At 42.0% G+C, this 72089-nt stretch overlaps 2 protein-coding genes across 6 annotated transcripts in view; both read right to left on the reverse strand.

The window, feature by feature from the left end:
* Positions 1-23038: 23038 nt before the first annotated feature.
* Positions 23039-54404, reverse strand: Znf143 (zinc finger protein 143). 5 transcript variants are annotated; one of them, XM_055627555.1, is made up of 17 exons: positions 49921-51475; positions 49778-49838; positions 49573-49691; positions 48980-49072; positions 48105-48188; positions 47265-47348; positions 44429-44625; positions 42437-42511; positions 41209-41328; positions 38608-38683; positions 37292-37417; positions 35673-35852; positions 31276-31503; positions 28531-28679; positions 26606-26767; positions 25403-25549; positions 23039-24169 (listed from the first exon to the last, which is right to left on the reverse strand). In XM_055627555.1, exons 3-17 carry the CDS (start codon positions 49682-49684, stop codon positions 24086-24088), a joined length of 1917 nt encoding a protein of 638 aa, XP_055483530.1. In that variant the 5' UTR covers positions 49685-49691; positions 49778-49838; positions 49921-51475; the 3' UTR covers positions 23039-24085. The 5 variants fall into 5 exon arrangements, with proteins under 5 accessions (XP_055483530.1, XP_055483529.1, XP_055483531.1 ...); XM_055627554.1 differs by lacking the exons at positions 49778-49838; positions 49921-51475 and adding an exon at positions 54327-54404; XM_055627556.1 differs by lacking the exons at positions 49778-49838; positions 49921-51475 and adding an exon at positions 53822-53892.
* Positions 54405-58724: 4320 nt separating this feature from the next.
* Ipo7 (importin 7) overlaps positions 58725-72089 on the reverse strand; it is a 43784-nt gene continuing 30419 nt past the window's right edge. Inside the window, exons 14-25 of the mRNA XM_055627391.1 lie at positions 71926-72089; positions 71614-71774; positions 70097-70225; positions 68230-68296; positions 68027-68152; positions 67458-67555; positions 66415-66510; positions 65725-65945; positions 65430-65635; positions 63969-64175; positions 60946-61062; positions 58725-60319 (exon numbers count right to left, since the gene is read on the reverse strand). The exon at positions 71926-72089 is cut by the window's right edge and continues 2 nt beyond it. Coding sequence (XP_055483366.1) covers positions 60222-60319; positions 60946-61062; positions 63969-64175; positions 65430-65635; positions 65725-65945; positions 66415-66510; positions 67458-67555; positions 68027-68152; positions 68230-68296; positions 70097-70225; positions 71614-71774; positions 71926-72089 — 1690 coding nt within the window. The 3' untranslated portion in view covers positions 58725-60221. The remainder of the gene's footprint in view (positions 60320-60945; positions 61063-63968; positions 64176-65429; positions 65636-65724; positions 65946-66414; positions 66511-67457; positions 67556-68026; positions 68153-68229; positions 68297-70096; positions 70226-71613; positions 71775-71925) is intronic.

The following is a 72089-nucleotide window of genomic DNA, read 5'->3' on the forward strand; positions in this document are numbered from 1 at the left end:
CTGTGTAAGAATTCTGTTCACAGCCAGCAAGATGGCTCAATTGGTAAACAAAGACAAAGGCACCTGCCACGTAGCCTGACAACCTGAATTTGATCCCCAGGACCCATGTGCTGACTAGAGAGCACCAACTCCCCAAAGTTGCTCCTTTGACTTTCACACACACACTGTGTGGCATGCACACACACACACACACACACACACACACACACACATACACACATGTAATAAGGAGTTTTTAAAATATGTCATAAAAATTCTGCTGGCTGTGCAAGCTGACACCTACCTACCCACTTTCACAACACTCTGCTTTAGGGCCTTCTGCTTACATCCATCTGCAAGTAGCTGTTTGCTACTGCCTCTACCCTCAGGGACAAAATGGTCTCGGGCTCCTTTATTACCACGTTCTCTTGTGACTTAGCTGTTCAGTATCTTTTAAGTAATAAAAGAGCCCTTGATGAAGACGTGTGATGCTTTGTTTCCTCGTTCCAATAAATGTGCCTATTTACAGAAGGTAGTAACTGTGTTCGATGAAAGCTTATAAACAGATATAGTACTTTTTTCCTCCAAGGTCTTTTCCCCCCTCCTCTCAAATAATAAAATTTTAACTGATTCAGATGTCTCCCAAGTCTCCCTACCATTCCCAGCCCAATTTCCCTCCCTGGAGCTACACTGTTAGTAGGGTTTATTTTGATTTTATCTCCTACTTTGCCACTGGCCCACCTCCCTCTTCTGGGAGGTCCTCAAAGTGAGGCTGGGTGGCCCAAAGGACCTTGGTTCCAGACAGGAAGACTCTTGGTCCATGGACTCGGGATTTAGATTCTTAGCACCCAGGTCCTCTGGAAGAGTGGGAGAGGTAAATTCCCAAACAATGAATGGCATGCTAGTATGACAGTTAAAACTGCCCGGCCGGCTGTGCAGTGGCTCTGCAGGGGAAGGTGCTGGCAACCGAGCCGACAGAGCCGACTCCCGGAAGTTTTCCTCTGACCTCCACATTTGCTCTTGTGGTCTCACACAAATGGAGAAAAGGAAACAAGCACGTCTTTAGTCCCAGCACTCAGGAGGCAGAGGCAAGTGGATCTCTGTGAGAGATCAGCCTGGTATAAACAGTGAGTTCCAGGACAGCCAGGGCTATTACACAGAGAAACACTGTCTCAAAAAACAAAACAAACAAACCTGTAAGTGTCTTTTTCTTATGTCTGCATATACCGCCACCCATTTATTTTGTTCATTTGCCTGTTCTTACCCACCAAGGGCTATAATCAAGGTTTGTTTCTGCTGTTCCGTTGACTTTAATCCTGGGAAGTTTTTGAAGGAAAACTCAGTTGTAAACTTCATGACAAAAGTCTCCAAATGCCTAACATACCCAGGCCCCACCCTTCTAGCTAAGCACAAGGCACAATGTTATGGTTTAATTTGGGCAACATCCTAACTGAAAATTTTGGTGACTATTCTGATTTTTTAAATGTCATGGTCTCCCAAGTACAGCACATAGTGTACTAGACAGAGGGCTCCACCCACTTGCCCCAGGCTGGAGCACCCAGTGTTGTTCCGAACTGTAATGTTGCTTGGCAACTTCTGCAGAATCACACTCTGGGGTACTGTTATCTGAGGGACAAAAAAAAAAAAAAAAAAAAAAAAAAAAAAAAAAAAAAAAAAAAAAATTCCCCTAGTAGTAGTGAGAACAATCTGTCTTCCTTAGACCGATGACTTAGCAAATAAAAGCCTTGAATGCCCCTACTGGCTCATTCACCTTCCTGGGCAGCAAGATAGGATTTTAGTTTCGACAGGAAACACCCTTCTCCAGTACTTTAAATACACAACAGCACAGGAGTCTGCACGTGTTCTCATTAACATAAGCTCTGCACTCCAGACAGAGTGCTTCAGATCTAAGGACTATTATTTTCCTAGTGACATAATCAGAGGACTGTTTCACGAGAGCAGTGGGGCTTTCCCAAAGCAGTCTTTTCTCGCCTGTGTTTTGAACCCTGGAGTAATAGATCGCCTCTGATTTTTGGGTTTTTCATTTTGTTTTTTCTTTCTTTAAAGCTTCCTTGGTTGCTGGGGAGATGGCTGAAGAGAAAACAGTGCTGTCTATCAAGTCTGATGACCTTAGTTCAATCCCCAGAACTCAATTAGTGAAGGAAAGCGCCAACTCCCAAAAGTTGCCCTCTTGACCTCCACAAGAGCATTGTGACTGCCCACCCATGTACGCTCCATGCAATACATTAGTATAGGGCTATGGAGATGGCTCAGCTGGGAAAGGTGCTCACTTCCAAGCCTATGACCTACTTGATGGAAAGAGAAAACTAATCCCCGCAGGCCATCCTCTGACCTCTAAACTTGCACCTTGGCTCCTGCGCCCACACGCATATGCAAATGAATAATAAAAGATTAAATTAATGTATATTTTAAAGCATCTTTAGCCGTAACTCAGAATTAAAGAAACAAATGTGCTGGAGCTCAGCAGTTAAGAACATTGGATGCTCTTCCAAAGGACCTGGCATTTCCTGGCACCAACAGGGCAGCTCACAGCTGTCTGTAACTCCAGTTCCTGGAGATATTACATCCTCTCTGGCTTCCATGGGCACCAGGCATGCATGTGGTTCACAAACATACATGCATGCAAAACACCGATATACATAAAGTAAAATAATTATTTTAAAAAAAAAAAGGTCAGGGCTGAGCCAGTTGTGGTGGGGCATGCCTGTAATCCCAGCACTTGAGAGGCAGAGGCAAGCAGATCTCTGTGAGTTTGAGGCCATCCTAGCCTACAAATTGAGTCCAGGACAGCCAAGGCTACACAGAGAAACCCTGTCTCAAAAAAAAAAAAAAATATCAGGGCTGGAGAGATGACTCAGGGGTTAAGAGCACTGGCTGCTCTTCTTCTAGAGGTCCTGACCACTTGGTGGCACGCAGGCGTGTATAATGGTATCTGATGCCCTTTTCTTATGCAGGCACACGTGTAACTAGAACACTCATATACATAAATAAATATTTTTATAATGTGCTGAATAGTTCAACCCTCATCTTCCTCTTTCTTTGCATTCGTCTTCTGCCATCCTTCCCTCCCCCCTTAAGTGAAACTTATATCATCAGCTCTAACTACTATCAACTGCCACAGCGCCCCAAGAGTCCAGACCTCAGGCTAGAATGAGGCCAAGCCCAGAGAGGCTCCTGGTTGACTTTTCAGGTAACATGAGAGTTCCTCACTTGTCACTACCCTTGGTGCCCTCTTCTGGTTTGCAGCTCACAGAGCAATGCAGTCAATTCTTCTGAAGCTATTCAGAGTATTAAATGTGACACTAGCAAGTATCCTTGGCGAGGGACATTCCATAAACGCTCTGTGTGCTTTGATGAAAGCAGTGTTGTTTGAGAACAATGACGTAAAGTCAGTCAAACGCAGCATGTGACTCCTGATGCCCCCCTCATCAAGAGTTACTTAACATTCACAGGCAGTTTAGTTGTGCATGACCAGCTGGGACCAGAAGTAGTATATTGTAATGGGGAAAACTCTAACGGGAAAGGGGAGAGCTCGAAGTTTAACATGAATTAGTGTTTCTTGTCAGGTCTAATTAGTCTGTAGAGACTATTAACACACTTTCTTTCTAATGTCTGAATACCGTAGGTCAAGGGCAGGTATCAGTATATACTTCAGATATGAACACATCATTTGTATAAGTTCTATACAAAAAGTTTCAGGATCTGAGATTCTCTTTCAGTATTTGCACCCCATGACAGCTCCAAGATCTGACACCCTCACACAGACATACATGCAGGCAAAACACTCATAGAATTAAAAAGAAAGCAAAATCGGGTGTGGGGTGTTGGGGAGGGCAGTGTGACTCCAGGCAACAGCCCCAGTCTAGGAAGACATGACATTCTCCCGCCAACAGCCCTTTCTCAAGAGAAAATACAGATGTCCCCCAGACCCCAGTCTCCTCACTGCAACATAAGAGTTCTCAAGGAGCATGTTTTCAGACTCACAGCTCTGTGAAGCACCAAACCAAAGCAACACTTAGTACTGCCTATTTGCTTTCTGTTTTAATTTAGGGGAGGAGGGGTCATTTCAAGACAGGATTCCTCTGTGTGTTCCTGGCTATCCTGGAACTCACTCTGTAGACCAGGCTCTCCTTGCTGCTGCTCCTGGAGTCCTAGGATTAAAGGCATGCACTACCACCACTACCATCATCTCCAGTATGGCAATACTGGGGATGAGACCTAGAGGCCTGCACAGGCTAGCCAAGTGCTGTCACGACACTTCTAGCCTCATAGTTCCAATCTTGTAACCTTCTTGGGCTGGGGATATGGACAAAGTTCAGCGTTTTGTTTTGTTTTTTTTAAATAGTTTATTTTTTCTGATTACACATTGGTCTCCTGCCTGCATGTATATCTATGTGGGTGTCAGATCCCCTGGAACTGGAATTACAGTTATGAGGCGCCATGTGGGTCCTGGGAATTGAACCCAGGTCCTCTGGAAGAGCAGTCAGTGCTCTTAACCGCTGAGCCATCTCTCCAGGTCCCCAAAGCTCAGAGTTTAATCCTCAAAATACAATACTCTTTACAGAGGCTGGTGGAGTTTTTTTGTTGGTGGTGGTGGTGTTTTTTTGTTCTTGTTTGTTTTACAGAAATGTCCTAAACAAAGAATCCTGAGCCCCAAACAGATGCTGAGCCACTTGAAAAGCAGGTAATTGAGTAATTGCCCGTCTCTGGGTCTGTGACACTCGGGAAATGATCTGGGAGGCCACCCCATGCAACAAGAACTCCTTGTTGACTGGTCACACTGTAATGAATTAAGCAGGCTTTGTTGAGTTGGGGCAGTACATGAGATGTGGTTGCTTCTTCAGTGACTCAGAGACCTTGTTGGGAAGGGGAGGGAAGGGCAGCCAGCCTCCAGGCCTCCCAGGTGGCTTTTTAGTTAGCAACTGAACAGTGTTTGGGTATTGCTATTGGGCGGTGATGACTCATCCGTGAGTCAGTTTTAAAGTTCTGATAGGATCAAGATGAACTCAACCAGCAGCTAGCTAGGTAAAGAGAACCCAGCTGTGTGATCGGATCAGTGGCTTGGAAGCATAGATGTCTACACAGAGGAAAAATGCCCCTTTCCAAGGGAGCTTTTATGCCCTCTTTAAACCCCGTCCTTAGCCCAGCAACTACACGCCACCTCAATGCAGGCCAGAGCAGCTGTGGAGGATCTGAGGAGAGAGAACATTCAAGGCCCAGCTGCAGGAAAAGCTGTCCTCTGACATCCCTACATGCGTGTGCTATGGCACACAGCTCCCACACATATGAAAAATAAATTTTGTATTAAAAATGTTATTTATTAAAAAAAGGTTTTATACAATATAATTTGTTTTTGTTTGTTTGTTTTCAAGACAGGGTTTCTCTGTGTAGCCCTGGCTATCCTGGAACTCACTCTGTAGATCAGGCTGGCCTTGAACTCACAGAGGGCCATCTGCCTCTGCCTCCAGATGCTAGTATTAAAGTGCACCACCATCACCCATCACAATTTGTTAAAACATATTTTTAAAGACTGTTTTACTGTTTTCTGAAATAATATAAATATTCATATTACTCAACCCAGAGACCTTATTGAACTTTGCAGATTTGCTAAACACAAATAGTACATACAAAAAAATGTCTATTGCTGCATTATTAGTTCCTTTAGAAAATCCATTAGTAAGATTCATCTGCAGCACAAACAGCCTGTGCATGTGGGGAACACAGAAGTGATACAGTACAAAGTCCTTTCATGACTTTTTTGCTGTGTAGCCTAGGCTGGCCTTGAACTTGTGATCCTCTCGCCTCAGCCTTCTGAGTACTGGGACAACAGGTTTGCAGCTCAAGGCATCTGCTTGCCTCTGTTAACACACCAGTGCCTTCTCTGTCTTTTTGAAGGACTGTGTGATAGCATAGAACCACCGGATAGCCCAGCACCACCTCTGTCTCCCGGTGGTTACATCTTCAAAGTCTCTTTTGCCATATAAAAGAATAAAAACGACTGGAAACTGTGATCTGACCACATAATGGTATGAAGGCATACCATTAGTCAGCCAGCTCATAAGCAGCGTATCCTGGCTCTCCTGAGCCATGCATCCAGGACCAATGCAGGAGCACCAGGCAGGGACGCTCACACAGTTTATGTTCTTTTAGGTTGATTCCAACCCATAACTATCATTTGCAATGTGATTTTTCCACGTGTGAGAGCAATATCTTTAGGACACATAATCAGGAACACACTTGGGGTAAAGGGCTTGTGCACTCTAAACAAATTTTCATATATATATATATATATATATATATATATATATATATATATATATATATATAATTTTTGGTTTTTCGAGACAAGGTTTCTCTGTGTAGCCCTGGCTGTCCTGGTACTCACTCTGTAGACCAGGCTGGCCTGGAACTCACAGAGATCTGCCTGCCTCTGCCTCCCAGAGTGCTGGGATTACAGGCGTGTGTCACCGTGCCCAGGCAGCCTTATATTCTTCATAACAGAAGGATCTGCTTTTTGGTGCAGATTGAACCCAGGCCGTTGTGTATGCCAGACCAAGGGCCACCACGCTATACCCATAACCCCTATTGGGTTTCAGACCTGGGACGAGCTGCTGAGGTTCCTGTTTAACATATCAAAGCAGACCTGGCCTCCGGATTCTTCCGGCATCTCTCAGTCTCTGCCTGTTACAGGGCATGGCTGGCCTATCCTGCCCTCTCTCCTGAATTTTCCAGCCAGTGGTTGGGTTTCCTCTCCCCCAGAGGCTCTTCACTATATAACCCAGACATTTTAGTTCTCTGTCTTTCCTCTTTCTGCATGCACATGCTCTTTCTTTCTTCCTTCCCCCCTTCTCGGTCTTACTGTCTGCATGGCAGCTTCCTCGGCCATTCCTCGGGGCCAGAGAATCTGTCCAAGAGCTGCCCCTAATAAACCTGCCTTTGTACTCTAATGTGGCTTCAGTTGGTTCGTTTCTACCATCTGGTACCGAGACTCGAGGAGGAGTTGACCCCCACCCTCCTAGCCTGGAAGCAAGGCCAAACGTGGGGCCACTCCTTTCCCGTCTTCCTCTCTGCCTGATACCATCCATCTCCCAGCAGCCTTGAATGGGTGCTTCTGGCTCTCAAGGCCCCAGGGGCTCCCCAGCTCCCATTCCAGAACAAAGATCCAGGGAGCTTTAGGATTCAGAGACACGTGGCCTGGGGCTGCCGTGCTCACCATTCGACCCCAGGTTATCTATCGCCACCCCGTGCTTCCTCGGGGTCTCCAGCATAGGCTGGGAAAATGGACGCTGAGAGGTCTAAGCCTTGATTGCTAGACATCGCAATGGTGTTTGCTGCAGAATTTATCCACTGAGTTAGTCTCAGACCTTGCATGGACAACCTCAGTCTAACTCCCTAAATACAGGCTTGTTGGAACCACACTCTCGCTGCCCCGCCCCCTCTCTGCCACAGCCCGAACCAAACTGCTGATTTGACCCTCCTAAGATACGTAGGGATCATTTGCCTGTGAATTAATTACAAATTCTAGAGTCTGATTCTTTAGCCAGTTCTGTTCTGGACCTGGCTCTGCCTCCCAGAGTGCTGTGATTATGGGCTTGCGCCATGGAGCCTGGCTGAGTTTCCCATTTTTTAATGCAGGAAAAGTCTGTCTATATAATTAAAATTGTCTTTAGGGGTCGCTTACTGTGATTCACTGTCTCAGAGGTTCCTGTGTCACTCCTTGCTCTGGGCTCAAGGCTCCCTCCCACTGCTTTGGAGCTCCCCAGTCTCTCTGGCTGTCCAACCGAACTCAGAGAACTGATGCTTCCTCTGGAGAGGGTTCCAGGGACCTTTCTCCTCTGCAGCTTTCTGGCAAATGTTTCCTGAACTCCGATCTGCATGATTTTGACTCCTGAGTGATGAGATTAAAGGCATGTACCGCCACACCCAGACCTAAGCTTTTCTACCTGAAACTTGCTCTACACCAGGCTGGCCTCAAACTCAGAGATCTGCTTGCCTCTGTCTCCATCTCCTGGGATTGAAGTTGTACCTGTATTCCAGCCAGACCACACAGAAACAGAAGGTCTTTGAATGTGATCTCTGCCACAACAGCCATGTTCCTGTATTAAAATCCTTCTACAAAGGGCTGCCAATATGCCAATCTATATTGCCTTATTTACCCTCCCATATATGTTAAGTCTAGGATGGGTAACTAGAAACAAGCAAAATCTGTCTATTCAAATATACTTTAGATAGATAGATAGATGGTCTTCGGGCACTTCAGAGCTCTGCTGAATATGACATTTAAGTGCTTAATGAAAAAAAAAAGCTTATTATGATTGATTTAGGGTCACAGCTCCTAGCATGACCCCAAAGTCTCCAAAGAAGATGAAGTACAGACAACTTCATCTGAATTGTGGTAATACTAACTAACCATTGGGAAACATTGTCCCAACGCCAGAGCCCTGCCCAAACTGGACAAGCAGGACAGGGGAGAATTGACTGCCCCACTTTGCCTGGACAAAGTAAGATCAGTCCCCAAGTGTCTCCTCTACAGGAAGGCCTCCCAGATTTGCTGGGCCTGGCATCTCTCTGTTATTTTAATTAGTACATAGGCCATCTGGATCATACTTTCTGCTATAATTTAGCCTTCTCAGATCTCTGACAGGTGTGAAGACTAATGAAAGAAGGAACTTTTTACTATTTCCTTTGTTTAAAGGGGTTCACTTTACAATGACTGTTCCCAGTGATCAGCCACCAGTGTCTCAGAGGGTAAATATTTAGATTAAAAAAAAAAAAGAAAGTGTGAAGTGTAAGATGTCAAAGTTCAGAGCTGATAAATTATTAGTCTAACTCTGTTAAAACATTCCACTGTAGATCCACTATCATGGTTACAAGCTCAAGATTTTAAATTGTTTCCCAAGCTTCTACTATGACACAAAATCTCCTTTTTCTACAATGTAGATTTCAGTACAGATTATGAACAGTGATAATACTAACCTATCTAAAACTTATCTCTCTTTGTAAACTTAAAAAGATTCTTGTAAGCTTCAGGGAATCCACATGAATCCACCTCTCACAGGTTAAATGGACTCCAGATAAGCACCGTCAGTCAACAGCCTGTTTCCCCACCTGCCAGGACCCCTTCCCCCAACTGACAAAATGACAGGCCTAAAAGTTTCAAATGTACACCCAAGAAAATTTTTTTTTCCTCCCTAAACACCTTAACTTTATCTTCTGCCCCTAACATATATATCTGTTCCAGTGGCCAACCAGGTCCAGGTGTTTCTTCAAAGTCTGCACGCAGGACAGCTCCAAAAGCAACTAGCCCCTGATGGTCTCACAACCTGGACAGTAAGTAAAACAGTCTCCTTTTCCTGGGCTCAACCAACATTCCAGCTTTCTGGGCCCCTCCTAATAATGACACCCCAGTGTCAGCCTGAAGTAGCCATAGACAATTACCTTGCCCCTCATTCATTTATTTTCAACAACAGGCTGAGATATTGGGTTTCAGATCTGGGACAAGCAGTTGAGGCTCCTATTTAACACATCAAAGCAGACCAGGCCTCCCAGAATCCCTCAGTCCCAACCAGTTATAGGGCGTGCTGTCTCACACACACACACACACACACACACCGCCATCTCCAGTGAACTCTCCAGCCCAGGGACTGGGCTTCCTCCCTTGCCTTCCCCTTACCTCCCAGGCTCTTTGCTCTTCACTATATAATCCAGACATTTTGGTTCTCTCTCTCTCTTTTCTGTCTTCTCTCTCTGCATATGCATACTCTTTCTTTCCTCCTCCCCTCCTTCTCTGTCTGTCTGTATGGCCATTTCCCTGGCCCCGTTCCTTGGGAGCAGTGAGCCCACCCTGATAAACTTGCCCCCAATAAACCTGCCTTAATACTTTAATTTGGCCTGAGTTGACTCATTTTTGTCAACAGACTATGGACTATAACTAGCAGCCCCACCAATTTTAGTTGTTTTATTTTGAGCCAAGGTCTTACTTGTAGGCCTGTATAAGTATCTCAATGGTATGTACTCTACATACATGCTACATTGTTAAGGGGTGACTTTGAACTTCTGATTTTCCTGCCTTCCACATCTGGTTTGTGCTATGCAGAGGATCAAACCCAAGGCTTCCTGCATGATAGGACAGCACTCTTCCACTGACCCACATCCCCAGCACTGCTGACTTCTCTCACTTGAATGTTTTAAATTCTTTATTTACCTGTGTATTGAGGCATGTGTGTGAGCACGCACATGGCAGGGCACACGTGTGGGGATCAGAGGAGCTGAGTGCCTTCACCTGATCTATCTCACTAGCCTTGATCTCTCTTGTACCTAGATTCATATGCTTAAACTCTCATTTCTTGTCAAACGGTGATGTGTCACACCTGAAATCCCAGCACTCAGAAAAGCTGAACACCAGGACTGCTGTATTCAACACTAGCTTGCTCTGTAAACCCCAGCCTCGCTCAGGCTGCAGTGCTCGTGTGCTCTTAGGCCTGTCTCAAACAAACAAACAAACAAACAAACAAAAAAAGAAAGCAAAAACAAAACCACAAACAAACCGAAAACCCACAAGGGCTAGAGAGATGGCTTAACACTCTCTAGGAACATTGTGAGGAACACTGGCTGTGCTTTCAGAGGACCTTTGTTCAGTTCCCAGCACATGTCAGCTGACAACTATCTGTAACTAGTTCCAGGGATCTGGCACCCTCTTCTGGCACTGTAGGCACAAGACACATACATGTACACAGAGATAAATGAGGCAAAACACTCATATACATACAAGAGTGATAAATGGATTTGAAAACAAAACCCACCAATAGAGAAACAAAAACTCACCATTTAAACTTATTTTCTGTGATTTATTGACCGCCCATGCAAAAAAAAAAAAAAAAGACTACTGTTTGATGACAGAGTCAACAGGGGCAAGATGTGGGCTGGGAGAAGGCTGATGGTTAAAGAGTGCAGACTGCTTTTGCAGACGACCTGAGTTCATCTCCTAGCTCACAAGTAACAACCCAGCTCTAAGGTTCTAACTCCCTGTTCTGGACACCAACCCACACAGGTCATTCACTCACCCAGACACACACATTCACACACAGAATAATTGTTTTTATTTTTAGAGACAGTGTGTAGCTGTGTAGCCTTGACTGTCCTGGACTCACTTTCTAGACCAGGCTGGCCTCGAACTCACAGAGATCCACCTGCCTCTGCCTCTGGAGTGCTGGAATTACAGGTGTGTGCCTGTCGGGGGAAAAATAAGTCTTTAAAGAGAGCAATAAAGAAAAAGTAGTGGGCCTGGAGAGATGGCCCAGTGGTTAAGGGGACCAGTTGCTCTTGAATTCAATTCCCAGCACCCACATGGTGGCTCATAACCATCTGTGAGGGGATCTGATGGCCTCTTCTGTCACACAAGCACACATGCAAGTAGAGCACTCACATGCATAAATTACATACATGAACAAATCTTTTAAAAAAAGTATTAACTGGTTTTATAGCATTAAAACCTTCTGAAGGTACCCAGGAGTAGTACCAGAACTTGAGGAAGAGGCAGATAGATTTCTGTGAGTTTGAGTCTAACCAGAGGGACAAAGTAAGGCACTTTCTAAAAAACAAAAACAAAACAACAATGAAAGTTATGGAAGGAATGACAAATTCAGGGATCAAGAAAAGAAAGATAAGCCGGTGAACACCTGTAGTTTTAGCACTAGGGAGGCAGAGGCAGGCAGATCTCTGGGAGCTCAAGTCCAGGACAGCCAAGGCTGCACAGAGAAACCCTGTCTTGAAAATCCAAAAAAAAAAAAAAAAAAAAAAAATCTGAGGCAGGGGGATTGAGAGTTTGGGTATCTAGCAAGACTTTGTATGTTGTGGACATTTTGGTTTATGATATATAAACATGTTTTTGTTATAATCCCAAGTAGGGGGATTTTAGCTTGTCTGCTCCTGTTAATTGTCTCATGTGAAGTGTGGTCTTTGCCAGCTAGAATTAGTTGAATTCTGAGGACTTTGAGGGGTATAAGCATGGTGGCCCAGAGGAAAAAAGACACAGCAGCGTGGAGAAGGCAGAGGAAGGCTACTTGCTGTGTTTGCTGGTTACCTGGACTTCTGGATTCCCTGACAACAGAGGTTCATATTGCCCCCAAAAGAATCCTCTGACCCTACCCAGCAGGAAGAAGAGGGCTCTGTCCCCTTTCCCTTACCACCTCCTTTTTCTCCTACCTGGGGCTGGAAGTTAGAAGGGAGGTGTAAGTTTTAAGGAACCCCCAAATAAAGTCCTGTTTGAAAAAACTAGTTGACCCAGTGGATAATGACTCTGCCACCAAGTCTGATGACCTGAATCTGATTTCCAGGACCCACAGATCCAATGGTTGCAAGTTGGTTGAAGTGCACCACGGGGCATGTGGCCTACCTAGGCACACAAAGTAATAAAAATGAAAATGTAATGGGCCTGGAGAGTTGACTCGGTAGTTAAAAGCGCTGACTGCTCTTGCAGACGACCCAGGTTAGACTCCTAGCACCCATATGGTGGCTCACAACCATCCGTAACTCCAGTTCCGGGAATCCAATGCCCTCTTCTGGCCTCTGTAGGCACCAGGCTCACAAGTGGTGCACACCTTAAATTCCAGCGCTTGTGAGGCAGAGGCAGGTGGGTCCCTGTGAGTCCCTACAGAGTAACTTCCAAGACAGCCAAGGGTAGACAGAGAAACCCTGTCTCAACAAAACGAAACACACAAACAAGCAAATCCAAGTGGTACACAGACATACATGTAAGCAAAACACTCATACGATAAAAATAAGATAAATCTAAAAAAACTTTTGAAAGAAATAAAAATGTATACATAAAAGGACTATGACTTACAGAAGAAAGAAAAACCAGGACTGTGGAAACGGTCCTGTGGGAGCTTGCCACAGAATGCATTAGGGCTTGAGTGCAGTTATAAAAAAGGGAAAACCAGCCTGGTGGATGTGGCCATAATCCCAGTGTAGCAGGAACAGATGAAGGGTGGATGAAGAAACAGAGGCTCCCTGAGGCTCGCTGGCCTGGTGACCTAAGTTTGACTCCCCCACCAAGACAGAATGAAAGAGCCGGCTCCCAACAGGAAGCTGTCCCTGACAGACTCCACATGTGTGCTCTGGTACCTACACCCCACCAAAATAAACACAAATTTAAAAAGTTCTTTTATTTATTGAGGTTTGGTTGGTTGTTTGGTTGGTTGTTGGGTTTACTGAGACAGGGTTTCTCCGAGTAGCCCTGGCTGCCCTAGAGCTCTCCATAGACAAAGCTGTCCACCATTGCCTGTTTTTTGTTTTGTTTTGTTTTTCTTTAAATAAAAGAAGGAAACAAATAAAGGAAACAAACAAAATGAAACAAAATCCAGCCAGAGAGGAATGTTAAGAGGTGAGAGGCCAGCGGGTGTGGTGGTGCATGCCTATAATCCCAGAACTCAGGGAGCAGAGGAAGGGAGATCTCTGTGAGTTTGAGGCCAGCCTGGTCTACAAAGCGAGTCTATCCAGGACAGCCAGGGCTACACAGAGAAACCTTGTCTCGAAAAACCAAAAAAAAAAAAAAAAAAAGGACATGCAAGGCTGGAGAGATGGCTCAGAGCCAGAGCACTGACTGCTCTTCCAGAGGACTGGGATTCAATTCCCAGCACCCACGTGGCAGCTCACACCTGTCTGTAACTCCTGTTCCAGGGGATCCGACACCCTCACACAGACATAGATGCAGTCAAACATAAATGTCCATAAAGTAAAAATAAATTTTAAAATGCATGTAATAAAAACTGTTGACTCCTGACATTGTTGTTTAATTTCTTTTTTGTTGTTGCAACAGAATAACACAGACTAGAACATTTATAGAGTCAGACATTGTAACAAGCACCTGTAATCTCAAAGCTTGAAGGAAAGAAAGAAGGATCAAGGCCAGCCCTAGCTACATGAAGCTATTAAAAATATTATTGAGCACAGTCTGGTTTACATAATGATGCCAAGCAAGCCAGGACTATATAGTTAAACAAACAAACAGACAAACAAACTCAATAGTTCTAGAGACTGGAATGATTTGCTTACTAAAGATCTCACCTCTTTTATTTTTATATTTTTTTTAAACAAAAACAAACAGGCTGGCCTCAAATTCATGGCCATCTTTCTGCCTCCACTTCCTATGTGCTAGGATTGCAAGAATGAGCCATTACACCCATTAATCCCTTATTTCACCCAACTAAATCTTAAAAAAAAAAAAAAGATTTATTTTTGTTATTTTGAATTGTGTATAAATAGTTGAGCGTGGTAGTGCATGTCTTTAATCCTGGTGCTCCGGGAGGCAGAGACAGTGTGTGTGTGTGGGTATCTCGGTGAGTTTGAGGCCAGCCTGGTCTATAAAGTGAGTCCAGGGCAACCAAGGCTATCCAGAAAAATCCTGTCTCAAAAAACCAGATAGATAGATAGATAGATAGATAGATAGATAGATAGATAGATAGATAGATAGATGACAGATAGCTTGTGTATAGTTGTGTATAGGTATCTGTGAGTGCACGGACAGGCAGGAGTCTGGGGAAGACAAAGGCCCCAGATGCCCCAGAGCTGGAGTTGCAGGCGGCTGTGAACCACCTAACATGAGTGCTATGGACCCAACTCAGATGCAGTGTCAGTAACCACATGACTTTATCTCCAGCCCCCAGACTCAGTGTCTGAACCTTCAGAGTGTTGAAGGCAAGTTTCCTTGGCTCTAACAAAGGTTAGACAGACCCTATTCCTGCCAAGACAAAGCTAGAAAGGACAGTTCCCCAGAGGTGGGGTTGTAGAGAGTGGCCTGCACCTCACAGTGCCTCCTGCTGATGGCCGGGGGGCAGCCTGCCCTTCCCTCCTTTCTCATTGCTGCTAAGCAGTGCATCTTGGCTCCCCCGAGCCACCAGTCCAGGACCATCCCACACAGTCCTGCAGGGGCACCAGGCAGCGCGTCCACACATTTCTGTGCATAGTTCTTTTAGGATGATGCCAACCTAACCACCATTCTCCATATGATTTTTCTACGTGTGAGAGCATGTCCTTAGGACACAGGGCATGTGCCCTCTAAACCTATTTTCTTGTATTCTTTTTTATTTTATTATTTTTATTTTTTTTATTTTTTGGTTTTTTGAGGCAGAGTTTTTCTGTGTAGCCCTGGCTGCCCTGGAACTCACTCTGTGGACCAGGCTAGCCTGGAACTCACAGAGATCTGCCTGCCTCTGCCTCTGAGAGTGCTAGTAGCCGACCTACTGTTGCTGTTTCTGGTTAAAAACAACACAGAAGCAGTTTCAGGATGTTAGAAAAGCCTCAAGGGAGAGGAAAACCTGTCTGAGCAGCTTCACCTCTGCCCTCCTGGGGTCCTAGGGCACAAAAATTATTCACATTGAGCAAAGATTTCCTATTTTAAAAGATAGGCAACCCTCCCAGCCCCAGGGCACCAAGACTTTTACTCATTCTTTTACTCATTCTTTTCCCCTTAGAAACTACAGGGTTTCTGTGGCAGGTCCGGGGACTGAGGCTGCAACCCGGAGCAGAGATGTTTCCAGCGTCCTTCTTTAGTGCCCTGAGGCTCTGGGGCAGAGTTCTAGGTGCTTGGGAGTCCCCGGCTTCTAAAGGAACCCTACAATAGGTGAGACAACCGGGGACAAAAGTGGGGATTGAATCTGGGCAACGGTTCTCAGCCTTCCTACTGCTTTGACACTTTCTTTAAACACGGTTCTTCATGTTACGATGAACCCCATCCATAAGATTATTTTCTTTGCTACTTCATAAATGTATTCTTGTCACTGTTTTGAATCGTGGTGTAAACATTTCTGGAGACAGAGGTTTGCCAGCGGGCTGAGAACCACCGGCTAGGGCCTTGTGTGTGGCGGGCAAGCACCACACTGTGCCACTTTATTCCAGCTCTGAAATGACTTTCAAGACAGGTCTTAAGTCATTTTTTTTCTTCACTTGAATGCACAAAAAATTTAAAAACTGCTTTTTTGTTGTTTTGTTTTTTGAGACAGGATTTCTCTGTGTAGACCTGGCTGGCCTCAAACTCACAGTGATCCTCCTGCCTCTGCCTTCCTGAGTGCTGGGCTCTAAGGAAGTCCATTGAGATGCCTCATCATGCAAAGGCATTAGAAAAGAATCAACTTCTGCAAATTGTCTCTGACTTCCACATAAATGCACATACACACACACACACATACACAATGAATATGAAAATGAGAAAAAAAACAAAGATAAATAGGTATATTAAGTGAAAGAACTCAAGGGATGTATATTTCCAAAATACGTGTTGTACACCTACATGTACAGTAGGAAGAGAAGGGCTAAGATAAGTGTGTCCCAGAAAGGCAAGCCGCACCATCAGTGTGGCTGAGGCCAGGGGGAACATGAGAATATAGTTGAGAATATAGTTGCCAGCAGCAACACTGGGGAGGAGAGGAACGGGGAGTGAGCGAGAATGACTAAGTGTCAGTCTGGGCTGATGAGAGGCTGATGAGGGTTACAAACCACATAAATGTACTTAATCCCAGGGCTGCAGAGGTGGCTGGGGTTAAGAAGGAACCCTGCCCTTGCAGAGGCCTGAGTTGGATTCCTGGCACCCACACCAGGTGGCTAACAACTGCCTGTGTAATTCCGGCTCCAAGGGCTCCCACACATCTGGTTTCCCAGGATGCCTGCATTTGTTTGCCTATACAGTTTTTTTTTTTTTTTTAACATTTTAATTATTTTTTTTAGTTTTTGGTTTTTGACACTGTTTCTCTGTGTAGCCCTGACTATTCTGGAACTTGCTCTGTAGACCAGGCTGTCCTGGAATTCCAGCGACCCGCCTGCCTCTGCCTCCTAAATGCTGGATTAAAGGCGTGCGCCACCACCACCCTACTATAAACATTTTTAAAAGATTGATTCATACTTTCAAATTAGGTGTGTGTGTGTGAATGGATATGTTCGTGCTGGTGCCCAAGGAGTCCAGAAGAGGTTGCTGGATCCTCTGGAGCTGGAGTTACAGTCCCTGGCTTAGTGGTGGTGCCTTTACCTGCTGAGCCCTCCTTTCTCAGTCTCTGTTCTCCCTCTCCTTCGTCTTCCTCCATTCAGCGTTCATTGCTGCTGCTCTCCAGAAGGAAGTAAGCAGAATGTGTGGCTAAAGCATGCAGCTAACAGCATTATACCAGTATTTCCCCCCCAGCCTGACAGCCTCGCCCAGGAGATCTTCAGGTTTCCTAGAATGCTTTCACTGTCTACAAGACAGAGTGCCCCACCCCCACTACTCCTCACAACTAACTGAGGTCATCAATTTCCCTTTGAGGTTGGTCTGGCCTGACCAATTGGGTTTGGCCCCAGAGCGAAATTGGGCTTCATGTCCGTGAGTCTGGAGGGCCCCTCGTCTCAGGAGTCACCCTAGCTTAGAACACACCTCAGTGTGTTCTAAGTCAGTGGCGTGAAACTAGGCCGGAGCGGGGTGACATACTCCTTGAATCCCTACACTCAGGAGGCAAGCAGATCTCTGTGAGTTCAAGGCCAGCCTGGTCTACAGAGCCAGTTCCAGGACAGCCAGAGCCACTATACAGAAAACCTTGTCTGTATGAACAAAACAAAACTGGGTCTCACCCCAGAAGCAGGAAAGATCTGTTGCTCTGCAGGGGAGCCTCTGGGGGTATTGCACCTTCAGTGAGGCCTGGTCTTCAGGCCCTTCTGACTCACTCCCAGGATGTGCTGTGAAACACTGATCACGATTTGATCCTCAAAGAGAAAATTATTTTCTTTTGTAACACAATGTGCCTGTTTCCTCTACCAGACCAGGAAAACCAGCTACTGAATGACACATTAGATCACACTTGGATTTCTGTTCCTATAACCCAGAAAAGAGTGCCAAGATTTCTTTCTTTCTTTTTTTTTTTTTTTTCATGTGTAAGAATTGCTGCACTTACCTCAGTGTGTCTAGTGCCAGAGGTGGCCAGAAGAAGGCACCAGATCTAGAAGAACTGGAGTTACAGATGGTTAAGAGTCACCACATGTGGGTGGTGGGAATTGAACCCTGGTCCTCTGGAAAAACAGTCAGTGCTCTTTAATCACTGAACCATCTCTCCAGCACCTAAGATTCCTTACAACTAGCCTTCCATAGCCACAGGACTCTCACCTGTGAGCAGGATGTCATCTGTCTTCTTACTAGACCATCTTGCACTAGTCTTCCTTAAAGCCAGCCCTCGGAAGTATCCTTGACGCTCCGCTCCTTCCTCTGCACACTCAAGGCCCTGTTCTGTCTCTTGCTTCTGTTACCAGCCACCCTTCTGCTGTTCCCTCCCTCTCTCACCTCCCCTGTTTCTGCCCAGAGGGCTTTCCCCCCCCCCCCCAAATCTGGATATACCCTGTCTCTCTCACACATTTGCTTAGGAACTTCATATCAGGCACTCAGGGAATTAAAATGACTCCTTTCTCCCTCAGAGAATGTCCTTCCCCTTCTCTAGGTGGCCAATGGGGACTTTGGCACTATTCAGGCACATGTCCCCTTCCCATGATTAACCTGTCCCAAACACAAATGTGCGCCTTATCTGCACCCTATATCTGGTCTGCTCAACAGCCTAAACTACTGGACACACAAAACTCTATTCCCCTTGGTCCTCTAAGAAAAATAGCCTGTTAGTATCTCCTCAGATTTCTTCAGGAAAACAAGTGCCTTTTGTATCCCAAACTGAAATTACAAGGTTAACATGTAAAGATTCTTGGCTAGTTCCTCTGCCTTTGTTCATAATAGACATTTGCTCATTATGCAGGGTCATTTGGTATCTTCTCCAGATCTGGCAGGACTGTAACACTATATAACTCTCAGACTCTTAGGAGAACAAAAAGATGTACAAAGGAATCCTTTAATAAATCCAAGCACAATAAAATAAGCCCGAGACCTACCACAGATGAAACTTTAGAGCTTAACAATGTTAACAGGCAATTTGAGTTTGTCACATTCTGTCATGATTGTAATTTAGATTCAACTCTCTTTTAGGAAACTGGTAAAATAGTGTGTTATGCTGCTCTATAATAGGACTTAAGGGTCCATGCCTTTAATCCCAAGGCAGCAGAGGCAGGCCTCTCTTTGAGGTGTCTCTTGCAAGCCAGCCAGGGCTACATAGTGAAACCCCAACACCCCCCCAAAAAAAAATAAAAAAGAAAGGAAAGGAAAGAAAAGAAACACACATGTGGGGCTGGATGCTCAGTGGTTTAGAGAGTCCTTTTCTTCTGGCTGTTCTTTCAGAGGCCCTTGGTTCAATTCTCAGTAATAACATGGTGCCTCAGAACCCTCTGTAACTCCAGAAAATCCACTGTCTTCTTCTGGCACCACGCACACTTACCCACTGAGTCATCTCCAGAGCCCCACTCTTACTGTTCTTTGGCAGCATCCAAAAAATGACCCACTCTGTTGTGAGCCATATATCCTATACCTGTTCCTCCAGGCAGGCTTAACTATCTCTAGACTGAGGCCCTCAAGCTCCAGATGGTATTGTCTCAGGTTCATCTATATTATCATGGCATCTATGCCTGCCTGTCACCACTGAGGACCTTCTGGTGATGCCAACAACTGACCCTCCTCACTTCTCTCAAGTGACCCCACAGCCCTATCTAATGTGACAGAACACCGCCATCAAGCAGGACCCTCCATCCTCCAAGTATTCCTACTCAGCTCTGCGCCAGCTCTAGAAGATAACCTTTGTCCCAGCGGAGCTTTGCCCTTGCCAATCTGTGTGGGGAGCGGAGCTGCCACTCTGTGCTGATGGAAATAATAGAAGTGCTAAGCTAATCTCAACAAGACTGCTTTGGGCTCTGATAAGGCTGGGCTCAAGAGGAAGGCCCCTGCTGCCTCCAACCAGGATCAAAAGAAGTTACTCTTTAACAAGGCCTGGCTGACTGCAGTCTCTTAGGAGGGCATCCTGACACACTTGAGAAAATACCAGTCTTTAAAGAGCATGCTCATTTGACCCCTTGTGACCTTTGCTGCAATGCACAATAAGCATGTCCCAAGGAGAAACAATTCATACTGTAAAACCCATTCATCTGCAAAATAATGAGGTACTGCCTAATCATCCAGATATGAGCACCACACAGGTGTCTCAAAGAACTAATCACCTCTGAGCCCCAAGACATGGAGACACTGACTGACAAACCACACAGACACCACCCTCTCCCAGGACCCCCACCGCCAAAGAGAGTACTTTTATACAGTTTCTCCATCCTGTCTTACCTGCTGAGGCTGTAGTGCAGTGCATCTTAATAAGCCTGATAACTTTTGTTTTTTTTTTCCTGAGACAGGGTTTCTCTGTGTAGCCCTGGCTATACTGGAATTCACTCTGTAGATCAGGTTGGCCTCGAACTCAGAGATCTAGAGTGCTAGGATTAAAGGCCTGTGCCACCACCACCCTGCTCAAAGCTTGGTACTTTGTGTCTTTGTCTTGTAGAATTCTTTTTGTTATTTATTTATTACTTTTTTCCAGAGCTGAGGACTGAACCCAGGGCCTTGCACTTGCTAGGCAAGCACTCTACACTGAGCTAAATCCCAACCCCTGTCTTGTGGAATCCTTTTACAGCCTGCACTGCACCAGCCTGTCACTGTCTTCCCCGGCATGGCACCAAGTGCAAGGCCTGTAACTAGGCCTGGTGTGGAACTTCAAAGATAACTTTGTAAGAAAAGGGGCTGGAGAGATGGCTCAGAGGTTAGTAAGAGTGTGTTCTCGAGGACCTGAGTCAGTTCCCAGCACCCACACACCAGGTGACTCACTACAATTCTAGCTCCAGGGGATCCAATATCTTCTCCTCTCCTAGGGCAGGCACTACACCCCTGTGCACAAACTCGCACTCACATATAACTTAAAACAATACAAAGTTTTAAAATTACAAACTTCAGCTAGCAGCCACAGTGCCTAAAAACCTAGCTATAAAGTTTGTGTGTGTGTGTGTGTTTCTTTGGTCTGGGATTAAGGGCGTGTGCCACCAGCTGCCCTAAGTGTAGGTTTCTTTTCCCCTTGGCAACAACCTTTCACTCTGGCCGCTTCTTTTTTCAATTCCTGATTACTGTTAAATAGTTGCTGACAGGCAACTGATCAAAAGTCTTCTTAAAAAAAGATTTAAGCTGGCTGCCATGACACACAGCATTGTAATCCTAGTATTCAGGGAGGCAGAGGCAGGCGAATCTCTGAGTTCGAGGCCAGCCTGGTCTATAAAGTGAGTCCAGAATAGCCAAAGCTACAGAGAAACCATGTCTCGAGAAAACAAAACACGCCCCCCCCCTTTTTTTTTTCAGCAGAGCTGTCCATTCAGCACTGCTCAGTCCAGCTAGAAGGGGGCCTGGGATGGAGTGAAGCACTCTGGAATCTGACTGTTGGTGTATATAAGGGCTCAGAGAGGCCTGCAGTTTTAGGTTTCCATTCTGGGAAGAGTAAGCTTATCTGTGCCTGGAGTAGCAGGTTCTGCCTCTCTGAGAGGTCACAGAGATCCGTCTGCCTCTGTCTCCCAAGTGCTGGGATTCAAAGCATGAGCCATCACTGCCCAGCTAAAAGAAATCATTTTTTAAAATGGCTTTCAACTCTTGCTGTGAGCAAACAAAAGCTAATACAGTACTGGACAGAAGCAGTACTGTGGGTCGTATGGGAAACTTTCCTGTGTGCAAGATCATCTGGGTGCCTAACTTGATTTAAGACAATTACTACAACAGAGGTGATCTCAAGAAGACCGGAAGCTGGGCAGTGGTGTCAAGTACCTTTAACCCCAACTCCGGAGGCAGAGGCAGGTGGATCTTAGTGAGTTAGAGGCCGGCCTGGTCTACAAAGCAAGTCCAGAACAGTGATGGCTACATGGAGAAACCCTGTCCCAAAAAAACAAAAAGAATTGCCAAACCTGGTAAATTGGAGACAATGAACCTTAAAATTTCACAAGACTGTTGAATACACAGTAATATATAGAGTAGTGCTTGTTTTGTGCCTGTACAGGATATACTCTCTGCTGTGATATAAACATGTTTTTGTTTTGGTCCTAGGTGTGGGATGTGGGGCTGATTCAGGTGGTCCACAGCAGTAGATCATTTGCCTCCTGCAGGCTCTGAGAGGAGCTCTTTGCCAGCTGCAGATCTGAATCTGAAGACTCTGGAGAGAGAATAAATGCCAGAGCCCAGACAGTGTGGAGCTGAAAGAAACAACAAGGCAGCTCCTGCTTTCCCCTTGCTGCTACTGGTTGTTGTTTTGAGACAAGAAGTTGGAGATCTCCTGAAATGAGGACTGGACTGGCTCTAAGGAACCAGATGACCTTCACACCGGCAGGAAGCGACTAAGAGAACTGTGCCCCCTCTCTCATTAACCCTTTCCCTCTCCTACCTAGTGTCGGGGTGTTGGAAGGGATTGGTATGGAGTAGGGAGAAAAAAATAAAAAACAGAAGTAAGTACACCTACAGGGGCATAGGAGAAGAAGGCGGGAGGGTGGGACTGGGAGGGGATGGGGGATGGGGCTACAGTTGGGATACAAAGTGAATAAACTGTAATTAATAAAAATAAAATTTAAAGGGGCTGGAGAGATGGCTCAGAGGTTAAGAGCACCGGCTGCTCTTCCAGAGGTCCTGAGTTCAATCCCCAGCAACCACATGGTGGTTCATACCCATCTATAGGGAGATCTGTGTGCAGGCAGAATGCTGTATAAATAATAAACAAATCTTTAAAAAAAATAATAAAAATAAATAAAATTTAAAAAAAGTACACCTACAACTCTCTCTCTCTTTTATTTTTATTTTTTTTTTTGAGACAGGGTTTCTCTGTGTAGCCCTGGCTGTCCTGGACTCACTTTGTAGACAAGGCTGGCCTTGAACTCACAGAGATCTGCCTACTTCTGCCTCCCTGAGTGCTGGGATTAAAGAAGAGGATATTGCTTAAGAGTATGTACTTAAACAAGAGTACGTTCAGCCACCACTACTGGATAGGATGTACTCTTGAACAAGAGTGCAAGGTTACGCTGTCATAGTGTGGACACCTGTCCAACATTCCCCAACACCAGACCAATTTAATGAAACAAACAATAAGTATTATTTTAAAAACTGTTGTATTCAAAATCAATAATAAACTTTAGGGTAAGTAAGCTTTAAAACAAAAGCTTAGGAACAAAAATAAATAATTTACATAACCCAGTTTTTGGAGTAAATCCATTCCCAGCCATAGGACTCTAAGCCTAGGACAGACCCATGGGAAACTCTCATAGTTGATTATCATGAAGAACAGTAGCAAAAAAATCAGAAGGCTGAGTAGAATCTTAAACAACCCAAACATTGGCTTTCCTTTCTTTGTTTTAAGACAGTATTTACTCTGTAGTTCAGACTGGCCTGAAATTCATTACATATACTCAGGACAGTCTCAAATTTACGGTACTCTCCTGCTTTAGCTTCCTTAATGCTGGGATTACTGGCATAAGCTACCACACCCAGCTTCAAACACTGAATTTAATGTTTTAATTTAAAAATAACAAAACTTTGTAATTTTATACACAATCCAATATAATGCTAAAATAATCAGCATTTTAGCTTGAAGAAGTGTTGTATAACAGGGGTGGGACACTATAAATGAAGTCTTCAAGCCCTGAAGTACAAATAAAAGTGGGTATGTGGTGGGATAAAAAATCCAGACACTAACCCGAGGGACATCTGAAGGCTTGCATCCTTTATTACTGTGATGGCTTTGAAGTTACGACTGTTTGACATGTAGAACCTTCAGCACATTAGATACAGGCTTTATTCTCTCTCTTTTTTTTCACAGTAATTTAAAACTCATCTTGACTGTGTTCAGACCTTCAGTCTTATGGGTAGATTCCAGAAGTCTGCGTGTGATGAAGAGTAACATGAAGAATTGCTGTAGTGCCCTCATTTCATACTTCCTTGTACACAATGAATCACTTTGGGAATTTATTCCAGGGTCTATGTACACAAAAGCATCAAGAAGAAAATGTTCTCCACTGCTGCATAAAAATGTGTACAGTGCTTCAGGAATGGAACGTCTGCTCTGCCAAGCCAGGCTTCAGGCATTTTTGCCGTAGAAGATGAAAGGCTCCTTCTTCCCGTTTTATTGCTGTATGGTTCTGCATATTAATCATCCAGCCCTGGTGTTTCTCCTTGTTGGATCCTAGATGCTATTCTGATAGCTTCTTCCAGAGATGGCTGCTCTCCAAGCTGAAACCAGAACACACACACAACAAACATTAATAATCCACAGCCTACCCTGGATAATGCCAAAGAACTGTTAAATGGTAGAAGCGCAATTTCTCTCTGTAATTCTGATGCTTGGATTGCTGAAATATAAGTGTTAACTCGATCACTAATAACATAAAATCAAAACTTCTACATATGAGAAAAATGGAGCTTATTTAAATTCTTCAAATCAAAACTTCTACATATGAGAAAAATGGAGCTTATTTAAATTCTTCAAATTCTTCAAATGTGGCTTATTTAAGTCACCACAGACAATGGAGCGATTCTTCAGCCACTAGCTTCTATACTCATGAACTAAAGAAAACTAACCAATGGCTGGCATTTTCCTGTTTATCAAGTCAACATGAGGAAAAACTACTTTCCCTGTACAGAGGGTCTCTGCACCTGGCATGTAGGATTTTATATTCTCTATTGGGAACCAGGGACTCTTCCCCAGTAGTTGCTCTTTCCACAGGCCTGGTTTTGAGTGGGACTCTGTGGGCACTCTTAACAGAATTACTGAGGATTTGTTTAGAGCAGGTTTAGAGCTACTCTAAGGAGTAGCTACCATGTGCTTTATAGAAACCTGCCTCATTAGACACCATCTGGACAGTGAAGATGGTTGCCTAGGTACACACATAGACACATGCCTAACAGCTTCTCTCTAACTATAAATTCCCCAGAATATGCACAGCAAAGGTGGTAAAGAACATGTTAGTTTATGTTTTGAGTAAGGTCTCATGTAACTTGGGCAAATGACCTTCCACTTCTGATCTTCCTGCCTCCAATTTTTGAGTGCTCAGATGACAGGCCCACGCCACCAGGCCTGGCTCATAAGATGTTGAAACTAGAAGCCAAGCATGCTAAACATGCACTCTATCAACTAAGCTACATCCCTAGCCCAGGTTGGTGGTTATTTTGCTTTTCTCAGACAAGGTCTCTCTACATAGCCTTGGATGACCTGGAACTCACTCTGTAGACCAGGCTGGCCTCAACCACAGAGATCCGCCTGCCTTTGCCTCCTAAGTGCTGGGGTTAAAGGTACTTGCCACCACTGCCCGGCTTCTGGTCTTCCTGGGATCACCTCGATTATAGTAATTGTCTTAAATCAAGTTAGGCACGCAGATGATTTTGCACATGGTATAGACACAGAAAAGTTTCTTGTACCGACACACAGTTGCCGGTACTGCTTCTGTTCACCTAATCTGTACTCACCTGAACTGCAATCTGGGTGCCGTTGGATGTTGCCACTAAGGTCAGAGGTCTGGTTTCTGTAGTTACTAAATGATGGCTATGTTGTTGGTGTCCCATTTCTGAAGAGGCTGTATGGAATGCTGTCAGGTCTTGAGCCACAATTGCAACCTTGAGTGAAGCAAAATAAATAAAACACACATGAAAAGTTAATATCTATAACTCAAAAAGTCTACTTTGTGTGAAGGACCAGAGATGTGCAGGCACTTACTGCTGGAACAGACCTTAGGCATTGCCGAGGCTGGGCTCTTTAATTTGAGGAAGTTAAGGCTCAGAGAGAAGACTTACCTACAGTCTACAGTCATGAAGCAAGGTAATGGCAAAACAGTTACAAGATACTGAGAAATGGATCTCTTAGTTTACCTCCTAGGGAGACGACGCTGTCCCTAGGTTCTGTTACCCTAAGTAGATGCTGAGGAAGTTACAAATGTTGACTAATCCACACCACAGATGTCTATTTATACCTGACTGTGGATTGGACTATCTTCTTCTTGCATTTACAATTAGATTTCCACTTAACTGCTGAGCCTGGAAGGATTGGTGACATTACTGACAAACAGTAACATCTCCTTAGACACATTCCCCACCTTAGACTCATGGATCTTTGCAGTATCTCCTGAAACCTCTAACTGGAAAGGCTAACCCAGCCACAATTACAGCTTAAAATCTTTTGTTTTATGTGTATGGGTGTTTTGCCTGCATGCATGTTTGTGTACCACTTGTGTGCCAGGTGCTGAAGAAGGCCAGCAGAGAGAATCAGATACCTTGGAACTGGAGTTAGAGATGGTTGCTGTGTGTGTGTGTGTGTGTGTGTGTGCGCGCGCGCGCCCTTGGAGGGCAGCTGGAGTTTCAGGCAGCAAGCTGCCTTATGTGTGTCCTGGAAACTGAATCTGGGTCCTCTGGAAGAGCAGCAATCACTCTTAACCAATGAGCTGTCTCTCCAGTTCCTCATTTCATCATACTGGGAACATTATGGTGTTGGTGCAATTGTAACTCCTATTTACAGGTGGAGGAAAAAAACAGCTTCAAGGACTAACTGGCTAAAGAAGCTATGAAACTGGGATCCAGCATGAAATTCATGTGCCTAAATAGAAATGTACAACACAAGTTCTGAACAACTTTTGACAGTGATGTATATATTGACTAACAGCAAACTAAAGTACTTACCTGCTGTCCTTCTGTGCCCTCAGTAGTGACCATAGCAACAGAGTGTGTTCCTGTTGAGGAGATGACTGCATCGTGAGTGGGGACTGTGATGGGTGTGCCGTCCTGTGTTACCATGGTGATGGTGTTGCCAATGGCCTGCATGTCTGCTTGAGATATGTTGACCTGCAAATACAGTGCATTTTACAAATCAGTAAATATTTTTTGTTACACTTGGCAATCTTTTTTTTTTTTTAATTTTTTTCTCTTTTATAATGAAACAAAGTTTCTCAGTGTAATAGCTCTGGCTGTTCTGGAACTCACTCTGTAGACCACACTGGCCTTAAACTCACAGATCTGCCTGCCTCTACCTCCCAAATGTTGTGATTAAAGTCGTGAGCCACCACACTCGGCTCTTTACAAACTTTTTAAATTCAAACTTTTTAAATACAAACTTCTATTACTTCAAATCTGCATCTGACACTACTGTCTCAAGAAAACCCAAAAATCCTGTCTCAAAAATCAGAGAGAGGGGCTGGAGAGATGGTTCAGAGGTTAAGGGCACTGGCTGCTCTTCCAGAGGTCCTGAGTTCAATTCTTAGCAACCACACGGTATCTCACAACCATCTATAATGAGACCTAGTGCCCTCTTCTGGTGTGCAGGTGTACATGAAGATAAAAGTACTCATATCCATATAAACAAATAAATAAATATTAAAAAAATCAGAGAGAGAGAGAGAGAGAATTCCAGGCCAGCTTGAGCTATATCAAACAATTTTAAAAACAAAAGCTATCAAAACAAAGAAAGGCAGATTTGTGGTAGTTCCCACAAATCTAGCTTCAGACCTTGGAAAATAAGGCAGGAGAATGTCCATAAAAAGTCCTGGTCTACAAAGAGCTCTAGGCTAGCAGGGCTACCTAGTGAGACCCTCTGTCAAAAACCACCAAAGCAAACCAAATTCCAAAACAAAATAAAGAAACAAAAGGTACACTGACTGCAGGAGACAAGTTCTAATACAGATGGGCAGAAAAAGGGCTCTCCATGCAAGACTGCAAGACACAGCATAGGAGGGCAAAGAAACCCGGATAGCCATGTGCTTTTTTTTTTTCCCCCTCTCTTGTTTTTTTTTCTTTTTTTTTTTTTAACCAAAACTAAAACAACTCTAGTAAATGCTGGGAAATGAACTTAGGACCCCTGGAAGAACAATCAGTGCCCTTAACTGCTGACACATCTCCATTATTTTTATTAAAAATTCATTTATTTATGTATATTAATACTCTATTTGCGTGTTTGCCTGCATGACAGAAAAGGGCATCAGATCCCAGTATAGACAGTTGTGAGCTACCATATGGTTGGTGGGAATTGAACTTAGGATTTCTGGATGAGCAGCCAGTGTTCTTACCACTGAGCCGTCTCTCAAGCCCCCATTTCCATTACTTTTGAAGCTCACAGTCTCCTTATGGTTTTGATCTACACTTCCCCTTTGAGCCAAAACCCCCCAAAATCATTCAGATTCTATGGACACAATATCCTCTATTATTATTACTTCATACAAAAATTTTCAGCAGACTATGGAAAACCTGTGGGAGATCTACCACTGCCTACAGCAGCAGTTCTCAACTTGTGGGCTGTAACCCTTCGGGGTCAAATGACAGTTTCATAGGGGTCTAAGACCTAAGATCACTGGAAAATAGATATTTGCATTATAATTCCTAACAGCAGCAAAATTACTTGCATATTAGCAATGAAAATAATTTCATGGTTAAGCTCACCACAACATGAAGAACTCTATTCATGGGGTGCAGAATTAGGAAGGTTGAGAACCACTGCACTAGGGGCGTAAGTTCAAAAATCATGCTTTGCTATTCAAGGGTTTCCTCCATGGGGACCCAGCCCATCTTTCAGTCCCAGGTGCAGAAATATTTCTTGGCTGTTAGTAGATACTTACATGTTGAGTCCCATCCTGGGATATGAGTGTAACCTGCTGGCTCAATCCAGACTGGGTTACTGTGGCCACTTGTGTAGATACAATGTCCTCTCCTTCTACACCTGTGACGTAAGTGATCTGGGGCCCTTTAAGAACATCATCACCTTGACCTGTTTAAAACAAATAATTTACTTGACCAACTCATCTATTTGGACAACATCAGAGATTTTAAATATGAAACAGAAAATGGAATAGAGAGCCAGGCATGTTAGTGCATGGCTGTCATTCTAGTAGTGGGGAAGTGGTTCAAGGGCAGCCTTGGTTACACAGGAAGTTCAAGGCCAATCTGTGCTGTACAAAACCTTGTCTCAAGAAACAAACAAAAGAAAGCAAAACCCTATTTTTATATTCTAAACCATGAAAATAGTTTTCAGGACCATTTCTTAATTCTTATATCTTCACTTCTACCAAGCCAAGCCATGCCAAATCACACCAAATCAAACCCTATCCACCAACTTGAAGTGTCCTCATTTTGGAAGGACTCTCCTTTACAGGTACATGGGATGATCATGTGCAACTGTGCACATCTATACTGGGGACATGGAAGGGAGGAATTATACACAAAGATAGATTTGCCCTTTCAGTAGGGCAAGTCCAGACCAAGTTTCTGAAGTCACTTCAGACTTATGAAGGTAATAAAAGAGTCTGTATAACATTAACCACAAACCCGAATGGCTTGTACACACAGCCTGATAATTTATTGTTTTTACAGACGTGACCCATAGTACACAATGACATCACTGTGTAAAGACCATGCAATGGCTTGTTGTCTGGGATACGGTTAATCATTTAATGAGTGACAGAAAAGGAACTCCAGTCCAGTCCTTTTTTTTTTTTTTTTCCACAAAGAATCAGCAAGCAAAGGACAATTTTAACAGCCAGAACTACTAGACTGGGCAACTAGGAAGATTATGACCTCTCTCTTCTCTAACAATTACCAGCTTCCATTGGGCAAGAAAGAAAGGGAAACTGATCTAAGAATACTAGTATATGAAGGATTTTAGTGTGCAAATCTAACTAGTATGTGTTCAGATGGCAATAGTCACTGAGATGTTCTACATACATTATTTTGTGCCTTTTCTTTTCATAGTTGTTTATATACTATTAATTAAAAGGTTTACAAACCCTGGGCATCATGTGAGAGAAAGGAGCATATATACACAGACATGGAAAAAAGGCAGGCTTTTCCCTTTGCAAGCTCCTTGCAGGTTGGTAGTTCAGACCAAAGAAAGGTGCATGCATGTGCACGCTGAGGTTCGAGGCTGACAGGAGTCTTCCTTGACAGCTTTTCATTACTCATCAACGCAGGGTCTCTCAGTTGACCCCAGGGTCACTGATACAGCTAGTGCAGCTAGCCACACGCTCGGATTCCAAGCACTGGAATTACAGGTAGAACCCCAAGTGACATCTGGTGATCCTAACTCTGGTCCTCACATTTGCTGCTACAATAGCACTTTAACAATGGTGTCATCTCCCAATCCCCACCGCCTATTTCTTTTTAAATTAAAAAGATTAGCAGTTATATCTTTGTTTCTTCTTTCTCATTAGCAACTTTGACGTATAAAGCATGTTCTTATTAAGTGTAGTCACCACGCTACACAATGTCTCCAGGACTTGCTCCCCCACTGAAATGCAAGTTATTGGCTATTCTGTACTTACTTTGTAGACCAGGCTGGCCTCAAACTCACAGAGATCCCCCTGCCTCTGCCCCTCTGAGGGATGGGATTACAGGTGTTCGCCACCACACCCAATTCAACAACTTTTTATTTATTTATTCATTTATTCATTTATTATTACAAGGTTCTGTCTACACATACACCTGCACACCAGAAGAGGGCACCAGATCTCATTATAGATAGTTGTGAGCTACCATATGGTTGCTGGGAATTGAACTCACAACCTCTGGAAGAGCAGCCAGTGCTCTTAACCTGTGAGCCAGCTCTCCAGCCTTCAACAACATTTTTTAAAATTTATTTATTTATTATTTATTACTATTTATTTACTTCATATCCTAGCTGTGGTCCCCTCCCCGTCAACTTTTTTTTAAAAATAATTTATTTAATTTTTATTTTATGTACATTAGTGTGAAGGCATCAGATTCCTTGGAATTGGGGGCATAGACAATTGTGAGCTGCCATGTGGGTGCTGAGAATTGAACTGGAGTCCTTTGGAAGAGCAGACAGTGCTCTTAAACACTGAGCCATTTCTCCAGCCCCCCCCCCCCCCTTTTAACTTAAATATTTCTGAACATTTCACTCAGGTTGCAGAAAATGAGAAAAGAAGTCTCCTTTTCCCCAGCAGAACTGCTATACTGGCCAGGTTTTCTCCAAAGTCTCCAACTTGCTTTCCTGTCACCAAGCACCCAGCCCTTTCCATGTGCCAAACCCTCCTATGTGCAGGACCCCTGCCTTAGACATGTTCCCTTCCTTCCCCCAGACCTTGTTTCTTTGCCTCCTTCACACCATCTGCCCTCGTAATCTTTCCAAGAACACTTCTTCAGGAAGCTTTCTCTGCTCTCCCCTAAGATCCAAAGTTCTTCCCCTTTCACAGCTCAGAGCACCTGTGTCTTTCTGAGCACTTGCCACAGTTGTAAATGAAGTTTGTGGATTATACAAATGAAACTGAAGGATTTGAGAAAACAGCATGGGTTATGTGGTCATAACTGATTTTCAAACACAAAACAGATAGAATTGTCAAAGCCCTCACCTGGGGGAGGCTCAAAGAAGGCTTCCTGCTCCTCCTCAATGGGCTCTGTGTCATTGTGGGCTGTCCGTTTGTGCATGGCCAGCGTGGAGATCTGTTTGTATGTCTTCCCACAGTGGTTACAGTTGTATGGTTTAGAATGAGTGTGAACGACATGGTGTTTATACAAACTGGAATATTCTGTAAACCTTTTGTCACACCCAGGAACTGTACAGACATATGGCTTTTCTCCTAAATAAAGAAGACACACAAAAAAGTCAGTTTTTACATAGGTAGGCATACTTACTCTAGCTGAAGAGTGAGGCTTGTAAAACCAACCAACCAAATCATCTATTGCTATAACTCAGGGGTAGAACGCTGGATTAGCATGCATGGTGTAGAGCCCAACCCTAGCAATGGGTAGGTATGTTTGTGTGAGGTGTCCCTTCTTTTTTATTTTTTATGTGCACTGGTGTTCTGCCTGCATGTATGTATGCGTGAGAGTGTCAGATCTCAGAGTTACAGACAGTTGTGAGCTGCCATGTGGGTGCTGGAAATTGAACCCAGGTCCTCTGGAAGAGCAGTCAATGCTCTTAACCACTGAGCTACCTCTCCAGCTCCAAGGTGTCCAGAGGTGTCCCTTTTCATTCTGAGATCAAATAACACACAAGAAAAAATTCCTTATGTTTTTGAGCTGGCTCAAAAGTAGCCTGAGTGGCTGGAGAGATGGTTCAGTGGTTAAGAGTGCTCCCTTCTCTTGCACAGAACCAGAGTTCAGTTCTCAGCACTCACTTAAGGTGGCTTACAACCAACTGGAACGCCACCTCCAGGGGACCCAATACCGCCTTCAAGTCTCCATGGGCCTGCACTTGTATGCATACCCTCTCCCTCATACACGTAATTAGAGAAGAAAATCCTTGTGAGATATGTGGCACACATCATAATCACAGCACTTGAGAGGCAGAGGCATTCCTGGGAGTCCAGTGGTAGCATGGTTGGTCTATATAATGAATTCCGGGCGCGTGTGGGTCATAGTGCGATTAAATACATGTGCTAATCACCTATTACTGAATCTGAAACTCACTGATTTGACTAGCGAGGCTGCCTTCCCAGAGATAGGATAAAAGGCACATTTTTGCCATGCCCAGCTCTTCCTGTGGGTGCAGGAGATCTGAACTCAGATCCTCGTGCTTGTGTGGAAAGCACTTATCAATTATGGCATTTCTGCAGCCCATTACAGTGTCTGATTCTATGGTGTTTGACTGATGCTTTCAGTTTTGGGCTAGGTGTCAAGGTATTAGGAAGAATTATAAACTAGTCTCTAATTCTTCTTATAAATTAAGGAAAAATTATGTGTATATCTGTGTAGGTGTGTGCACATGAGTGCAGGTTCCCAAAGAAGCCAAAATCGGCATAAGATCCCCTCAAGCTAGAGTTACAGGCAGTTGTAAGCTACGTGTGTGTGTGTGTGTGTGTGTGTGTGTGACCAAATCAGGTCTTCTGCACGAACAAATTTCAGGAACAGTACTTGCTCTTAACTGAGCCATCTCTTCAGCCCTTTATAAATTAAAAACAATAGGTTTTGTTTGTTCATTTGCATGAGACAGTTATTCTATGTAGCCCTGGCTATCCTAGAACTCAGTATATAGACCAAGCTGGCCTCCAATTCGGAGATCCTCTAGGCTCTGCCACAAAGAGTGCTGTAATTAAAGGCATGTGGCACTACTAAAATTTATGTGTATGGGTATTTTTCCAACATATATGCCCAACTGTGTGCAGTGCTCAAGGAGGCCAGAAGAGGGCATAATTTTCTCTGGAAGTGGAATTACTGATGGTTTAGGCCCCATGTGGGTGCTGGAAACCAAAGTCTGGGTTCTCTGAAAGAGCAGCAGTGCTTGTACCCACAAAGGCATCTCTTTAGCCCTTTTTTTGTAAGCTTTAAAAAAATTATGTTCGGGGCTGAAGAGATGGCTCAAAGTACTGGCTGCTCTTCAAGAGGTCCTAAGTACAATTCCCAGCAATCATATGGTGGCTCACAACCATCTGTAATGAGATCTGGTTCCCTCTTCTGGAGTGTAGACACACATGAAGGCAGAACACTGTATACATAATAAATAAATCTTTTAAAAAAATTATGTTCATGCTGGGCATTGTGGCACATGCCTGTAATCCCAGTACTCAGGGAGACAAAGGCAGGTGGATCTCTGTCTACAAAGGGAGTCCAGGAAAGCCAAGGCTACACAGAGAAACCCTGTCTTGGGGAAAAGAAAAATGTTTATGCTGGGTGGTGCCGGTGTACATACACCTTTAATCTCAGTGCTCAGGAGGCAGAAGTGGGAGGATTTCTGTGAGTTCCAGGACAGCTTAGTCTGCAGAGTGCCAGGACAGCTAGAGCTACAAAGAGGAATCTTATCTTTAAAAAAAAAAAAAAAAAAAGTTCTTATTTTGAAGAAGGGTTGCAGAGGCAGACTGGGTGAGGGAAAAAGAAAGGACAGATGATTTTCTTTCTTCCTTTTGAGATAGTGTTTCTCTATGTAACCTTGGCTGTCCTGGAACTTGCTTTGCAGACCTGGCTAGCCTTCAACTCAGAGATCCACCTGCCTCTGCCTCTGCCCATGCTGGGATTAAACGCACCTGCTATCATTGCCCAGGGCAGTTGATTTTCTAAACAGGAAAATGGCTGCCAATTACAATTTGAAACATCAGCCTAATTGCTTTTTAGGCTGAAGCAGAAACCACCAGTAGGTGGCACCAAACAGCAAAAAAAGGGATCACATTTGACTGCAAGCTTTTCCCCCTTTGTTTCTAAGTGTCTCCTTAGCTTAGGCTGGCCTCCCACACATTGTATAGCTGAAGATGACATTGAACTCTGATTCTGCTGTATCCATCTGCCAAGTGCTGGGATTATGGTGTGCACCAGCATCCCTTCCCAAGATTTTCCCAAGAGCTTCCTCTTGCTGGCTGTACTGCCTTACATAATGTGCTCCATTACATTTTGAATCTTTTCTCCCTCCCTCTTTCCTCTCCCCTCCCTTCCTCCTTCTCTGCTTTCTTTCTTCCTTCCTTCTTTCCTTTCTGTCTTTCTGTAGTTCTGGGATCAAAAACAGACGCTACATTCAAACACTGTGTGGGGCTTTGCTGGAAGTCTGCAAAGGTTAGGCTGAAGTCTTCCATCTCTGGAGAGACATTTGTTCGGGCTTGCTCTATCATGGTAGATTCCCTTTTTTTAGTGGGGTTCTAAAATTCTCCCCTGATCTGGGTGACCTCAAATCTTGTAAAGAGCATCACATAGTCCTCAGGGCAGATTACAGGCTGGACTCTTTTTTGATAAGGAAACCAGTCCAGCAAGTATCTGGGAATTTCTAGAAATAATCCATCCTGCTAAGGATCTAAGTCTTCAGTAGTGACCTTCAATGGTAATTGGAGATTCCTCCCTTCAGCCCTAAGATAACTAGGTGCTGTGTTCTTCTTGTGATAGGACCATGCTCTTACATGGAAAATGAGGCACTGTGCCACTACATGTAACTCAAGTCTCCCTGACCCTGACACCAGAGAATCAAAACGTACTCACCCTCGAAATCCCCCCACTGCCCAAGATTTATAAATCCCTGCTGGGTTTTGCATGTGGAATGATACCATCAGCCTCCACCATGGCTGTCTGAGATTCCTCATTTACCCCTTGCTGTGCTGGGTCTCTGGACCTGCCCTCCACCCTATCAGGCCTGCTAGGACTGGGCTTTGCCAGGCCTGTATCTCGGCTGCAAACTGACCAAGCATAGGGTTTCACTTGCACCTCTGCCACGCTCAGCACAGAGCTTAACTAAGAGCTGTAACACTTTGGTATCACCATAGGCTTTGGAATGCTCTGAGTTTCTACTCCCACCAGCCATCTCATTCTAAAAGAGCTAAGTGGTTAACAGTCTGTGGAAAACCATTTTTCACATCCCGACTCGGGACACTCAGGCCTCCACCTAAAGCGCTCTAGCAGATCCTGAGAGAAACCACTCCATTAGGAAGCCAAGCTCCAGGCCCCTGCTGAAATCTAGGTTCCACCAAATGGAGAACGGCACACTGAGGCACTTACACACCTGCCTCTGGCTCTGCCTTCCCAGTGCTGGGATTATAGGTGTGCACCAGAACACATGTTGGCTCATCAAAGAAATGTTGTAGCTGCTTAGCCTCTTTTCATCATGTGAACTGGGAGGAAGAGAATAATTGAAAGAATCATTGAAAGACAGGGTCAAGGGCTGGGTGCAGTGGCGCACGCCTTTAATCCCAGTGCTGGGGAGGCAGAGGCAGGGAGATATCTGTGAGCTCAAGGCCAGCATGGTCTACCAAATGAATCCTGGACAGTCAAGGCTACACAGAAAAACATTGTTTAAAAAAAAAAAAGACAGGGTCAAGACAGCAGCAATCATTACCTGTGTGTATCCTCACATGGTTTTTATAATTAGTTGCGCTGGCAAATGCCCTCCCACAGCCTGGTTCTGTGCAGTAATAAGGCCTTTCTCCCGTGTGTGTCCTAATGTGCACTTTTCTGATATTTGATGTTGTAAAGGACCGACCGCAGCCTTCGATAGGACATTTAAAGGGCCTTTCTCCTAAAGATACAAAAGGGAATGAATTAAACAGTGCGAAAAATAAAATACACAGAGATGGAAATATCTCATCACATGGCTCCACCCATCTGCACCCTGTTGGCCCCAAGTTTCCCTTCTAAGTGTTGCTGTGTTTATGTAGTGTACCTTCTATTCAAAACTTGGGTTCACAGAAGAAAACTCAATGGTATTCAACACTCATTAGTAACTATAACTTTCCAAGATAGAATTGTCAAATGAGCAAGCTAAAAACTGAGCTGAGAAAAGCTTGGCCAAAATTTCAAGAGAAAAGATAAACAAAAAATAGGGCTAGGAATAGGATTCAGCAAGATGGCTTAGTGGGTATAAATGCTTGCTGTCAAGCCAAACTGCCTGAGTTGGATCCCTGGAACCCAAAGGATAAAAGGAGAGAATCAACTTCTGAAAACTGTTCTAAGTCCCTCTGCATGTGCCATGGTGCACATGTATAAACATACATACAAAATGCACATATAACAAAACAAAAAAGTGTGATCAAATTTTATTTTTAAAAAGGATTAAGTTTGAATCATAGGATTCACAAAAGCTTATTCCTACCTTATTTATTCTATTCTACCATAAAGAGAAATAATTCTGGGGGCCAGTAAAATGAAAGCCCTTTGTTACAACCTTAGTAACAGCTTGAGCTCTATCCCTGGGAACTCCATGGTAGACGGTGAGAACCAAGTTCTGTAAGATGTCTTCTGACATCCACACACAGTATAGTGTGTGAATCTATAATAATAAATGCAATAAAAAAGAAAATAACTTGCTTTTTCCTTAATCCAGTGCCTCACACAAAACATATCAAAATATCTGCTGAATATATATGTGTGTGCATACATATATATATATCATTTATTAGATCTTTCTCTCTTCTGGTTTTTTGAGACAGGGTTTAGCTATGTAGCCTTTGCTGTCTTGGATCTCACTCTGTAGACCTCAAACTCACAGAGATTCACCTGTCTATGACTCCAAGTGTTGGGATTACCATACCTGACCTCAGAGATTTCCTTTAGCAGCAGGTGAGAAATCCTGTACTTCAGGGTCTGTTCTCAATACGGCTACTTATCAAATGTGTAATCCTGCCTGGCATGGTGGCCCATGCCTGTGATCCCAGTACTCCAGGAGGCAGAGGCAGGCAGATCTCTGGAAGTTGGAGGCCATCCTGATCTACAAAGGGAATCTAGAACAGCCAAGGCTACACAGAAAAACTCTGTCTCAAAAAACAAAAACAAAATTCCTAGCCTAGTGCAGTCATACCACCCTGTGCTCACAGAACTGGAGAGGCTGCTGCAGAAGTATCACAAATCCAAGGTCAGCCTGGGATCTGTGATAGGTCAGCTATATGATAAGACCCATCAATCAAAAGAATAAAGACAAGAATTCCTGGTCTAGATATGATATTCTTTTTGTACTGGTACCTGTATGGGTTCTGATATGCTTCTGTAGGTCTCCTGAAGTTTTGAAAGATTTTGTACAATTATCTTCTGAACACCGATATGGCTTTTCTCCAGTATGAGTTCTGAAATGACTTTTTAATCCATAACCTTTAAGAAAAATTTAACAGAGTTAATAAAATGTAACTAATAATAAATTAATAAATTAATTAATTAATTAATAAAATGCAAAAAAAGAGAGAAAAATTTAAAATTAACTTTAGCAATTCAGTACTCCTCTAAACATGTATTTGGAGATTAACCTACGGAAACATGCAACAAATAACAAGGATAAAATACTAGGCAGATATAATAGGTTGATTATTAAAAATATACGAGGCAAGCTAGGTGTTGTGGCTCATGCCTATAATTCAGAAGGCTGAAACAGGAGGACTGCCATCAATTTGAGGACAGCCTGGGATGCAGTACCTCAAAACACAAACACACCAAAAAAACCCCCAATATTTAAAAAGGGTGGGGCTTGAGAGATCACTCCATGATTAAGTACAGTACACTAGCTGCTCTTGCAGAGGCCCTGGGTTGGCTTCCTAGCACCCCTGCAATAGAAGGCTTAGTTCTCTGTGGCTTCCTAGGCCTGTATTAGTTTTATTTTAAATCAGCCTTTTTTTTTTTTTTTTTTTTTTTTTTTTTTTTTTTTAAATAAGCCTTTTTTTTTTTTTTTTTTTTTTTTTTTGTGGGAGGGGAGGAAAGAGGGTTTTTATTATTTAGCCTTGGCTGGTCTGGAACACATTAGGTTCCAGGCTCGCCTCCAAATCAAGAGATCTGCCTGCCTCTGCCTCTCCAGTGCCTGGCTTTTAAAAGCATGGCTTTTCTTTTTCCTGGTAGTAGATAACAGATGGAAAAAGGAGCAGCAAATATGTAGGCAGGGCTAGTTCTCTGGAAAAAAGTGGTAACACAGAGAGGGACCCAGAGCAAGCAGGACAGAGGCTTGAGAGACTGAGGGGCTGGACAGATGGCTCCGTAGTTGCGAGTGTGTGCTGCTCTAGCACAGGACATGGGTTTGGGTTTAGCTCTCAGCCCAACACTTACATCAGGTGGCTCACAAGTGCCTCTAAGTTCAGTTCCAGATCTAATCACTTCTTTTGATTTATAAGGGTACCTGCACACACATGGTGGACATAAATTCATATATATAAATACAGAAAAAAAGTAAAAGAATAAAACATGACCATACGTTCTGTGGTCTCAGGAAATGGAAGGGGTCAGTTCCTGCCTTGGCTTGCTCTGGGCAATCCCTCACTGGAACTAAGAAGTAAAAAAAATAAAAAATGTATTTTTACCTGTCGCAAATGCTTTCCCACAGCCTGAATGCTCACACTGATAAGGCCGGTCTCCTGTGTGTGAGCGCTCATGGACCTGTTATTAAAACAAAAGCATGACTGTTTCCTTTTCTCCTCTGTAAGATGTTCTCAATATAAATCTATGTGTTTCCTCTACTAATAAATCGCTTTATCCCTCTACCCCTCTTTTTCTTTTATCATACTGGTGATTGAACCCAGGCCCTCAGATATGAGACACGGTACCTATCACTGAGCTATGTCACTAGTCCTGTTGTATACCTAGAAAAAAAATTTAAAAAGCAACGACCACAAAAACTATAGCCCAATAATTCTCAAAGCAGATGCAGATGTTACATAGCAACAAGGGTTCTTTCAAGCAAAAAAAAAAAAAAAAAAAAAAAAAAAGGGGTCATTTGAGTGCTGTTAGAGTGGTCACAGGAACTCCTATGACAGGTATGCTTGATGAGAATGAGGAAGAGAACATGTGGACAGGCTTCTCAAAGTGAACTGTGGCCTAGGACCAATGCTAGCAAGCCACGCATCTGAGCAAGGTTACACTGCTGTGTGGAGGAGTGGCCTTGGGTACCTGCTTTATCTCCTCCCTCCCTTTCTCCACCCACCTATCTATCTATCATCTATCTTTTCAGGTTGGCCTCAAACTCTCTGTAGCGAAGGATGACCTTGAGCTCTTGATACTGTGTCCCACCACACATAGTTATGGGGTCCTAAATCTAGATCCCAGGACATGCTAGGCAAACATTGAGCTACATCTCCAACTTGGAACCTGCCCTTCTAAGCCTCAAGGTCCCTTCTGTAGAGTCAGGCACACTACCCACCATCATGGCTGCCATGAAACATGAGTATGCATGCCAGTGCCAAACATTCATTTTAATGGGTTCATCTTCTTCATAATTTATATGAACAGTATTAATTTATTTAATTTCCATACCCTCTCTGTTAAGGGGATGTTATGTTATAGACATATATAGAGTCTCATGTACCCCAGCCTGCTTTTGCAGTGAGGGTGACCTTAATATTCTGAGGCATCTGCACTGATTATGGGCTGTGCCACCATGACCAGTTTATGTGGTGCTGGAGAATGACCAGGATCAGGCAAGTACTCTACTGAGTGAGTGACATCCCTAGCCTGAGATAAACAGGTTTTTTTTCAATTAATTTATTTTTATTTTATGTGCACTGGTCTTTTGCCTCCATATATATCTGTGTGAGGGTGTCAGATATTAGAGTTACAGACAGTTGTTAACTGCCATGTGGTTGCTGGGATAGAACCCAGGTCCTCTGAATGATAACTATAGGAGATATATTCTTAAAAAAAAAAAAAAAAGTATTTATTTATACAGCATTCTCTCTGCATGTGTGCCTACACACCAGAAGAGGGCACCAGATCTCACTAGAGATAGTTCTGAGCCACCATGTGGTTGCTGGAAATTGAACTCAGGACTTTTGGAAGAACAGCCAGTGTTCTTAACCTCCAGCCTTCCAGGAGGTTATGTCCCAAGACCATTATTATTCTAAACATACTTCCTGACACAAGGTAAGTTACTCATTAGATATGAGCTTTTTGTTAAAAGCCATGACATATTCTACTGTGTTTTGTCATAATTAAAATAAAAATAAATATCAAGGCTGGGTGTAGTAGCACATACCTTTAAAACAGCAGCCACCCAACCCACCAAATTAATAAAAATATCGCTTAGTGTGGTGGCATATACCTACAATCTCAGAAATCAGGAGGTAGAAAAGAGAGAAACTAAATCTAAGGTCAGGCTGAGCTACACACTGAGATGCTGCTTCAAAAACCAAGGAATGGCCAGGCGGTGGCGCAAGCCTTTAATTCCAGCACTCCAGAGACAGATCTCAGAGTTCGAAGCCAGCCTGCTCCACACAGTGAGTTCTAGGATAGCCAGGGCTATACAGAAAAACCCTGTCTCATAAACAAACAAATAAAACAAAACAAGAGCTGGAGACATAGGGCAATGGTAGAACACTAGACTAGCAAATGTAATACCCTGGATTCCAGCACCTTAAAAATAATTAAACAAAGAGAATGTTTGGCTCAAATATTTGAACAGTGGGATAGTCTTTTCCTTCTTGTACAACGCTTATTGATTGAACTTATGTCCTGTGATAACAGACAACTGCTCTATCACTGAGCCACATCCCCAGCCACAGGACAAATCAACATCAACTTCTGCTAGATTCCAGTGACTCACTGATCCTAGACTGATGAAATACAACTCTAAGAAAATTGTGTAAATTTTCTTAAATCCCAGCATTCTGGAAACAGAAGCAGGTGGATCTCTGTAAGTTCAAGGCCAGCCTTGTCTATAAAGCCAGTCCAGGAGAGCCATGGCAACACAGAGAAACCCTGTCTCAAAAAAAAACCAAAAATGAAAGTAAGTTCCATAACTGAAATGTACTAATTGTGTGCATGTGCATGCATGTATCCATAACTGAAATGTACTAATTATATGAGCATCTTCTGAATAGGAGTGAACAGGGCTGTCTGAGCTCAAGCATGTGAGCACACAGGGTCTGCCATAAGCAAGCATGGACTAGCTGCTTCTCTCTGCTATGTACCTTGAGATGATGAGCTGTTGTATAGAGTTTGCCACACCCGTCATATTTACACCGGAATGCCTTCTCTCCGCTTTGTTGAGATTTAGGAGTTACTCTCGTAGCATGTCCTTGTAAGACAATCTAGAAAAATAAAATACGACAGATAAAATAACTATTCTCAAGAATATCATTTAGCTGAGAGTCTAGCACTTCAAGTTAAGAAGTTTCATTCTGTTCTAAGACTGCAGTCAGTGCTCTGGAGCAGTTAAAAATGGCGGTGGAGGGTGGAGGCACACACCTGTGATCCCAGCACTCGGGAGGCAGAGGCAGGTGGTTCTTTGTGAGTTGGAGGCCAGCCTGGTAAAACAAAACAAAAAGTGGTACTCCAAGAGTGCAATCTAACCTCACTCACCGATCTCCTGCCACCTAGAAAGCCTCCTATATACATGTTAGTGCTATGGAACATTCCTGAAATCCCAGGATTTAGGCTGAGGCAGGAGGATCAGAAGATTAAGGCCAGACTAAGCTCTACAGTAAGAGTTTACCTAAAAATATCTAAATTAAACAAAATTTCTGTTGTAAATTGCTATTTCCTGATATACTCAAAGAATTCATCTCAACAGTTTATATATATATATATATATATATATATATATATATATATATATATATAAATATGTGTATATATATATAAAAGAAAATGGAATCTTGATATCAAATGTATATTTAATTTCAAAAACAATGATAAGGAGGGTGTTAGATCATTTGAATCTCCCATAAGAGATATAATCCACATGATCCCAGTCAACATTTAGATTCATCAGAAAATCATTTTTCTGGATGCAACACCATAAAAATATAAACAACAACACTTCTCCTATGGTCTTTTTTAAGAATACTATCTATTTCCAGCAAGCACTGAGGCCCTGGGTTCAATCCTCAGTACTGCCAACAACACAAAACAAACCCCAGAAATTCCAAAACCATAAAAATTGCAAATGGAAAGATGGCTCAGAGGTTAGGACCCAAGTTTGATTCCTAGCACCATGTCAGGCAATTCCTAACTGCCTTTAGCTGCAATGTCAGGGTGAAGCAAATGCCTCTGGCCTACAGGGTCGCTGATACTCACCTGCACATGTACTCTCGGATATCCATGTGTGCACACGTGCTTGCACACACATACATTTACACACACAATTCAAAATTAAAAAGAAAAAATGTAAACAAACAAGACTTTGGTTTTACATACCTGCATTTTTTTCTCTTGCTCATTTTCCCCAATCATTCCTGTACTTGATACACTTTCACTCCCATCAATGGACACCTAAAGTAATAAAAGAAAGCTTTTAAGGGTTTATTTATTTGCAGTGCTGGGAACTGAACCTAAGATCTCACACACATTAGATAAGCACTGTGCAAATAAACTATACCTCTGGCCCCAGGTGTTATAATTTGATAATGGTTAGGGCTGGCTGACATGCAGATTTATTATTAGCTATTATTGTGTAATTTAAAAATTCTGCCAAATGAAAAACTAATTGACTATTATTTATTTACGATCACTGTGCTGAGGATTGAGCCTACACCCATGTACTATAAATAGGCACTGTACTACTGAATCATATCAGGTCCTAACATTTCATGCAGTCCAGTCTGGTCGTGAACTCACTGTATAATCAAGGCAGAATCTGAATTCCTGATCTTTCTGCTTCCACGTCACTGATTCTGGGATTACAGTCATTTTCATACCCCAATCTCCACTCAAACTTTTAAATTGTATGAGAGGCATATGATTAGTGCAGGTTAAAAAAAAAATCAAGAACCTTCCCCATTCTCCTCTTTCATTCTTGTTTTTTTGAGAGAGGATTTTTCTGTGTAGCCTGGCTGCCCGGGAACTCACTCTGTAGACCAGTTTGGCCTTGAACTCAGAGGCCTCTGCCTCCCAAGCGCTGAGATTAAAGGCATGGGCCATCACTACCCGACCACTCTCTCTTTTTTAAGATGAGCTTTTATTATATGGTCCAAGTGGGTCTGAGTTCCTGGACTTGAGAGATCTTCACTTAGCCTCCTAGGTAGCTGGGACTATAGGCATGTATCCTCATTACTGTCTCAAAAACTATTGGTTTTAATATAAAAGTCAGGGCTTTTCTTCATTTTTTTCCAATATCTAATTTCATGTCTAATTTCTACTCCATTATGTCCTTTATGAAACTCATCCTTGACTTTCTTTTTGTGAATTATCAACTATCTATCTATTTTTTGAGTTTATTGCATTCTGTTATTCTTTCTCAATGATTTCTTTTTTTTAACTTTAAAATTTTTTTTATTTTTACTTTTTGGTTTTTAGGAACAGGGTTTTCTTGGCTGTCCTGGATTCACTTTGCAGACCAGACTAGCCTCAAACTCACAGAGATCTACTTGCCTCTGCCTCCCAGAGTACTGGGATTACAGGAGTGTGCCAGCCACCATGCCTGGCTTCTTTTTCTATTTTAAATTTTATTTTATGTTTTTTTTTTGCCTTCATGTATGTCAGTGCAGCAACAGCACTGCAGTGCCTGGTGGCTGTGGAGGCCTGTGGAGAGTGCCAGATCTCCTATAACTGGAGTTTTGGATGTGAATTACCATGTGTGTTCTAGGAGTCAAGCCTGAACTGTAAGCAAGAGTAACAAGTGTGCTTTTTTCTGAGAATTCAAGAGATCCGCCGGCTCCTGCCTCCCAAGGGCTGGGATTAAAGGTGTGCACCACCACAGCCACCTCTACAGGCACAAGTGTTCTTAACTGCACCATCTCTACAGCCCTTTCTGCATTTCTTTAATTGTTGTTGAGACAGAGTCTCAATACAGCTCAATTTTGGCCTTAAACATGTGATTATTGATCACAGGCATGCACTACCTTCCTGGCATTCACTTATTTGAAAATAAATGTTGAATTCAGTACCGACGACTCATTTTTATTTTTAATTGCTAGCCTCCTCCTCCTTTTGTTAGTTTTGCTTTTGACACAGGGTCTCATAAATCATAGGCTGGCCTTCAACTTCTCATGTATCTAAGGGTGAAAATGAACTTCTGACCTACCTCCTGCTCTACTTCCAAAATGCTGCAACTGCAGGTGTAACCGACCATGTTTGGTTTATGCAGTGCCAGTACTGACCAAGGGCTTCGCACACAGTAAACAAACACTCTACCAACTGAGCTATATACCTCCAGTCCAGATACGTTAATGCAGTTGCAAAGTGCCATACCTTTGCTGCATACTGTTCCAAAGCACTAATGGTATCTGGGTCAATTGTGGCATCCCCAGTGTGCAGCCCTGCCACTGTCCCATCAGCCTGAATTGCCAAGATGGTATCAGATTGTGGGACTTGCACTGCATGGTGGATGTAAGCTGTTGTTCCATCTTCCAGTTGAACTGCCTGAAGTGAGCTCTGGTCATAACTATCTGAGGGAGAGGAAGGAAAAAGCATTACATTAAAAGCACATTAGTCCACTAACCCTTTCAGCCTTCCCTTTTAGCTCATCTTCATTCCTTTGCATCAGTCACTAATCCAGAGAAATACTTTCTTCCATGGACCCACAGTGTCCACGGGATATAGTTAGGTGATTTTTACTGTCCTTTCTGCCCCCATTCTGATCTCTCAGGACTTATGCTTCCTTCTACCAAAGACTGCAAGCGGGGTGCCGTCCTCCCACCCATCTCTACTCCTGAGGACTCTTGATGCAGAGTCCCTTGAGCCCTGTGGAAGAGCCCATTTGCCCTCCCTCCCAGCCCATCTTCAATTCTTCTGGCCCACCAGAAGTACTCTCTACTACAGACCCCATTGCCACCACATTTCCCTAGAACCCAGAGAAGGCAACAGCAACCAAAGAAGAGAACACCCACCCAAAATGACAAGACCAATATCTAAACCAAAACAAACAAAAAACCCCAAAACCCACTCCAAGATCTTAACTCCAGATGCCTAGATCTAGCATAAAACTACAAACATGAAAAGCTAAGACAATATACTTCCTTTAGAAGCCAGAAACCTTATTGCAATAAACCCTGAGAAATGCAAATTAGGTGAAGCACAAGACAAAGACTTCATTATAGCAATTATGAATATGCCCAAGGACCTCAAAGAAGATATGAATAAATGTCTTTTTTTGGTTTGTTCGTTTTTTTTAGACAAGGTTTGTTTTTGACAGGGTTTCTCTGTGTAGCCTTGGCTGTCCTGGACTCACTTTGTAGAGCAGGCTGGCCTCAAACTCACAGAGACCCAACTGCCTCTGCTGGAATTATAGGTATATGCCACCTAGCCCAGCATAAATGAATGTCTTAATGAAGTCTGTGAAAACAGGAGAATGAAATAATAAAAACAATTCAGGACATGAAAATACAAATAGAATATATATTTAATAAGATCATAGAGTTGGGCAGCAGTATTGGATACCTTTAATCCGAGCACTTATGAGGCAGAGGCAGGCAGATTTCTGAGTTCAAGGCTAGCCTAGTCTACAGAGCGAGTTTCAGGACAGAAAGGGCTATTCAGAGAAACCCTGCCTCATAAAACCAAAACCAAAACAGAATAAAAAACAAGAGCCATCTTTTTGCTGCATCCAAGAAATACACTTCACCAAGGATAGACATTACCTCAGGGTAAAAGGATGGAAAAAGATATTCTAAGCAAAAGACTCCAAGAAGCAAGCAGGTATAGTAACCAATTAAATACAAAATAGACTCCAAACCAAAACTAAACAGAAGAGTTAGGAAAAAACAGTACATACTCATTAAAGGAAAAAAAATCCATCAAGAGGATATTCTAAACATTTGTGTAAAACACAAAGGCATCCACGTTCATAAAACAAATAGCTAAAACTACATACTGACCCTCACACAGAAAAACGCTAGAGTTAAATAATGTTATAAGTCAAACAGACCTAGCAGAATATTCTACCCAAACACTTAAGAATATACTTTCTTCTCAACAGCCATGGAACTTTTGCCAAAATTGATCACGTACCTGGATGCAAAGAAAGTCTCAAAAGACCTAAGAAAAATTGAAATAATACCCTGTATTCTATCTGACAATCATGGATTAAAGCTGGATATCAACAGAAACAGCAGAGAGTATACAAAATTCATGGAAATTGAACAGTTCATTGCTGAATGAAAAATGGGTCAAGACAAATCAAGGAAAAAAACGAAAGATTTTTCAGAATTGAATAAAAATGAAAATACAATATACCCAAATCTATGGAACACAATAAAGTCAACATAGCACAAAGGGCCTACATCAAAAAATTGGAGAGCGTTCATTCTTTTCTCCAGCAGAGAGAAATACAGTTTACAAAGGAGCAATGGAGCAAAGCTTAAGTGTAAGATTTTTAAAATCAAGGAACTAGTTGGTGACACACACAAAAAAACATTATATTATATTTGAAGGAAGAGAGAAATGAATATTTTTGCATGGTTACTATGAGCATTGTGTTATGCAATTTATTTATTTTTTGTTTTGCCTGTAACCTAGGCTTTCCTGCTACTCATATGAAGGAAAGGCTATTCCCAACCTTGCAGTGAACTTCCTATTCCTCCCAAGTCCTAGCATTACAGCCATAAGACCCCAGAAGACTTCATTTCTTATATTCATGTAATCTGTGCATAAACATTGTGAGGCAGAATTTACCACCTTTACTGTAGAAACAGGAACTTGAGGCTTGAGGTCTGGGACATTAAAGTCACTTTCCATAAGAACATTAAAAAAAAAAAAAGCACCTCAACATTTAATACAGTATTTAACCTAAAGAATACCATACTCATTTTGAGTACAAAACAGAGAAATCACAAATTAGACTCCTATCAGTTCCTGGTATTCAAACACCTAGCTCCAAAGTTTGTGTTGTTTGTTGCGATAAAGTGTTCCTGGATGGGCTCGAACTGCTACAAAGTTTTTCCTTAAATAATGTCCCAACCTGCCGCTTTGTACTTCAACAAATAAACAATTGTTTCCCATGACAACCTTCCAGCAGCCAAAGGCAGTTCTTATTTTTCCCACTCCCACCTCTCCCTCACCATTACTCATGTTCACAAAGCTACTGTACCTTTAGAAGTGTGGTGAATAAACGCAGTGGTTCCGTCTTCTAACTGCACTGCTTGCCCATCCTCCAGCCGCAAACTGTCCCCTGCTCAAGAGCAATGCTTACATTCAGACACCCTATTCTCAGCACGGTCCAGCTAACAGCCACAGTAGCCCAGAGTCAGAGTAACACAAGCACCTGCTTTAGGAGTCACTGGATGTTTAGCTAATCTCAGCAAAGCTGCTCTGAGAAAGTTATTTTAAGGAAAAGCGAACTGCGAGACTTGTTTCAGGAATATATTCCATCCAGGGATGAGGAGAGTTGAAAGGAGAAAAAGAAAACGAGTGACATGGCATTCTTAGGATTGCTGTCTACTAATCTCCTGAGCCCAGTCCAGCAATGTCTTTTCCATTATTTTTTAGAGGAGTCTTGGATAAATTTGACCCTCTGTTTAGTATCTGTTGAGCCATCTTTTCAGAGAAAGTCCAGAAATCAGACTAAATTTAAGTAGTAAGAACAAACTGAAGGTAGCAAATTCTGAGGTCTGAGAATCAGGGGCGTTTCTTTTATCATTTTTTTGTTTTGTTTTAAATAAGAAATGGCAGTTAGGTGGTAGTGGCAGTGGTGCATGATTTTACTCCCAGCATTTGGGAAACAGAGGCAAAGGCAGGTGGAACACTGTGAGTTCGAAGCCAGCCTGGTCTACAGAGTGAGCTCAAGGACACAGAGAACCCCTGTCTAGCTTGCCTGGGACTCACTGTATAAACCAAGATGGCTTCAAACTCACAGAGACCTGCCTGCCCTGAGTGCTGGGATTAAAAGGCATGTGCCACCATGCCTGGCTGTTATGTCTTAAATACTTACTACTTTTAGGTATGGGGACATGTTGAACATAGGCAGCAGAACCATCTTCCAACTGAATGACCTGGCCATCAATGAGTCTCCCATCTGGAACAAAAGATTCAAGCCAATAATTTAGCAGCAAAAAAATAAAATAAAATAAAACTGTATACAATTTCAAAATGATATCAACTATAAAAACATACACTACTTAAGCTCATGTTCATCTTGATTCTTCCCTCAATGTTGAGGCAATTCAATATCACATCCAGTGATCCTACAGAAAGCAGAAAATCCTCCCTCAGCCATCCTTCCTCCCTCCAATTTTCCATCACAGCAATTCAAGAGGAAGAGTGGCCCATCACAGCAAGCTACATGCACTGAACTTCTGTGTACCTCTCACTTAGTGCCAATGACCCTGATCATTGGAAGCTGAACAGTGAGGTACATGAATCCAACTGACATTCTCAGTCCTAGCAGCTATATATACCTTTGTCTACATACGTATGTACAAGGCACTTTTCTACACAAACAAGAAATTTTAGAACTTGACTATTTCCTGAAACAAACTAAACACCAATTCAGAGACAATGTCATTAAAAAACAAAACAAAACAAAACACAAATGTCTTCTTTACATGTTTTGTAAACACATTAAATCACAACCTAGTGTAAAAAAAAGCAAGAAATGTCTTACCCCCCCTTCCCTTTTAGCCCCACAGTATCTTCCAGCTATTTCACAGGGTAGCTCAAAATTATCAAAGCAAAACTTAAGCTAAACTAAAACAACTTCAAGAATCAAATGCAGTACAGCATCTTTAGGAGGCTGAAATGGGGGTGTAGTTGATGAAAGTTTTGAGTCACTGGCATTAACTGACTGGCCACACCTGCTCCGCTTACCTTTAGAATTATGCTGTATGTAAGCAGTAGAGCCATCTGCAAGGGTTACAGCTTGTAAACTTACACCTTCCATATTTTCTAAATTGTCACCATCTACGATAAAACAAAATTGTTCTTCAGATAGCTACAATGTGTATACTAATAACATCAAATTATTATCTATGAAATAAAAACTAGGCAACAAGCAAGAGGCTCAATGGCAGGTGTCACACACCTTTAATCCCAGAGCTTGGGAGGCAGAGTCAGGCGCTGTGAGTTCATAAAGTGAGTCCAAGACAGCCAGGGCAACACAGAAAAACCCTGTCTTGAACCCCCCCCCAAACAAAACAAAAAACAAAAAACAAATAAGTAAAAAACAACAACAACAACAACAAAAAAACCCACACACACATAAAAGGAGAGACTCAAATAAAATATTTTTTAGAATCTCAAAAAAAAAAAAAATTTATCTTGCCAAGCTGAAAATGTCAGAGAGGGTGTGGATATCATCAAGATATACTGGATGTGTGTATGGGTTTTTAAAAAGTTAAAAAAAAAAAAAAGAAAGTTGTTTAGTTGAGACTGCCATGACGATTGGAAGCCTGGCTGCTTACCTGCCACGGTCACCGCCTCTGTCAGGCACAGGGTAACATGTTGAGCCTCCATTCCTCCTCCAGGGAACTCTGTCATTCCCTGAGAGTCCCGATTTATTTGTGCTAACAACATTTTCTACCTTGAAGGAAAATATGAATGCTTGAGTACAAGGAATTATGCACATGAAATAAAAGGTGAGATGGCTCAGCAGTTAAAGGCACTTACTTTCAAGTCTGATGACCTGAGTTTCATCCCCAGAATTCCCTTAGAGAGAGAGAACTGCTTCCTGCAAGTCATCCACAGGTACACACCACTGAGCACACTACATACACAAATGTAAAATCTTGGCCAGGAATGGTGGCACTCACCTTTAATCTCAGCACTGGCTCAGGAGGTAGAGGCAGGAGGATCCCTGTGTGTTCCAAGCCAGCCTACCTGGTATACATAGTGAATTCTAGAACAGCCAGAACTACATAGTTATTATTAATGAATGGAAAGCCCAACAGCTCTAGTTTACCAATAAAGCCTCAGGAGCCAGATGCTGGGGTGAAAATCTGCTAGCTCAGAGAGGCAGAGAAAGTACCCAGCTGACCTACTCAGCTCCTGACAGATAAAGCCCCAAAGGCTCAGCTGACAACCCAGGAGGGAAAGGCAAAAAATAAAACCCAAGGCCAAAGGTTTGCTAGCTTAAAGCCCAAAGAGCCCCAAAAGCCAGAGAGCTAAAGCTCCTTTTGCTTTATTAGGCTGTCTTAAATACCCCTCAACTAAAAGTCCCTTCTACTCTGTAATCCCTGGCAGCTGGTTACTTGCTCCATCTCTTGACCCAAGTCAACTTTATTAAGTCCTGTGTTCAGAACACTCTTGGATTAAAGTTGTGTGCTACGGATGGCTGAACCACATCATAATCACCTGTTTATAATAAATAGAAAAATTATTGGCTAAAGATATGTGATAGGGTTCAACCATGCCAAAAAGGAAACAGGATATACAGTTCACAATTTGGGGGTACACAATCTGATCAAATATCCCATGGTGACAGATAGTGAGATCCTATCTTAAACAAAACAAACAAAACTTTTATTTTTTAAAAATTTGGAAATACAGCCAGATGTGGGGGTACATGCCTGTAATCCCAGCACTCAGGGAGGCAGAGGCAGGGGGAGCTCCGTGTGTTCAAGGACAGCCTGGTCTACAAAGGAACAGGCAAGGCTGCACAGATTAACCCTGTCTCAAAACAAAACAAAACGAACAAAAATTTGCTAATAACACTGTGAATCATGAAAAAAATTCTGGAGGATGCTAACAGTGGTTGACAGAAGATGAAATTTCACTTAATATGAAAGGTAGCATTATTAAACTAACAAACAGCTGGGAGAGGTGCACACCTTTAATCCCAGCACTGGGGAGACAGAGGCAGACAGATCTCTGTGGATTAGAAACCAGCCTGGTCTACAGAGAGAGAGCTCCAGGACAGCCAGGGCTATAAACAGAAACCCTATGTCGAAAAACAAAACAAACAAAAAACTCCCAAAAGGTCCTGCCTGGTCTACATAAGGAGTTTCTGCCTCTGAAAGTGGCTGCTAATTCTCATTTGTGGATGAAGTCTGGTGAACCCCAAGATGAAGTTACCCAGCGGCAGTCAGACCAACAGGTCAAAATTAAGCATAACTGTCAAAAGCCCAGAGTTTACTGACAGGAGCATGAGATGAGGACTCAAGGCCTGGCTCCTGATTGGCCAACACTGGTTATAGGAGCCATGGACATGCAAAGTGAATGCTATCCCAGTGGTTTCTAATGAACTTTACTATGCTGAAACCGATTACAATGTTTTCTCCCCAAAGCCATTTGGGAAAGAGTGGCCTGGCTGGCCATTAGAATCGTTAGTTTCAACAGGCCAAACAGCACAGGAAATGAGCAGGCATTTCACATGTACAATTTCTTCATGCTTAAATGCCCCCCCCCCCCCCCCCCCCCCCCCCGCCCGACACACATGAAAGAAAGAAAAAGAAAACAAAGAAAAAACAAATTAGGATTACCCCATGTCTTTTTTGGTTGTTTTTCAAGACAGGTTTTCTCTGTGAAGCCTTGGATGTCCTGGACTTGCTTTGCAGACCAGGCTGGCCTTGAACTCTTCCCAGAGTGCTGGGATTACAGGCATGTGCCAACCGGCCTGGTTTCCCATGTCTTTTTAATGAAGCGTTTTGTGGTGCTGAGGGGACATCCAGAGCCTTATTCAACATACTGGGCAAGAGCTCTACTCCAGCCCTGTCCCTCAGTTTAGAATTCAAGAAAAGGGTGGCAGTGGTGCACAAAAAAAGACATGGGATAATCCTAATTTGTTTGCTCTTTGTTTTCTTTCTCTTTCTTTTAAACCCAGCACTGTCTTAGAATAGAACAGAATAAAACAGAGAACAGTTAAGATCTGGCAGAGGCAAGGCATAATCCTAGCATCTGGAAGGCAGAGGCAGAGGACCCCAGTGAGGTCAAGGCCAGCACAGTCTGCAAAGCAGGACTACATAGAGGCACTCTACTTCAAAAAACAAAACCAATACAAAATAAAGGTTGCCAAGATGTGGAGAAACTGAAATCTACATAGCCGCTGTTAGTGTAAATGGTACATGCAAGATCATTCTTGTTCTCTTTCAGTCTTGCCACCACCCCTTCTTCTGGAAGCAGTTTCTTTCTATGTGTCCCTGATAGTCTGGAGCTCAATTTGGAAGCCCAGGCTGGCATCGAACCTGCAGCAATTATCCTGCTTTTGCTGTCTATGTGCTGGGATTATAGATGGGTGCCACCCAGCTGTGAACATACTTCCATTTCTAGGATAGTACACCTGAGACATAAAACCCTGTCTAGAGATGGTCAGTACAATGACTTATGGGTAAAGGTGCAACTCCCTGGACCTACATGGTGGAGGGAGAGAACAGACTTTATCAACTTTATCAAGTTGTCCCCTGACCTCCACATGCACACTGTAGCACACACACAGAATACGAGAAAATTAAAATTAGGGAGCTGGAGATATGGCACTGGTGGTGAAGATCCCTGGCTGCTATTCCAGATAATCCAGGTTTGGTTCAGCACCTACATGGAAGCTCACAATTACTCTAACTCCAGTTCCAGGGGACCTTCTAGGCAGCTTAGTCATGAGGTCAAGAATAATTTTCTTCTTTTTGAGACAGGGTTTCTCTGTGTAGCCCTGCCAGCCTGTCCTGGAACTCCATCAGTATGTGAGGCTGACCTCAAACTCATCCACCTGCCTCCAGAGTGCTGGGATTAAAGCGTATGAAAGGAGTGCACCACCTCGCCTAATTCTTTTTTCTTCCTTTCCTGAGACAAGCTCTTGTGCAGCCACAGCTGGCTGGCCTTGAACTCCCAATTCTCCTCTCTCTACTCCCAAGCGCTAGAGTTACAACTGTGTGTCAGCATGGTGAGTTAATTTGCAGTTTAAGGGTCTGATTTTAAGGCCTTATACAAGGTAAGTAAGCATTCCACCACTGTGCTACATCCTTAACCTGTTTCTCACTTTTTTGAGATAGGGTCTTATAACTAGGTTGCTCTAAAGTGGGAGCAAGTCTTGAATTTGCAATTTCTCCTATCTAAACCTTGATAGCTAAGATTATAAAGCTGAACTACTAGACTCATTTTAGAAGGTATGTGAATTCAATCAAAAAAGCTGTAGTTCATATACTTGGTAGCTCACAGTGTGTAGATTGCTGTAAATAATGTAATAAAGGCCAGGCAATCCTCCAGCCTCAGACTCCCTGAATGCTGAATGCCAAGGAACACAGATATAACTAAAAATAAACAAAGAGGAAGAGAATATTTGTAGAGTCGATTAACTCTCCAAGTAGTCAAAATGTTAGGATAAAATGTTTCTTATTGATGTTTTGTGATCTCTACAGTTCACAATGAATTTAACATATACTTAGGATGAAGAAAGTATTAAAAAGTTAAACAGGTTTTTGCTAACTACAGCAGAACACGTCAAATCAAGGGCCAAACTAAAAGCATCTGAAACTTGCAATTTCTCAAATTTCCAACGGAATATGCCAGCTGATTTGGATATTTCAAAAGCGAAGGAAGAGCTGGATTCTAAATAGGTGGGCAGCAGTATTCTTATTAAAACTTCGTGTAATGGAAGGGAGAAAGTTAAAAGAGTGACCAAAGTCACACTAGAAAACATTCCAAGAGATTATTTTTGAATATTCGATGTTAGGCCGCATTGACTTTTGAGGAAGAATTGTGAAAAACAACAAATGTGCCTACGATCAGAATAGGAAGCAAGCCGGGTGTGATGTGCAGGCGGTGTCCCCAGCCGCCGGGGCCGCGCCCTGCTGGGGCCCGCTGTGAGCCGAGGCCCGGAGGCCCGTCCGGTCCGGCTTCGCCACGGAGCGCCTGGGGACTCGCTCCACGCGGAGGTCAGGCCGGGCAAAGTCGCCGGCTCCCGTGAACTCCACCCTCCCCGCTTGCTCTCCCTCCCCTCAGCGGCCCCCTGAGGGGAACAGGCGGGGCGCGGAGTGAAGGGGGTGTGGGGTGGCGTCTCAAGCAAGAAAAGCTCAGCCGCCCCAGAGTGGCGGCCTCGGGTTATTAATAAACTCCGCTTCTGCCCGGTCTCCGCTACAAAGGCGGCCGTACGATCGGCCAGGCCTAAGGCCCGGCATGAACAGCTGAAGGTAGAGCCCGGGCCCATGTGGGCCCGCGCCGCCGCGCTGAGGGCGGCGGCCGGGCGGAGAATAATGCACACTGGGTAAAAACACATTTATATACGAACCTCCGAGAAAATTTTCCAACAATTCCTTCGTCCGACCACCATGCACCAGGACAGGAAACAGCCGCCCGGCCCCCAGGCCCCGCAACCCGCATAGCAATTCTGAAGCCCGCCCCTAGCCTCCATTGGGCTGTCCTTACGTCACTCACTGGAAGATTCTTGATCTCCATTGGTCCATATTTAGCTGACGAGCAGCAAAACGCCACTAACCACGCCCACATGTGTACGTCATCGTACCTTGGTCTTCCTGCCCGCGCCTGACTGGCTGACGCTAAGAACAGAATCAAAGCTTCTGTGTCTGACTGGTTGACAGAACCGCTCATCCCGGACCACTCCGCCCCACTGACGAGTGAATTATGCCGATTCTGGGGCCCCAGCGGGAGGCGCCATTTTGTAGCAACGGAGGGAGGTTGGTCCTTTTGATTGCCCGGGAGGGAAATGGGGTGATGGGCGCCATTTTCCCTACAGGACAGAGGTGGAGGATGTGGAGCTCCCGGTGGGCTTGTCGGAGCGCGTGTTGGAGGCCGGATGGGCCTTGCCATGCTATTGCCGAATGTTATTCCATTGGGAGGAAAGATGAAGTGAGGAGTAGGGCAGCACGGGAGGCCCACGAACTCCCTGGGGGCTATCGGAACCGGCCGAGGCCTTCACTTAATGGGCTCTGCAGTCCCTAGCGCTGCTGATGGCGGAGACTGGATTCGGAACTTGCCTGCCCTTCTCCAGTCTCGGGGCACGGCCATACGATGGGAAGTTGAGCGTTCGGCTGCTGCTGAAACTCCGGCGGAGCCTAGCTTCCTCTGGGAGATAGTGCGAGTGCTCTAGTGTGTTCGTGAACTTGTGGTTCTTAAGTTTGAAGTCAACCAACTTGGCGTCGCTGCATTCCTTTGTATGTGCTTTCCCTGTTGTGTCGAACTCAAGGATGGAGAAAGCATCAGTTTCTTTTAAGCCTTTTGAGACATAAGTTGTGGTGTGTGTGGTATGATGTTTCTTGGTGCTCCCGGCCCAACCCTTTTTTAAAAACCATGTCAGGTACGATGCATTCCAGTCGGTACTTGGGAAAGATGAGAGGAGTATATAGTATCGCAGGTAAATCGAGATGCCAGGTGTATAATTCTAATAGTATAGGGAGACTAGCCAGCATTTGCAGATTTTATAAAGTTTCTTGGATTTCGGGTGATGATGGGATAAGAGTAAGTAAAAAATGTGTTAAAGATACCAAGCAGAAAACTAACTAACTACAGTCGGGACTTACAATGTTACCTATCCTTGGCAGTGTAGTCGAGGCTATGAATAGCCTATATTGTATACACTCTGCCACCGCATCAGGCCCACCAACATCCCAGTTTATTATGTGGGACTAAGGCTTACTTATAATGGTACTCCAATGCCATCTGAAGGGAACAGGACTTGAAATATACACTATTTACTTTCGAGACCATCTCACGTGGCTGTCTGGCATCAGATTTGCAGTGTAGAGGGTGATGAGGTGATCTTCAACTAATGATCCACCAGGTAACATCTCCCAAACCCTGGCCAGTAATGGGATTATAGGCATGTGCCACCATCTCAGGTTCTGAACAATAGTAATACTCTTTAGAACCTTCTTAATGCTTGAGCCACTACCGCCTGGCTTGTTACAGGGTTTAACCCTGGGAGTGAAAAATGAAGTTGGATATACTCCTTAGCCCTTGGGGGAAAAAAAAGCAATGACACTGGATTAGGCTCCTTCCCACTGTCTGGCTTTGCTTATTTAAGTCTATTAAATTTTCAATACAGAATTGAAACTAAAAAGATTTAAACGTATACTTTTGATACTATAATCAAAAATTTAAGACATCTTTTTTGAGGTTTATTAAGTTCTATACCCTAGTCTACTCATTGTCAAAACTGTTAAGTGTGCCGATTCTGTAGGAGTCATTTTAGTATCAGAAATGTCTAAATTAACTGCATCTTACTAGGCTCAAATCTGGGCGCTCAGATAATGCTGGGGGTGTTTCTTTAAAACTGCCTTGCTCTGGTAAAGTTTCGGTGCTGAAGAAAATCTAGAGCTTTCCACTTTGGAGGTTTTCAGTTTTTGGGTATCAGGCAATCAGATTTGTGATGTACTAGCATTTTCTTGGTTGTGTTTTCAGGCTACCGTTGGGACTGAAAATTCAGCCTTTAAATGTGCATTGGTGTTTTGCCTGCATATATGTCTGTGTGAGGGTGTCAGATCTTGGCGTTAAAGGCAGTTAAGCTATAAAATGTTATAAGAACTTATTTTTTTTTTAAAATTTATTAGCAGGGTGTGGTGGAGCAAGCCTTTAGTCCCAGCACTCAGGGAAGCAGATGCAGGTGGATTGCTGTGAGTTCAAGACCAGCATGGACTAGAAAGTGAAGTTGCCCCAGATTTATCCTGTGCATATGTAAATCTATAGTCTAATTTTTGTGATTCTGCCTTGTCTAAAATGAGGATGATCTTCAGAGATCTTTGATCCATTTAGTTATACTCTATGCATTAGCATGTAGGCTCTTTATCATTTAATCAGCTCTTTATTCTTTGACCAGAGAGAGTTTCTGTTTTTAGCCCTGGCTGTCCTGGAACTCAGTGGGCCAGGTTGGCCTTGAACTCTGCCTATCTTTGTCTTTTGAGTACTGGGACTAGAGGTCTGTGTCACCACTGCCAGACTTAAATCGTGTTCTTTTTCAAGATTGTTTTGTACATTCTGGTCCCTCTTCTATCTCAAACTGAGTAAAATTGTTAATTCTTGGTGTATCTTATCAGGATCAGAAAGTTCTTTTCTTTTCCAAGTTAGTTAAAAAAAAAGTTGGATATGGCAATTGGCAGTGCACGGATTGAATCCCACTGCTTTCAAGTCAAGGCAAGCAAGTTCCAGCCCAGCCAGAGGAGGCTAACTATTCCAGCTGACCAACTTCTCTTGACAGGTATGGTAAAAAAAAAAAAAAAAAAAAAAAAAAAAAAAAAAAAGCCTTTTATGGCTGTATTGCTCCCAAAGCACTTGAAATCACAGTTGATTAATACAGTATATGTATAATTAAGCTGCCTTTCCTAGTACTCAAATATAAGGAGCCTGTAGTGTTACTAAAGTTATAACCTGGCTCCAAAAAGCCTCTGGGGAAATACTATTGGCTGTTCAATTTAAGAACCTCTGTCCTGGATCAGGTTAAGAGCACAGACTCCTCTCCCACGAAACCCCTGGTTCAATTATTTCCACCCACGTAGTAGCTTCTTACACCAACCATCTGTAACTGAATTCTTGAAGATTGAACTCCTGGATTCTTCGGATATCACACATGCAGGCAGCCGTAACACCCATTAGCTTAAAGAAATCATGAGGCTCAAGAAATGGCTTAGTTCCCAGTCATGGTGGTACACAGCTGTGATCCCAGCACTTGAGGCAGTCATGCTGTTGTATAAAGTAAAGTCAGTCCAGGACAGCTAAGGCTATAGAGAAACCCTGTCAACATAAGCATGGCTGCTCTTGTAGAGGACATGGATTCAGTTCTTAGCACCCACATGGTCTCACAAGCATCTTTAATTCTGGTTCTTGGCAAGAACAGTTCTGGTAAGAACTGTTGCCTTCATAGGGCATAGTAACATTCTTTTAAGCATGGGCATCATGGTAAGTTCGGGAAGCAGAGGCTACATAGAAACGTGAATGTCTGAAATCAAAGTCCAAAGTAGTCTAAGAACTTGAGCATTAAAACAACAAAAATTTAGCATAAGTACCCCTTAAATACTATTTAAATAATTACCATCAAGTTACAGATATATGTTGCAGAAGAGGTTTTTGTTTGTTTTGTAGAAACAGGGCTTCTCTGTACAGTACTGGCTATGGTAGACCAGGCTGACCTCAAACTCACAGAGGTAAGCCCTCGGGCCTCTGGCAGTACCACTGCCTGGCCACAGTAAAGGTTCTTAAATATATGTCAGTACAGATTCTTGAAACAAAGAACCTTCACAAATGAGATTTTTCATTCTATAGTTAGTGTATGGGACTAACTAAATAAAACTTTTATTAGATACCCTTTTCCAGTAACAATGTGAAAAATTGGATCAATTCAAAGATTAGAGCAGTCGGAAAATGTAAAAAGTAGACTAGGTACAAAAACAAAGGAAGACGATAATATTCTCTACTCTGTATACAATGTTGCATTATATATAACCATTCCATTTTATTTTATTGGTTTTATATAATAGTGACATTCCCCTAAGCAACCTAGGATATGCCCTTGGGTGTCTCAACTGTGAGACAAGGGAATAGAAGCACACTTGATTAAATTGCATTTTTTAGACATTTTTCGTTTTGCCAAGATTTTAGTTCAGAATTACTTTGACTCCAACAATGCCAACAACAGTGGCTTGTTATTGGTATACAAGAAAAACACAACACCAAAGGGTTTTCTTAATTATCCATTTTTAAATATCAATATGTGCATTTCATTTGTACAATTATAAACTTTGTTTTAGACAACAGTATGTAGTAGTTTTGAATCCACTGAGATGTTGCTTTCAATTTGAAATATTGTGTATACATGTATATAAAAAATAATCCAATGTATGACTCATCTGACAGATGTTTAAAGACCAATAAAGGCTTAACATGCATTTAGGAAGAGAGGGGAGAAGCCCACCTCACTATCCTGTTGTTGCTGGCTTATTTCTGCAGTGGTATCAATAGTGGTTTTTAGAGTAGAGGGAATCATGTGCCTTCAGTCTACAGAGTTAGGATGAGATACCATAATCAAGACAGGGTAGAAGAGATGAGGAATGGGAAGGGGCAGACGTTAATCTTAAGTATATTTGCACTCTTTCTGGTACAAGATAAAAACAAGTCAGTGGGGATTGGGATTAGTTAGGAATGAACTGCAATCAGATCAAGACATAATTGCCGAATTAAGTTCTTTTAATAGATTGCATATATAGATGTTTGTTTAGTCATACTCTGGATCAACTCTTTAAGAGTAGAATTTTATATCCAATTTACATGCTTCAGATATCACCTTTGTTTGTTACATAAGGTCTTGTATCCAAATGTCCACTTGTACACTGAGAGCTTTAAGGAACAAAAAAGGACAGAGGGAGTTGCCATTTTTAGCAGCAATAAAACATCACTAACCCCTTTTTACATACCGAATTCAAGTCACTACCAGAGGTGAGTGCACCACAAAGTCACCAGATACAAAATTGCTAGTTCATTTTTAAATTAATAATTAACCTAAAATTACCCGTGCCCCCCACCCTATTACATCCCTTTTTATAAACAGCAAACAGTTTTGCTTTTATACATAGGCTAGCAGGCTTGTTTCAATATGAAAGTGCTAATTCATTTACAGATTTTAAAATCAGTTATGTAGTGCTACAATAAATGTCCAATCTACATAGGAACAATCTGATGAATGAAAATGATAAAGACTGAATAAGGCTATCTGATTACCTTATCTTATTTACATATAAAGGATACCCAATGGTAAGGAAGAGACAAAAATCGGACAAATACTCAGAGGTGTAAAAATTACATCTAGCTTTGAACTTTATACTGTAAATGAGACATTTTAAATAGTCCTGTAGCCCATGCCTATTTTTTTTTTCCTCAGAAAAAGAAAAGCTGCCTTCATGACATCCCCTCATTTCGTATTTCCGCAGTGTCTCTTGAAGCTTCAGAGTCAGGATCTTACTTTCTTCAAAAAATAAAGAAAATAGCCCCCCAAGATAACCCCACCCCAAATCCCTCTAGTTTCTCGTCCAGTGCCAGGTTACATGATCAGCTCCCACCTCCTGGGGTTTCTGTCCGTCTATTGATCAGTTAGTAGATAACATGAACCAGTTCTGGAACCACTACTAGGAGGAACACAAGCTCTTCACTACACTCACACAGCAGGAAAGAAAATAGAAACTCAATTCATCCCTGGTGCCGGGCCTCCAAAATTGAAAGAACTTGGCACAACTGGAGCACTGAATTTGTATCCTCCATGTTTCTCAATCATTTTGGATTCTAGAAAACAAGGAGTGAAAAATTAATGGTCAATCTGATCATCTTTACTGCTTTGGAGGAAAACAACTGTTAATATATTTCCAAGGAGAGCACAGTAGCAGACACATTGCACTATGTAATCAATCTATATAGAGTTCTTAGCCAATTTTGATTGCTAAAAAAAGGCTTTTTTATTATACAAATAATCATTAGGAGGACCGGATCCAAAAAGGAACAGCTCTATCTAATGTAAACCCAAAATATAAAATATATCACAATGCTATGCTTGACTTACACAGAAGATCCTTGGTTTGATTATTACTATTCAGACGGTTGAATATTAGCACTTATAGAAAGCTATATCATTATATAAAGGTATATTTTAATTAAGAGGAAATGTCAATGATTTTAATATATTTGTGAGACCAGTCCAAACTTTAGATCTTCAATAGAAGTTCCATTACATTATCCTGAATATACAGTTTTACCAAGCTTCTACACACTGAGTATAATCTAAAGTTAAAGGCCATTCAGTGTATACCCCTCCACTCCACATACCTTTACATAATATTAAATTCCTTCACATAATTTTAGAGCTGTATGAACTCATTAATTGAATCAGAGGAAGTTATGGTTCACTAACATACCATGGGCTGCTCTTCTTTGATCAGCCAGAGTTGCTATGTCCTGTAACTGTTTTCTTTGTTCTTCATTAAGACCATGAGTCAAAGCTTGATACCATACAGGATTACGATTTTGAATAGCTGTGGGGGGGGGGGGGTGGTTGATGGGAAGAACATAATGAAAATCAAACTTCATGTCAAATGAAATAGCTCTAATAACTCACTTAAGAAACAGTATCATCAGATTTTTTGAGACAGGGTTATTTTTTGTAGTCCAGCTGTCAAGTAGACCTGGCTAGCCTTGAACTCAGAGATTCACCAGCCTGTGGGATCAAAGGCTTTCACCATCACCGCCTAGCTCATCAATAACAAACTTGACAGACTGAAGAAGCAGATTACAGATAGATGCTGTATTTTAGTACTTTCCTAACGAAATCTTGGGATGGAGATGTAACTTGGTGGAAGACACTGCTCACATAGCATGAGATCCAATCCCCAAGCACCACATAAACAATGACCATGTATTTTTATTTTATGTTATATTTTATTTTTAGGCTAAACAGTGATCATTTTAATCTATCAAAAAAGAGAAAAATATTTCTCCAAAACATCACATAAAAATCAAGTTATCATATGGCTCATTGCAGCTGTAATTCCAGTTGCATAGGCACAAATACCCCATTACAAATAATTCAAAACAAAGGACCATACAAAACAAAGCCATTATTCCTCAATTTTGAACAAAACTACTCTATCATTAAACAATACAGAACAGAAAAATGCACTTAAAGATGATAAAAAGGACAAGAATGCACATATAGCAATTTTCAAGTAGTTAGTGTCTAGCTTGAAGCCCTGGAGTTTAATCTCTTATGCTACATAAACCATGTAGTTTTGTAATTTTGTAATCCCAGAACTTGGGAGGAAGAATCAAGTGAATCAGAAGTTGAGGGTCTTCCTCAGCAACATAGAAAGTTAGGCAATGCTGAATTACAGGAAACCCTATCTCCAAAAAGAAAGAAGGAAAGAAAGGGAAGAAGGAAGAATGAATCCTAGATACAAGGCATAGAAAAACTGGTCAGTAAGTGTTGCTGTTGCAGAGGACCTGGGTTTTGTTCCTAGAACCCACTTGGTAGGACAGACTGATTTATATAAGTTATCCTTTGACTCCTATGAGTACATCGGGGCAAACTAACCAAATTTTCCATTAAAACAATCTAAACTACGGAGGACGGTAGCACGTGACTTTCAGCACTCAAAAGGCAGACAGGCAGATCTCTGAATTCAAAGCCAGCCTCGTCTACAGAGTGAGTGCTAGGACAGTCAGGGGTACAAAGAAAAGACTATGCAAATAGGTATGCTTCCTACATGAATTTGTTTAGAAAACCTTTTCTGGAACTAAAAACAAAAGGATTTAATCACATGATTTTCTGTTTCACTGTTATGAGATCTATGGACAGGCTGTATAACTGACATATTTATTTCTACAAAATAGAAAGGCATGAACAATGCAAGTAAGTAGTTCTAGCATCAATGAATTCTTAATGCTATATAGTTAAAAAAATGACCTGTGGTGGTGCACACCTTTAGTCACAAGCAGAGGCAAGAGGGAGAGGCAGTGTTCTGGACGTTCAAGGCCACCTGATCTACAAATGGAGTTCCACGCTAGCCCGGGCTTGACACACGTTAACAAACAACCCATGTTTCTGTACTTTGTACCAAAACAGTTGTCAAACTACATGTGGTGACACGCCTGTAATCTACAGTATGGGAGACTGAAGCAAGAACATCAGAGGTTCAAGGCAACCTGAACTACATTTGTAAACGATGGGTTCTAACTCCAGCTCCGGGCAACCAAATGGTTACTTACGGGCTCTGAAGCCTCCTGCATTCACAAAAATATTAACAGAAAACACTGGGAATCCAAAAAAGTGGGATTTTAAACTTTAATTTTTGAAATATACTTTTCTCTTATAATGTACCTTTTTCAAATTACAAAGTAAATATAAGTAACAAAATATAAAAGAAGCTGGACATGGTAATACATGTTAAAGGCAGCCTGGTCTGCAGAGTGAGTACACATCTCCAAAAATGGGGAACCAAGACCTTAAATGTCAAAGGAAGCAAATAATTTCCATTGCTTTGCCACATGTAGAGTAACTTTAATTTAGAACATGGCTGCTCTGGCAGGAGATCACATCCAAAGACCTTCTAGGTCTGTGTGATCTGGCTGTAAAACGAATAGCCTTTAAATCTAGTAGATCTGAGGGAAGAAGATCTGAATTCAAGGCCAGCCTGATAAAGAGCAAGTTTCAGGTTAAGAAAAAAAGAAGGGGGGTGGGAGGTGGTGAGGGAGGCCTAAGGTTTAGGTATGGAGGTACACGCCTTCAATCCTGACAATGAAAAGTTAGTTTGTAGAAGGAAGCACCCATGTTTGAAAGTGATATTTAATTGAGCTGCAGAAACTGAGACAAATCAAAGGAAAATTTGACAAAATAGAATCGAACTCTCGTAAAAAGGGGAAAGGGAAGATATTTAAGGGGCAACGCAGCGAGGAGGCAGTTTTACTGGGAGAGAGAACAGAGAGAGGTTAGACACAGGTAAACAGAAAGAAGATCAGAAAAGAGTGCTGGAGTTAGTTTGAGAGCGAAAAGAGCAATTTCAGAGGCCCAGAGAAAAGAAAAGACCAAAAAAAAAAAAAAAAAAAAAAAAAAGAGTAAGCAGGCCAGATGCAGTAGTCCACACTTGGAGGCTCTACGAGGCGGAAGGATGTCTGTGAATCTAAGTTCGAAGCTAGCCTGGTCTACAAAGTCCTGGACAAACCGTGTCTCGGAAAAAAAAGAAAAGAAAAGGTTAAGCTTATTAAGTAATAAGTCTCAAAGGCTGAAAACATTGTAGACCTAGGTTAGATTGTACAACTAGGCCACGATTAACAGAGAGGCAGGAATCCTCTGTAAACAATTTGAACAGTCAAATAAATGTTCCTTTTACAGACACTAGAATAGACTGTTTAGCTAAGTGGTTCTATATAGAAGAAATGGGCTTACTTTGAAATATAGCTTTAAAGATTTGATACTCATCAACAGGGTTGTCTTCATCATCGATGATTGTGGAATAGCCTTCCAGCGCAGTCTCCTCAGCATCATCTTCTTCCCAATCATCATCATCCACATCTTCACCAGTTTGCTTGGCCAGAATCTCTAAATATTCCTGCCCATCTTCATCAATATCATCTTCATCGCTTCCTAGTTCCTCTGCCAAGTCAGTTATTTATGACAATGAAATGTTCTGTCACTCAGGAAAATAACATTTACTTCAACATTTTTAGTAAATTATAAATCATGAAAAAAGTCAAGAAACAGTTCCAGGAATTAGTATTTAAATGACAAGCCCACAGGCAGGTGTGGTGGTGCACTCCTTTAATCCCAGCACTCCAGAGGCAGCAGCAAGTGGACCTCTGAGTTAGAAGCCAGCCTGGTCTACAAAGCCAGTGCAGGATAACAAAAACTACAAAGAGAAATCTTGTCTTGAAAAACCGAAAAACAAGCAAAAACAAAATGTGGCAAGAGGAAAAAAAAGAAATAAAAGTTCCCACTGACGTCCATGAAACAACTGATAATAAATCTGTTGATGTACATAAGGAGTAATTTCCAGGCCAGTGCTTTATAGATAGAACTTAACTCAAAAAACCAGACAGACACAGAAAGAGCACTTGTAAAGAAGTTTTTTGGTGAGATTACTACAGTCAGATTATTAGCTGCTGCTACCACCTGTGGTCAGCAGAGATTCTGAGATTACAGGTACCAAATTCAATCAAATTACATTGGTAGTGTCTTACAAGTTAAATGTCCCATCTAATATCTAATTACCTTAATTGCAGTTTATGAGTGTTTTGCCTTCATACACATAAATATAGCATGTATGTGTACTCCTTGTGGAGGCCAGAATAGAGCACAAATTTGATCTTCCTATCTCTAGAGTGCCAGGCATATGTGATGCTGGATGCTTTGTGAATGCCAGGCACATACTCTACCAACTGAGAAACATCACCAGTTTACCTTCCTAAAGTTTTTTGTTTTGTTTCGTTACAAGATTTCTCTATGTATCTCTGTTTAGTCCTGGAACCTGCTCCGCAGAGGAGGCTGGGCTCTGCCCCTTTGCTGGTACTGAAGGCAATGCACCTTCATCACCACTCGGCCCTGGCTTTTCTGAACCTCTTACATAAACTCAACACATTCAACCAATTTAGTTAAATAATATACCCTTCTATCACAAAGACAGTATAACTTAAAAAAATACGGTCTCACTATATAGCTTAAGCTGCCCTTAAATTTGAGAACATGAAAACTGTTTTAGTCTATCAGGCACCAACTGAAATAGGGGTATTGGCCATTATACCTGGCTTCATATGAATGAAACAGAAAGCATTTGGCTATAATCCTATCATAAAGAATTCTATGATGCTTCAACGCAACTGGCTCTGTTTCTATACAGCACAAATCCCTTACCAGTTTCATCATCATCTTCGGCCTCGTCGTCATCATCGCTGTCATTCTCATGTTCTGCATGGCAGGCATATGCTCTTTTCAATCCATTAAATAAAAGGATAAAAGCTGGCAAAATTTGTCCTGAAACCTGGTTTAAAACTTGTGGTATCTGTTCCATATCAATAAGGGCGCACAGACCTAGAACACACATCTTCCGATCATGAAGCCTAAAAGAGCAAATAAAATGATAATTCCACTTTTAGTGTATTTTATTACACAAGCAGTCTCCGCAAAGTCGCAATTTATTGTTACTTACCCCAGGAAGCAGTCAACGTCATTAAGCCATTGTGTGATAAAGTGATTTGTAACAGGTTCAACATTATTAGGGAAGCGAAGATTTTCTAAGGTGTTAAGTAGTAGGTGTGGGTTATAATACAATGCTGCAATTGCAACTTGCAGGCACATTGTTCGCAGTTCACTTGTCTTCACTTCTCTTGTCAGTCTCTCCAAAGCTGCTTCCACAAATAATGGAATACACTGTGAAGAGAGATTACAAGATGTGTCAAGATTGTACTAACATCCTCCCTAGCTTACTAAATTAACTTACTCATTAACTCAGGTGAATCTTTTGTCGCTTAAGATGACGAGTATTTAATTGCTGAAGCATTTTCATAGACAATCTAATTTTAAGGGACACAAAGTCTTTATTGTCCTGTGAGAGCCTCACTAATTATCAATGCTGAATTCAAAGTGTTTCTACTTAAGGTGACTGCTAATGGAGTTAATGAACCAACCTATCAAAACTTTAACCAAGCTAAAGTTGGTTAGCTTGACATCAGAACATACTAATCGTATGATTATTAAACGTAATATAAACTAACATTTAACAATGCTGGCTCAGGGAATAATGTACAAAATATATACATATATGCCCCAAAGAAAATTTGAAAGCACAACAAAGACCGACATTCTGAGGCCACAAACAAAAAAAATTAGTCTTATTGACCTGATCGATGCCACGCCCTTTGCACTGTAGAATGATGACCTCTAACAATTTTGCTGCATGACATTCCGCATCTTCTCCTGCAACTCCAGTAAGAACCTGACCAACACAGAGTACAAATCGCAAGAAGGCTTTGTGAGATATTTAAATCGGAGAAATAATTCCCCCATATGTATAATTATGTATTTACCGTTTGAATTTACATGAATTTGTAAACTATGTTCATTGTAAGAGGACAGATGTTATTTGTCTGACAAAGCCTACCTTTCTAGTACCCTAGTTTGTAAGATAAACGCACATATCCTGAATTTTTATTCTGGAATCTAGCATACTAACGGAACATTATATTCTTTTAAAGAGGTCTAAGTTAGAACACCTAATCTTTCTCAAGAAAAACTTTCTATCCTATAAAGAACTAAACACAAAAAAATCCACCACCACTCCAACTGTACTAGTCCATGCGTATAATCAAAGCTGTAGAAAGGCTAAGGCAGGAGGATGAAAAGGCTTGGATTGGTCTAACACCAACTTTAAATACACATACATACAACAAATGGCAGAGTATTTTTAGTCAGTTTTTAAGGTTTGTTTGTTAGTTTGTGTGGTTGAAGGTAGGGTCTTAGTATGTAACTCGGGCCAACCTGGCTTTTGGTATATAGTCCAGGGAAGCCTCTAACTCACAGTGTCACCATATTTAGTCTAAAACCTGAAATCTTCAAGCATCTCTAGTCTGATCTTAAAAAAAAAAAAAAAAAAAAAAAAATAAAAAAAAAAAAAAAAAAAATCAAGCCCAAAATATTTTAACTATTTATCCAGAATTTTTCACTGTTATTTCCTCAAAGGTAGGCTTCCTTTCAACTCCCAATTCTCCTGCTTCACCCCACAACTATAAATCATGCCCTTCCTTGAGAGAATTTCTATTTATAACTTTTAAAATCCATTAATTGTCTGGTGCATGTATGCTGTGTTGAGCATAATCTAGTAGTGTATCTTTATCATTTTATAGCAACAACCTTCTGATATCTGGTATCATGAGAGGGGCCTACCTTTTTACACATACTGTATATCATCTCAAGATACTTGGTATCAGATAGAAGGGTGTCTGTATCAACTGTAACATAGTTATGCAGAAGAGGCATCATGTCTATAGTTTAAAAAAAGAGAAAGAGAAAATCAATTGCAAAGCACATTCTTTACCTCTGTTTATTCTCCTTTAGCCCCAAGGCAGAGTCTCATATAGCTCACGCTAACCTCATACTGGCGAGGTAGCCAAAGATGACTTTGAACACCTGATGCACCTGCCCAAGTAGGTACCATCACACCAGGCTCATAAATACTTGTAATAAAAACATGTCATCTTTTTCTCTATCATCCATCCACATTAAAAAGATTTCCTTTGTATTAAAATAATATGTACATATATTTATATAGAGAATTATGGGACAATAACAAAACCTGACATAATAGCTGTTAATATCATCCTTGGGCATTGTTACTGATATTTAAAAAATGCATCAGTTGAAGAAAAAGTACCCAACATTCAAATTATAAGCTATGTGGTAATAGCAATGGGGGTCGACTAAAAGTAAATATTTTCATGCTGATTTGACTTTACCTGTAAAGTAATCAAAGCCATCTTGCTGAAATACCTCAAATACAAGGGGCAACAATTGCCACATCTGTGGAGACACTTGTTGACATGTCAGACTATGTGCCAAAGAGAAGATCTCCTCATAGAATTCTAGAAGAAAATATCAAGCTGTCATAAAATGCTTACTGCTACTAAATAACATAAAACAACAAATTCAGGTGTAATACCTAAGACGTGCTGCTGTAAAACGGTCCCAATGACTTGTAAGCATATCCCCTCAAGCTGCTGGGTTATCTAAAAGAGAAGATAAATTGGTAAGAATACTAAGTAATATGTAACATTTCTGTTAAGAAAGGCCTTTGACTCTATTCTGAAAGACAAAATTCTGAACAAGTCCAACACTGACATTTATGAGAACAAAAAAAGTAACCACTTACTTTTACAAAAATATCATGAAAAAATACTGTGACAAATATCTTAAACATAGGACATTATGTATTTTGAGTATGCATAACACATATAAGCTCAGTCCAGATAAAACTAGAATGCATCTGTGGTTGATTTGTAATGAAATTGTCTGAAGAGAGGCATTCCTACCAATGCCATTAACTTTATGTCACTTCCATAAGCTACACCCTTGGTCTTCTAAAACTGGGTTTTACTATGTAGCCTTGGCTGGCCTAGAACTCATTATCTAGAGCAGACTAACGCCCCATTTTTCAAATTATCAAATAGTGACCCATGAAACGTAAGCTTAAGCCTCAACTCCATCAAGAATAATGGGCAATACCAAACCCATGGGGTGCTACCTACAGACCATTTAATATTAAATGCAGAAGGTAAAATAAGTAAGACATTAATTTCAAACATATAGCATGTTTAGAAATCCCTTTTCAACCTCTAAAGATATGTATTTGCTAAATAAAAAACAAGGACAGCATTTTACATGGATTCTGGCTATCTCTAATTATTATACAAAATGGAAAAATGGCTTAATGAAGTTTATACAACAGCTTGTAGACATCTGCAAACATATATCCATAGTGCAATTATTGATACCAAATCCATGGCTGAAATTATCTCTAGCCAAGCATGGTGGTAGTAATGAGGCTAGGTTTGTGAGGATGTAAGTAATATAAAACAAGCACAGACTTTTCTAATATAACTATTCCAAAGTCCTTGTGGGGTACACATACATAGCTAAGACCTGATGTCAAAAGTACCAAACAAAAAGAAAAAGAAGCAATCTCGGGAGGTAATTGCACTGATTCTTAACTGTGTTAGGGATACAGCTCAATGATTCAGCACTCATATTATAAGCCCTGCCTAATTCCTAGCACCAGAAAAATAAAAATTAAAGCTGGTTTTTTACAAGAAAACCTAAAATGTAAAAATGTTAAAATGCCATAAATTTTGATATACTGGTATTTTCTGGTTTTTAAAGTTTATGATTTACATAACTCTAGCTTTTAGCTGGGTGGTGGTAGAGCATGCCTTTAATCGCAGGACTCAAAGTAATACCAATCTCTTGAGTTCAAGACCAGCCTTGTCTACAGAGTGAGTTCCAGGACAGCCAGAGCTAGAGAAACCCTGACTTAAAAAAAAAAAAAAAAAAAAATTAAAATTCATTACTGTATTTCCCTTACATTTAACAGGGAAAAAAACGATGCAGACAGTAGTAACCTCAGAGGAATGTATATTCAGTATTCATAAACTGGAAATTAGAAATGGCAAATGTTTTACACTTATTACTTATTTATACATTCATTTACATGTATATGCTGTGTCCAGGGAATGAACTCAGGCCAACAGGCTTGTAGAAAAAGACATTATCATTTTGAGTCATCTCACCAGTCTAAAACTAACCTCCAAATGAAACTAGCCCTGTTTTCCAAGTAATCACCATACAGTGGATCCAGATTTTTTACTTAAAAAAAAGGTAAAGCTAAATAGCTCCTGCTTCCAGATTAATTAACCTGTGAATACTTTAAAATTTAACATTTGTAAGGTACCAATCTTAAACTGGAAATAATTAAGTGATCAAAACAAAGCAAGTGAAATAGCTTTATAATATCCCATGAGTCTATTTTTTACCTCTTTGTGATCTTCAACCACACTCAGAAGTGTGTCAATTGTATTTAGAATTCCCATAGCAGTAACTGCTTTATCATCACTTCCTTCCTCATCTGGCCCAGTCTGGATTACTTGATTAAACGTCATTGCCTAGAATCAAAAGAATGAAAATGTTTTGGTTTTAAGAATGAGTGGTGGCACTCATCTTTAATACCAGGACATGGGAGGTAGGGGACAGGCTAATCTCTGGTCTACAAAGGGAGTTCAGGACAGCCAAGGCTACACAGAGAAACCCTGTCATCTCAAAAACTCAGAGCCAAAACAACAACAACAACAAAAAACCCTTTTCTATAAAGAAAGTATGAGGTAGGCTGTGTATCCCAGGCAGGCCTCAAACTTTCTTCCTGGGAAACACAGCCTAAAGATTGCTGAAATTACAATAAATGCATAATATCATGCTGGGCATGACCTGGCGATTTACAGGTAAAATGTACTGGAGGGACTACAACAATGTGTCTAAATTGGTTAACAAGAGTGCGGGGTCTAGAGTGAAATGGTATTGTTCTGACACTTGACCTCTCTTTCTTGACCGTTTCTGACATAGCATGTGGGAGAGTTCAGACTAACAGTAGCAGGGCAATGAGGCATGGCATAAAATGTACTTATTGTTATGTTATCATAAATTTTCCCAGTGCAAAACCGATTAACTCATCCAAAGAATTCAGTGCTAGCACCAGCCACATATTGAGATCCTTTTTTTGACAATGTCCAAATACAAGTATACTGAATGGATGATTAAGCTGTTGTTTTGATTTTTAAAACACAGACTTTTGTCTGTGTAACATTTGCATGCCTGGTAACTAATATAAATCAGAAGAGGGCATCAGATGATGTGAAAATGAGGTTGTTACGAAGTTCTAAGCCAACATAGAGGTGCTGGGAGTTGAACTCAGGTTCTCTGATTCTGGAACCGCTCTGAATTACTGAATCACCTCTCTATCCCTGATTTACCATTTGTAACTACAACAACTGTTCTGAGTATTCAAAAAACTCCAGAAATGATGAACCTGATACACCTAAAAAACCTGCACTGTGACAGGATAAGCATTAATCCCAGCCATACTTATCTCTGTCAAATTATTTTATAAAACAGGAGTAATTTTCAATGGAACCATATGAAATAACTATTGATCAAAGTTTGTTTATAGATTTATTTATTTATTGTTTTGTTTATACAGCATTCTACCTGCATGTGTCCTTGTGCACCAGGAGAGGGCACCAGATCTCACTATAGATAGTTGTGAGAAACCAAGTGGTTCTGGGAATTGAACTCAGGATCAGGACCTTTGGAAGAACAGCCAGTGTTCTTAACCTCTAGCCATCTCTCTAGTCCCTTGATCAAAGGTTTTAGCCTACAGGTTACATAATAAGTTCCAAGGAATATTTGCTACCGGAAAGGAAGCAAGTTGTGACATACTACAGGGATCATGCAGAAAACTAAATCAACATCTCTGCAATAATAAGTTTAAACAACATACCAGATGTTGTGTCATTTCTACCGCAATAGGAGTGACTTCTTCACTATATTCACAGATCATTTTCTGAATGACATTTGTAAGATCATCATTTTCTGTTTCTCTTATAATATGAAGAAGAGCCTGCATTACAGGTCTGATAAATGGAGTAATGTATTCTTTAGCTGTAATAGAGGGAGTTATGAAATAGGTAAATAGTAAGTAGGATACAAAAACAGCACAAACCAAGTACTTTCACATAGTATATTAAGCTATTTTCCAGAATTCTACCTTACAGTTATGTGTAAAGGTATCTGTGACATACAAATCATTTACCTTTTTCTTGATTGCTGATCAACACCTGCAGTGCAATGGCAGCTTCCACCTTCACAGGCATTTCACGATCATCAATCAAACATCTTCTTGTCAGCTCTAAAGCTGTTTGGAGGTTCTGATCACTTTTGAATTTCACTTCACAAAAATAGTGAAGTACCCAGCAA

This window comes from Psammomys obesus, unplaced genomic scaffold (genome assembly GCF_907164565.1).
Source record: "Psammomys obesus unplaced genomic scaffold, mPsaObe1.curated_primary_1811, whole genome shotgun sequence".
Classification (NCBI taxonomy): Eukaryota; Metazoa; Chordata; class Mammalia; order Rodentia; family Muridae; genus Psammomys; species Psammomys obesus.

Excerpts from the sequence above, each read along its gene's own strand:
- Znf143 (XM_055627554.1), bottom strand. The coding sequence starts at position 49,684 with ATGTTGTTAGCACAAATAAATCGGGACTCTCAGGGAATGACAGAGTTC. Across the intron at positions 42,512-44,428 it reads TGGAACAGTATGCAGCAAAG|GTGTCCATTGATGGGAGTGA; the intron begins GTATGGCACTTT and ends TTATTACTTTAG. Across the intron at positions 41,329-42,436 it reads AGCAAGAGAAAAAAATGCAG|ATTGTCTTACAAGGACATGC; the intron begins GTATGTAAAACC and ends TTATTTTTCTAG.